We start from the raw sequence: 71202 nt of genomic DNA on the forward strand, positions 1-71202 counted from the left end.
GCAGGTGGTGGGAAGGAATTTGCATGTTACTCCATGTGGCCTGGGGATAACTGGGTGGGCTGGGGACTAAGCCTGAGCATCTGCTGATTAGTTTATAAACACTAATCTGCTGATTTTTTATAAACACCCAGAGAAGGGACTCAGGGGCCAGAGTGGGGCAGACCTGCTGGGAGGTAGCTGGGCTTTAGTAAATATTTTGTGACCACCTACTATGTGCCAGGAGATGGTGAGCACCAGGGCTGGGATGGAGGAGTGAGGCGGTGGGAAGTGGTCGGTTTGGGTTGTTTGGAGGTGGGAATGAGTCGAGGTGTCGGGGCCATAGTCTCTCATGACACCTGGCCGCCATTGGTGTCATGTGGCAAGATGCAAATGGCAGGATGGGTTTGGGGGTGATTCACGTGACTGGGATTGGTGGGAGGGAAGTGACCATGGGGGACAGGCAGAATCTAGCAGGCAAGAGACTGCCACAGCCATCTGCAAAGCTGTGTTCCCACTTACCAAGGGCCTCTCCACCCTCTAGTCAGTCCTTGGCAAACACATGGCAAACTAGCCCCCTAACACTCCACTCTCTTTGCTGGCCTCCTGCCCCACTTCCAGCCCAAGTTCATTCTCTGCAGTGTTTATTAAAACACGAATCAGAAGATGCTCAGTCCCAGCCCCAACCCCACCCACTTATCTCCAGCCTGCATAACCTCCAAGTTCCTTTCCGGCACACCACGTCTTTGTGGCTGGATGCATGCTGCCCCACTGTAACTTGGCATGGAGTGGGCCTTAGGGGACTAGAGGGTGGAGAGGCCCTTGGCAAATGGGAACACAGCTTTGCAGAGATGGCTGCAGCAGCCTCTTGCCTGCTAGATTCTGCCGGTCCCCCATGGGCACCTCCCTCCCACCAATCCCAGTCACATGAATCACCCCCAAACCCATCCTGCCATTTGCAGCCTGCTTCTGATACGCAGGATTTAGAACCCCACCGTCAGATTCTCATATTCTCTTTGCCATGGTGGAACTTTTTTCCCCATGAAAGCTTGACATATAAAATCCATAGAAAGTTGTAACTTCAAATGCCCGAGAACTCAGGAAAAACAGGAGAGTGAAACAGACATGAATCTCAACACCGATATCATCACATACAGCAATTGTCGAGAAAAAAAAGAGGCTGTTTTATTAAGCACGACAATTTCAAATCGGGGCATACCTGACAATTGTATTCTTTTTTATTTTTCTTTGAGACAGAGTCCCACTCTGTGGCTCAGGCTGGAGTGCAGAGGTGTGATCTCGGCTCACTGCAAACTGCCTCGAGGTTCAAGTGATTCTCCTGCTTCAGGTTCCCAAGCAGCTGGGATTACAAGCGTGCATGTAATCCATGACCAGCTAATTTTTGTATTTTTAGTAGAGACAGGGTTTCACCATGTTAACTAGGTGATCCTGACCTCAAGTGATCAGCTCGCCTCAGCTTCCCAAAGTGTTGGAATTGCAGGTGTGAGCCACCAAGCCCAGTCTTGACAATTGTATTTTTCACCTGTTCAGCAAAGGTTAGACAGATGCCTCCTGTACTTGGAATGGATGATTTCCTCGTTTGGTTTCCCTTCTATCCAAACACAATCCTGCTTTGTCCAGAGAAATACTTCCAGATGGTAATGGTTTCTGCGTATGTGTTTCAAAAAATTTTACATAAAATTTGAAGTATAACACACATGTGGCTGGGCATGATGGCTAATGCCTGTAATCCCAATACTTTGGGATCAGGCTGGAGGATCACTCAAGCCCAGGAGTTGGATGCCAGCCTGGGCAACATAGCAAGATCCCCTGCCTCTACAAATAATAATAATAAATTAGCCAGGCATTGTGGCACGTGCCTGTAGTCCTAGCTACTTGGGAGGCTGAGGTGGGAGGATGGCCTGAGCCTCAGGAGGTGGAGGCTGCAGTGAGCTGTGATGGTGGCACTGCACTCCAGCCCGGGTGACAAAGTGAGACCCCAACTCTAAAAACAAAAACCAAAAATCAGACATCAAAAAGTGCACAAAACTCGAATGTGCAGCTCAATGAATCATCGCAAAGAGAACCCCCATGCCACTGGGACCCAAGTAGCTGGAATTACAGGCACCCACCACCACGCCTGGCTAATTTTTGGGTTTTTAGTAGAGACGGAGTTTTGCCATGTTGGCCAGGCTGGTCTCAAACTCCTGACCTCAGGTGATCCACCCGCCTTGGCCTCCCAAAGTGCTGGGATTACAGGCATGAGCCACTGCACCAGCCTTATTTTAAGATATTTTTAAAGAATCTTTTGTTTCAATCACTGAATGTCTGCTGCTCTCCTACTACTGGGGCTACATGGTGACTGACAAAGAGACTTTGCCCTCAAGGACCAAGGCTGCTGGGGAACCCTGCTCACCAGGGTCTCTCTCCACTGCACTATGGCTGGCTTGAGGGCAAGGATGGGGTCTTTTCATCTCTGTGAAAGAGAGATGATCAACAATAGGTGTGGAAACTGGCAGATCATACCACAGTGCAGGGGGGGCAGCAGGAGTCCAGGATCCTCACCATGAACTATCCAGCTCCAGGCAGGAGGCAGTGCGGGTCCCAAAAACTCACGGGGGATTCTCAGTCTCAGGGCTGTTGACATTTGAGGCTGGCTAATTCTGTTGTGGGTGATGACCTGCACAGGGTAGGATGTTTAGCCTATCTCTTTTTGTTTTTTGGGGATGGAGTTTCGCTCTTATTGCCCAGGCTGGAGTGCAATGGCACAATCTTGGCTCACTGCAGCCTCTGCCTCCTGGGTTCAAGCAATTCTCTTGCCTCAGCCGCCTGAGTAGCTGAGATTACAGGCGCCCACCACCATGCCTGGCTAATTTTTTTTTGTATTTTTAGTAGAGACGGGGTTTCTCCATGTTGGTCAGGCTGGTTTTGAACTCCTGACCTCAGGGGTGATCCACCTGCCTCAGCCTCCCAAAGTGCTGGGATTACAGGCGTGAGCCACTGCACCTGGCGTTTAGCACTATCTGTTGCCTCCACCAGTAGCATCTTCGCACCAGTCACGATGACCCAAAGTGTCTCCAGACATCACCGAATGTCTCTGGAGGGCAGTCACCCCAGCTTGTGAACCGCTGGCTTAACTGAAGCAAACTTAATGAAGAAAGTGCAGAGGTGAGGCACACAGGGATTGCAACAGTGGGGAGCTGTTAGCACCCCAAGGCCAAAGGGGAGAGAGAGAAAATGGTGTTGCTTGACGCAGAGATAGCTTGAGCCATAGAAGTGAGGTCAAGGCAGGAGTTGAGGCCACAGAGAAATTCAGCCTCCACCCAAGCTAAGGCAAAACAGTGAGGGAGCGGGGGTGGCATCAACACGCCCACTTCTCCCCCATCCTGCCTTTTTATCTCTGTGGATTCTTCCCCTTGGCTGAATGCATTGTGAGGTCAGAAGGCACAGCTGCCTCCAGGCTGCAGAGCAGGACAGACAGCGTTGGAGATTGGACTGTGCGTGTGTGGATAAACAGAGAAGAACCGTCACAGGGAGGCAGGGACAGGCACCAGAAGACAGGACATTAGCATACTTCTTCAGCTAGAGAAAGCTGGGAAGGAGTATCTCACCAGGAGAAAGAGCATGCATGAAACCATGGAGCGCCAAGACAGCCTGGCTCCCTGCATTGTTTATTTAATTGTGATGGTTTGTTTGATTGACTCTGCTCTGCGTGCACGTGGTGAAAATAAAACATTTCAAAAGGTCCAAAAGGGCATAAAGTGGGAAGTAGATCTTTCTCTCACCCATGATCTTGGTTACCCAGCCCACCTTCCCGGAGCCATCTTGCTCTCCAGTCTCTCATCTCCTTCTGGAAGTAGTTGGTGCACATGCTGGCCAGTAAATGTATATGACTTGTGTCACTTGAACTCCTAATTTGATTTAATTTCATGGGTGTTGGCCAGGTGCGGTGGCTCACGCCTGTAATCCTAGCACTTTGGGAGGCCGAGGTGGGTGGATCACCTGAGGTCAGGAGTTCAAGACCAGCCTGGCCATCATGGTGAAACCCCATCTTTAAAAAAAAAAAAAAAATTTCATGGGTGTTTGTGGAGCCCCTACTGTGTGCAAAGAAATGATCTGAGCTCTCTGGCTTCACACCCTAAGCCCAACTCTGATCCACTAAGCACTGTGCAGCTTCAGACCCACCATTGCTGGTCTCCCATCTCTTTCTCCAAACAACGGGTAGGCCTGCCACTGTTATGTTGTTCAATTCATTTTTTATTTCTTTTGAGATGGGGTCTTGCTCTGTTGCCCAGGCTGGAGTGCAGTGGTGCGATTTCAGCTTACTGCAACCTCTGATCCCGGGTTCAAGTGATTCTCTTGCATCAGCCTCCTGAGTAGCTAGGATTACAGGCACCCACCACCATGCTCTGCAAAGTTTTGTATTTTTAGTAGAAACGGGGTTTCACCGTGTTGGCCAGGCTGGTCTCAAACTCCTGACCTCAAGTGATCCACCTGCCTCGGACTCCCAAAGTGCTGGGATTACAGGCGTGAGCTATTGTGCCCGGCCTCAACTGATGTTTTGTGGATTGAACTGAATTAAAACTGAAACATTGGTAAGAAGCAAATGATAATGCAGGAGCACACATAAACCTTGGGTGTGGTTCAGGAGACCACGTGTTTTGGGGAGAGTGAGGGTTCTGCCTCCAAAGATGGTCTTGCTGGAGCCAATGGACAGTTGTCTAAGAAGGGAATACCTATAGCGTGACCTAGAGGGGGCACTCGAGTGTGAGCAGGTTGGGTCCAATCACCTTTGCGGGACTTGACCTGGCTTAGGTCAGTCCAGGGAAGACCAGATCTTGCCTGGCTACTCCCAACTGTTGTCTGCAGCCCCTGGGGGAGTTTAAGGCCAGGAGAAGGAGCGGGCAGAACTGGCCAGCTGCAGAAATGGGGAACCCCACAACCAACATGTGAACTTGCTGATGCCTAGAAGCTAACAACCAAATCTGGTTACCAGAAACCCAGGCAGAAGTTGGGAGGCCAAAGCAGCCCAGGTCTCCAGGAGCAGACAAGGACCAGGCTCTTGCTCACCTGCCCTGCTCTTCCCTTCTGATCTCTCTTGTTCTCTCAACACCCAGCTCTTTCCTGAAGTGCCTGCGTGTTGAGCACTTCAGGGCAAACACGCCTGCCATGACGGAGCCCCTTTCTGTGCAGATGCTGAATACACACCAGCCCCCACTCCCATGGCTGCTTTGCAAGGACAGTGTTAATTGTCCTCACTTTGTAAACAAGAAAAACTGAAGCTCAGAAAGGAGAGATGGAGGGCGGTAAGGTCGGGCAGTGTACACATATGGTGATATCATTGGACATTTTGTGTTGAATGATGGCGTGTTGAACACAGAATCAGATACTTTTACTTTATTTTATTTTACTTTATTTTTGAGGTGGAGTCTCTGTCTGTCACCAAGGCCAGAATGCAGTGGTGCGATCTCAGCTCACTGCAATCTCTACCTCCTGGGTTCAAGGGATCCTCCTGCCTCAGTCTCCCAACTAGCTGGGATTACAGGTGTGCACTACCAAGCCCAGCTAATTGTTTTGTGTTTTTAGTGGAGATGAGGTTTCACCATGTTGCCTAGGCTGATCTTGAACTCCTGACCTCAAATGATCTGCCCACCTTGGCCTCCCAAAGTACTGGGATTACAGGCATAAGCCACTGTGCCAGGCCAAGAATTTTAGAATCATAAAATCCAGGAGTCCTGGGCTCCCAGGTTACCAGTATAACCCACACTGCCAACACCCCCATCTGTTCCCCACACTGTAAATGAAATGTTTCTCTCAGGCCGACCTCCCATCCACTCTGGCGTCGTCTTCTCTCACCTGAGGTCTTGTTCCAAACTTGTCTCTCATCTCACCTTCTTCTAAACCTATACACAGCAGCCAGGAGCATCTTTACAAACTACCCACCGGATCGCACCACTCTGCTGCCCCTTAAAACCCTTCCCTGGCTCCCCTTTGCCCTCAGAATAAAGTTCAAACTCCTTGACATGGTTTACTAGGTTCTCAGTCATCTGGCCACAGTCTCTGGCCACTCCGCCCCTCTTCCACCGCCTCCCACCCCCAACTCTACACCAACCCATACTGAACTCATTTTGCTTCACCAGGTGTGCTGGATGCTGGCTCTCTCCCCCACCCCTGGACCTTTGCAATGGCTGTTCCAGTTAATTGGAACACAGTCTACAACAGGCTTTCTTCCCTGGTTGAAGTACCCTCTTTTCCTGTTTGCTTTTTGGGACAGTTTCTGCTCACATCTCTCCTGAATAGTCTGGATTGGTGTCCCTTCCTTTACCACACTCCCCACCCCACTGCTGTGCTTCCCCACGTGACAGAGATCACTGCATCCTGTGTGCCCATGTGTTTGCTTGTGTTCCCATTCACTCACAAGCCACAGGTGGGCAGATACTGGGGTCATCTTTTCTCTGCTGAACCCTAGCACCCAGCACTGTGCCTGGCAGAGAAGAGTTGGTCAGCCAAGATATATGTTTTTGTTTGTTTTGTTTTGTTTTTTGAGATGGAGTCTTGCTCTGTCACCAGGCTGGAGTGCAGTGGTGCGATCTCGGCTCACTGCAACCTCTGCCTCCCTGGTTCAAGCAATTCTCCTGTCTCAGCCGCCCGAGTAGCTGGGACTACAGGCGTGCACCACCACACCTGCCTAATTTTTAGTAGAGATGGGGTTTCACTATGTTGGCCGGGATGGTCTTGACCTCTTGACCTTGTGATCTGCTCTCCTCAGCCTCCCAAAGGCATGAGCACCACGCCTGGCCCAAGATATATGTTGATAAATGAATAATAAGATGTTAGAATCACAAGCTTTTAGAACCACGGACTTGGTGAAACAGAAGCCTAGTCTCAGAATTATATAATTCTAGACTTAGTATTAATTATACACAGAAATAGAATCTCCGAAACTTAGGATCTCAAGGTTGAAAGAATTCTCGGGCCAGGCGCGGTGGCTCACTCCTGTAATCCCAGCACTTTGGGAGGCCAAGGCAGGTGGATCACAAGATCAAGAGATCGAGACCATCCTGGTCAACATGGTGAAACCCCGTCTCTACTAAAAATACAAAAAATCAGCTGGGCCTGGTGGCACGTGCCTGTAATCCCAGCTACTCAGGAGGCTGAGGCAGGAGAATTGCCTGAACCCAGGAGGCGGAGGCTGCGATGAGCCGAGATCGCGCCATTGCACTCCAGCCTGGGTAACAAGAGGGAAACCCCGTCTCAAAAAAAAAAAAAAAAAAAAAAAAATTTATTTGGCACCTGATGAGTGGGAATGCACTCACTGCAGCGGCTTCAAACGTTTATTTTTATAATGTGTCCTTCTATGTTTATTAAGCACCTAACTTATTTATTAACCAATATTAATTGAGCTTGTTTATTCTGTGACCAGACACTATGCTAGGCAACTATATGGGTCATCTATGGCTGCATAACTCATTGCCTTGATTTTAAAACAACAAACATGTATTTTATCATAGTTTCTGTGTGGTAGGACTTCAGAAATGGCTTAGCTGGGTGGTTCTGGCTTAGATGTCTCATGAGGTTGTAGTCAAAATACCAGCTGGGACCATGATCCCCTGAAAGCTTGATTAGGGCTGGAGAATCCACTTTCAATTTGGCTCATTCACGTGGCTGGCAGTTGGCAGGAGGCATCAGTTCCTCCCATGTGGACCTTGCCATAGGATTGCTTGAGTGTCCTTACAACATGGCCGCTGACTTCCCCAGAGCAAGGGATTCAAGATGGCAAGATGGAATCCACAATGCCTTTTATCATCTAGCCTCAAAAGTCACACTCCCTCTTTTTCACAAATCCTAGTGATTATGCAGGACAATGCTATTCAGTTTGGGAGGGGAGTACATAATGGTGGAAATACCAGGAAATGGAGATCACTGGGGGATATCTTGGAGGCTGGCTACCACAGCAGCATTGAATAAAACTCAATCTCTGCTCTTACGGAGTTAACAGTCTAGGGAGGGAAGGATAGAGGTAGACAATAACAAAACAATGAGTTAGAGCTGGAGTAAGCAAATTTCACCCATGGGCCACATCTGGCCTACTGCCTACTTTTGTAAATAAAGTTTTATTGGAACTCAGTCACACCCATTCACTTACATATTGCTTATGGCTGTTTTATGCTGTAAGAGCAGACTTCAGGAGTTGCAGCAGGGACCATATATCTTGCAAAGCCTCATGTACTTAGCTAATGATCAGGGAACGCCTCTCCAAGAGGCCACGTTTAAGTAGGGACCTGAATGTTTCAAAGGAAGTGGCCATGGGAAGAGCTGAGGACAGAATGTTACAGATAAAGGGAACATCGGGGTAAAGGCTGTGAAATGGGAACAGCTTCAGTGTGTTGAGGAACAGGAAGGAGCCCAAGGGGGCTGGAATGGAGTGGCCATGGGGAGGTGATCTCAGGGGCATGATCAGAAACCAGGGTCTGTAGGACCTTCAGGTCCTGGTGAAGAGTTTGAAGTTGTTCCAAGAATAATGGGAAGCCATTGGAGGGTTTTAAGCAGGGAGAGGTCGGATCTGATGCAGATGGTAGAGATGCCTGGTGTAGTTTTGCTGCCACGGGCCTCTTAAATGCAGCTGTCCCGGAACCTGTTAGTCCTGACAAGACTCAGGTAAAGACCTCTGGCATCCTCCCATGATTACATGTTCAGGCTTACCCATCTCTCTGATGTGGAAGTCCTTTCTTTTGACTCACTCCGAGTCCCTTGCTATCCCATGCCAGCCTGCCTCTTCTGGATCTAAGAAATCTGTGAAGTTGGAAAGAACACTGAATTTTGAGCCCTGGGTTCTAGACCATTCCCCCGTGCAAGAGTCTGGCAGCCTCACTGGATCTCAGTTTCCTTGTCTGTAAAATGAGAGGAGAGTCTAGTCTGCCTGGCCCAAGGCCAGGTGATTAAATGTCCTAGGAAGAGCATGAAGGGCGTGTGGCAGCATGGATTGGGGTGGACTTGACCAGACTGGGGTTGCTAAGGTGAGCAGTGGGAAGTATAGGCGGCTGGTGCATTAGGCAGAAGGCTTCCTGCTAACCCTCCTCAGCTTGATTTTTTTTTTTTTTTTTCCTGAGACTGGGTCTTGCTCTGTCACCCAGGATGGAGTGCAGCAGCGTGATCTCAGCTCACTGCAACCCCTCCCTCCCTGGTTCAAGCAATTCTCTGCCTCAGCCTCCTGAGTAGCTGGGATTACAAGCACACACCACCATGCCCGGCTAATTTTTGTATTTTGAAATCCTGACCTCGTGATCCATCTGCCTCAGCCTCTCAAAGTGCTAGGATTGCAGATGTGAGCCACCATGCCTTGCCTTTTTTCTTTTTTTTGAGATGGGGGTCTTGCTCTGTCTCCCAGGCTGGAGTGCAGCGGCATGATCTCAGCTCACCACAACCTCCACCTACCATGTTCAAGTGATTCTCCTGCCTCAGCCTCCAGAGTAGCTGGGAATATAGGCACCTGCCACCACGCCCAGCTAATTTTTGCATTTTTAGTAGAGATGGGGTTTTACCTTGTTGGCCAGGCTGGTCTTGAACTCCTGATCTCAGGTGATCCACCCGCCTCGGCCTCCCAGAATGCTGGGATTACAGGCATGAGCCACCACGCTGGCCTGAGTTTTAAACAATAGGGAGGCTCACTGCCTCCCAGAGGTCCTTGGGATGGTGGAGTTGTCTGGCTAGGGGCAAGACCTTTGAGGAGGGAAGAGCCAGGGGGCTAATCCGCATCCAAGTCAGCCTCAGGTGCTAGCAGGAGCACAGGATCTGTTGTCACCGAAAGCCCTGGCATCATCACTGATTTGCCCTGTGGCCTTTGTATCCTCAGCTTTCTCATCTGTGAAATGGGGGAATCTGACTGGAGATGCTTCCGCTGTAAGCAGCACTAGCATTTTATGTACCACCTAGAAAGAAAGCGCACTGCCAATTAATTGTGACAATGCTTCCTTATCAGTTAGAAGTATTTTCTATTTATTAAAAGGCTCTTTGAGACTTAAACATCGTTTTTAAAATTATATATTGGCTGAGCACGGCAGCTTTCAGCTGTAATCGCGGCACTTTGGGAGGTTGAAGTGGGAGGAGGTCAGGAGTTTGAGACCAGCCTGGCCAACAAAGTGAAACCCTGTCTCTACCGAAAATACAAAAAATTAGCCGGGTATGGTGGTGGCACCTTTTATACAGGTTACTTGGGAGGCTGAGGCAGGAGAATCGCTGGAACCTGGGAGGTGGAGTCTGCAGTGAGCTGACATCTGGCCACTGCACTCCAGCCTGGGCAACAGAGTGGGATTCCATCTCAAAAAAAAAAAAAAAAAAAAAAAATCTCTGGGCACAGTGGCTCATGTCTGTAATCCCAGCACTTTGGGAGGCTGAGGTGGGCAGATCACTTGAGGTCAGGAGTTTGAGACCAGCTTGGTTAACATGGTGCAACCTCATCTTCATTAAAAATACAAAAATTAGCCAGGTGTGGTAGTGCGCACCTGTAGTCCCAGCTACTCGGGAGGCTGAGGCAGGAGAATTGCTTGAACCCTGGAGGTGGAGGTTGCAGTGAGCCAAGATCATGCTATTACACTCCAGCCTGGGTGACAGAGCGAGACTCTGTCTGAAGAAAATAGAAAATTATATATCACCCTTGTGTATACATAAAAAAGAAAATCTGGGTAAGATAGATTAGGTAAGGAATTTCAAAATTTCACAGTCAGCATCCAGCCCATTGAGGTCACTTTTCTGCTCAGAATCTTCATTGTCCATATGTTTCCATGCAATATCGTCTTCCATTCCATTCAACACTTTGCTCATGCAGCATTTCTTGAAAGAACGCTCCACTATCGTTTCCTGGATTTCCTCCCAAACTGCTTACTCCTGTTCTGCAGGTTTTGCCCAGGTGCTTTCTTGATCTTATCAGAAGGTGTCAATGGAAGGTTTTGGGAAACAAGCAGGACTCCGTGTCCCTTCCTCAAATGGTCCTTAAGTCATTTTTGATGAAACACAAAGGGGGTGCCGTTGTCCAGTTAGGCCACTGGAAATAATGATCAGAACCAATTAGGTCAGGGCCACCACCTGATCTAACCCGTAGCAATTGTGGGATGCCACTGATTTAAAGGCACATCCTGATTTCAGAGGTACTATAATGTGAAAAAGGGCGTGTCATAGAATTTTTAAAAACATTGCAATAAGGCTAGATGCAGTGGCTCACACCTGCAATCCCAGGACTTGGCAAGCTAAGGTGGGGGATCAGTTGAACCCAGGAGTTTGAGACCAGCCTGGGCAACATAGCAAGACTCTAAGTCTACAGAAAAATTTAAAAATTGTCCAAACATGGTGGCATGTGCCTGTAGTCTCAGCTACTTAGGAGGCTGAGGCTGGAGAATTGCTTGAGCCCAGGAGGTCGAGGTTGCCATGGGCCATGATTGAGCCACTGCATTCCAACCTGGGTGACAAAGTGAGACTCTGTCTCAAAAAGAAATAAACCTCACAGGGTTTTTTATGTGAAGATGAAATGAGGTAAATGAAGGATGGTCCCTGACCAGAGGCCCCAAAGTGCTCGGCTCAGCATGGGCTGTTCCCTTGGCATTGCTGAACTCTCCCTGACTCCTCTTGGCCCAGGGTATTGCCCTCTCTTGCAGGGCCAGCTCAGGTTTATAGCAACAATCGCTGCCCCTTGCAGACGTGACCTCAAAGCCATAAAGGCTTTTACGGTTTCACTCTCCCCCCATGAGATAAGCTTGGGGAGCCCTTCCCAAGGCCGGAGAGCAATCTCAGAGCCAGAGCGGGAGGGGCTGGGCGTTGCACAAGTTGGGAAATGGAACAAGTTTTATGGCCCCAACTTCGCTAAAAATATCATGTTCTCAGATCCTCGGCTGGAATCTGCTAGAGAAACCTCAGCACCTGCAGTGACGCTCATTCCTTCATTCTCCCACTCATTCTATGCAAAGGGAATAGCGTGCAGGACACACCAGTGTGGATATTCTCACTTCGACACTGTTATGCTGTGGGCGGACCCAGCACGAGCCACTTTCCTCTCAGCTGTATAGCAGGGCTAGTCCGTTTCACCTCCCCTGCAATCTCAGCAAGGTGAGCGGGTAAGGCCAGTAGCCAGCACACACAGCGCCTAGTAGATCCACAACAAATTTGCTAGAATCCCTTTCATTCACCAACTATATTGATCTTTTTTGTTTTTATTTTTTGAAACAGGGTCTCACTCTGTCTCCCAAGCTGAAGTGCAACGATGCAATTATGATTACCGAAGCCTCGAACTCCTGGGCTCAAGCAATCCTCCTGCCCCAGCCTCCAGAGTAGCTGGGGCTACAGGCTCACACCACCATGCCTGGCTAATTTGTCTTATATCTGCAGAGATGGGGGTCTCACTATGTTGCCCTGGTGGGTCTTGAACTCCTAGACACCCTAGGATTGCTCCAAGCAATCCTCCCACCTCAGCCTCCCAAAGTGCTGGGATTACAGGCGTGAGCCACCATGCCTAGCCCCATGTTGTTTGTTTCAGTAGTTTGCTTCTTTTTATTGCTGAGCAATCTTCTATTGACTTTTTTTTTCTTTGATAGACACAGGGTCTTGCTCTGTCATCTCGGCTGAAGTGCAGTGGCTTGATCATGGCTCACTGTAGCCTTGAACTTTTGGGGTCAAATGATTCTCCTGGCTCTGCCTCCAGAGTGGCTGGGACCACAGGTGTGTGCTATCACACCTGGCTATATTTTTTCTTTTTGAATTTTTTGTAGAGACAGGGGGTCTTGCTATGTTGCCCACGCTGGTCTTGAACTCCTGGCCTCAAGCCATTCTCCCTTTTCACCTCCCAAAGCTCTGGGATTACAGAAATAAGCACCGTGCCCAGCCCCATTGACTTTTAAAGTTCTCATCTATGCCTACGACTTGGACCTTTTAGCTCCAGCCCCAACTTTTCCCCAAGCTCTAGACACATATATCCAAAGAGTCCCTGGATGTTTAATTGGCATCTCAAACAGCACATCCAAAACCAAGCTCTTTGTTTTCTCACCCAAATTTGTAGCTTCTCTAGTCTTCCACTGTCAATGGACAGCACCACCCGCCCCAGGGTTACTTCTTCTCTTCACGCACCTTAGCAAGTTCTTTGCTCTTCTGCTTTCAAAACACTCCACTCTGACCGCCTCTCACCACCACCACCTGTATTCATGTTCTATTGCTGCATAACAAATTGCCACAAATGTAGATGCTTAAAACACTGCCCATTTGTTGGCTGGGTGTGGTGGCTCACGCCTGTAATCCCAGCACTGTGGGAGGCCGAGGTGGGTGGATCACCTGAGGTCAGGAGTTTGAGACCAGCCTGGCCAACATGGTGAAACCCCGTCTCTACTAAAAATACTGAATTAGCTGGGCATGGTGGTGCACGCCTGTAATCCCAGCTACTCGGGAGGCTGAGGCAGGAAAATCACTTGAACCCGGGAGGTGGAAGGTTGCAGTGAGCCCAGATCATGCCTTTGCACTCCAGCCTGGGCAAAAAGAGTGAAACTCCATTTCAAAAAAAGAAAGAAAGAAAAATTGCTGCCCATTTCTGATCTCACAGGTCTATAGAACAGCAGTCCGGATGTGGCGTGACTGGGTTCCCTGCTCCAGTTCTTAAACAACTGGGTTGGGTGCCTACCTGAGGGCTTAGGGAAGGATTCAGGCTCATTCATGCTGTTGCCTCCATTCAGTTCCTCATGGTTGTCGGACTGTCACCCTGTCACCATTTCCTTGCTGGTTGTTGGCCAGGGGTCTCTCAGCTTCTAGAGGCCACTTGCATTCCTTGCCATGTGGCCCCCTTTGTCTTCAAAGCCAGCAACAGAGACTCTCCCTTATGTGGAATCCTTCTCACATTTGTAATTTCATAGAAAGAGCCCAGTTCCCTTTAAGGCCTCACCTGATTAGGCCAGGCCCACCAAGGAATATCTCCCTATCAAAGAGTCAGCTGGTTTGGGACCTTAATTACATCTGCAAAATCTCTTCACAGGAGCACCTAGATTCATGCCTAATTGAATAACTCAAAGAAGGTGTGTACGCACCAAGGACAGGCATCTTGGGGGGGCATCTTAAAAATTCTGCCCACTAGCCTGGTGCAGTGGCTCGTGCCTGTAATCCCAGCACTTTGGGAGGCCAAAGAGGGCGGATCACAAAGTCAGGAGATCCAGACCAGCCTGGCCACATTGAAACCCTGTCTTTACTAAAAATACAAAAATTAGCTGGGTGTGGTGGCAGGCACCTGTAGTCCCGGCTACTCAGGAGACTGAAGCAGGAGAATTGCTTGAACCAGGAGGTGGAGGTTGCAGTGAGCTCAGATGGTGCCACTGCACTCCAGGCTGGGCAACAGAGTGAGACTTCATTTCAGAAAAAAAAAAAAAAAAAAAAAATTATTCCCACTACACAACCCTAGTCCATGCTGCCATTATCTTCCACCTAGACCACGGCACAGGCCACCTGTGGGCTTCTCTGCTTCCACTGTTGTTCCACATAGTCCATTCTCTATATAGCAGAGAGTGGCCCTTTCAAGCAGATCATATCACTTTTTTTTCTCAGACGGAGTCTTGCTCTATCACCAGACTGGAGTGCAGTGGCGCAATCTCAGCTCACTGCAACCTCCGCCTCCCAGGTTCAAGCAATTCTCCTGCCTCAGCCTCCCAAGTAGCTGGGATTACAGGCACACGCCACCACACCCAGCTAATTTTTGTATTTTTAATAGAGACTGGGTTTCACCATGTTGGCCAGTATGGTCTTGATTTCCTGAACTCGTGATCCGCCCGCCTCAGCTTCCCAAAGTGCTGGGATTACAGGTAGGAGCCACTGTAACTGGCTTCATATCGCTTCTCTACTCAAAAACAAAGAGCTTCCCACTATACCAATAAAATCCAAGATCTTTCTCATGGCCTGGAAGCGTCTCCCTGGTCTCACCCCTGCCCTCCTCTCAGACTCAAAAAAATGTTCAACACATCATAGGCACTCACTAAATATTTGTTGAATGAATGAATGCGTGAATGAAGGGCTCGGGATGGGTTCTTTTCTCTACTCCACTCCACCATCTTGGTGTGGATGTTACTACCTGGTCTAGTACCTGTATGTCTTCACTGGTCTCCCGGCTGACAGTTACTCCCCTTCCACTGTCTAACACAAAGTAGCCAGGGTGATGTTTTGAAGACACAGATCTGGCTAGGTGCAGTGGCTCACGCCTATAATCCCATGCCCTTTGGGAGGCCAAGCTGGGCGGATTGCTTGAGCTCAGGAGTTCGAGTCAAGCCTGGACAGCATGGCAAGACCCCGTCTCTACTGAAAATATATATATATAAAAAAAAAAGTTGTGCGTGCCTGTGGTCTCAGCTATCCAAGTAGGCCGAGGTAGAGGATCACTTGAGTCCAGAGGGTGGAGGTTGCAGTGAGCTGTGACTGTACCACTGCACTCCAGCCTGGGTGACAGAGGGAGAACCTGTCTAAAACAAATATATATCTATATATATACAGATCTGCCCACAACCTTCACTGCTTTCAAACCACCAGAGGGCCCGGTACGGTGGCTCACACCTGTAATCCTAGCACTTTGGGAGGCTGAGGTGGGCAGATCACTTGAGGTCAGGAGTTTGGAACCAGCCTGGCCAACATGGTGAAATCTCTTCTCTACTAAAAATACAAAAATTAGCTGGGCATGGTGGCGGGCGCCTGTCATTCCAGCTACTTGGGAGGCCAAGTCAGGAGAACTGCTTGAACCCAGGAGGTGGAGGTTGCAGTGAGCCAAGATCGCGTCACTGCACCCCAGCCTGGAGACAGAGCAAGGCTCCCTCTCAAACAAACAAACAAACAAACAGAAACCTCTAGTGGCTTCCTTCTCCCCAAAGGAAATCCCAGACTCCTCTGTCTAGTATTTGAGGTCCCCACTACCTGTATGCGGACCAGCTGTCCAAGTGAGCAAGCTTCCAGAAGTGGGATGAGGGCCTCCGGTGAAACTGGGGAAGTTTTAGAAACATACTGGAAAGTATTAAGTGATGCTGTCCCCAAAGTCTGCCCTTTACAGGTCTTCTCTCTGCAAACTTAAAGGACAAAGTCTCCCTTGGGTATGCGTATGCCTTTAACATCTCTGTACTATTTGCCAGTTTTCCCTTTTAATACAAAAGAAAGAGCAGAGCTTTCCCTGAGGCAATTCCACCTGGCAGCAGCTGGAGAACATTGTTTTTTCCCTAATTTTGCAATCACCTCTTATTTACGGCAAATGATGCTGGTGTACTATTGATGTCAGTGACCTGAAGTTTAAAGGGAATCACTGTGAACTGATTTAATAAAAAATAAGTCATGGAAGTTACAGCAGACCTTGGGCATGGAGAGGTCACGGTGGCCTGTGCACCGAGGTTGGAAAATGCCAGCCCCCCCCGCCCCATCCAGCGTTCCTGCTGCCTCCTCCCAATGCTGCTCACTCCTCAGCCTCGGGTGCACGTCTGTCTTGCCTCATTATTGCCTCTGAATCCTCCTTCAAAGCACACACCACTCCCTTTCCCACGGTGCAGTCACCTGGCCCTCCCTACCACCTCACCAGCTGTCGCCCTCGCCCCTTTGGCTCTTGTCGGCTGCTTCTTATTTCCCCCTGTCCTTGTGGAAACTGAAGCTCTAGGAGGGAGACGCCTCGGGCTATTGCTTCTCCATGATGGGGCGCTCAGCACAGGGCTTTGCCCGTCCACATTTGTCGTGATATGAACTTTCCACGGCTCACACTACTTCTGGGCCCACCACGCAGTGACGGAGTCACCAGTGTCTTCCCCATGTTGGCCCCCGGAGTCAGACAGTGAGCATCAGATCAGCGGCCACACCAGCTATGGAGTGTGACCAGCTGCGGACCTTGGGCAAGGCCCTTCCTGTCTCCTCCTCAGCCTGTATCCTCATTTCTTTTTCTTTTTCTTTTTTTTTTTTTTTTTTTGTGGCAGGGTCTCACTCTGTTGCCCAAGCTTGAGTGCCGTGGCATCTGAGCTCACTGCAACCTCTGTCTCCTGGGTTCAAGCAATTCTACTGCCTCAGCCTCCCAAGTAGCAGGGACTACAGGCATGTGCCACCACACCCAGCTATTTTTTTATACTTTTAGTAGAGACAGAATTTTACCATGTTGGCCAGGCTGGTCTCAATCTCCTGACCTCAGCTGATCCACCTGTCTCAGCCTCCCACAGTGCTGGGATTATAGGCGTGAGCCACGGTGCCCGGCCTTGTTTCCTCATTTGTGAAACAGCCGCAAGAATGATGACTGCAGAGGGTGTTGCGGGGATTAAATTATGTCTAGCCATGTTTGGCAAAGAGGAAGAGCCTAGTGAATGTCCTTGGCATCATGATTTGGTGTCTAGCTCCACCATCGTCAAATAGCTGCCTGGGATCCTGTGATTCAGATCCCTGAGATCATATCCTGGAATTTACATATGATACGTGGATTTGAGAAGCGCAGGTCAAAGGTCATCTGGGTTCCACAAATGAGGAAGTAGGACGATCTCACCAATGTGGGATGACAGAATATTCACACCACAGGGAACATTCTTTGGATTTTCAAGCAGCCTGTCAGCCAGGGTCCCTTCTACTTCTGGTCCCCACTCTGAGCAATGATGAGATGGTGGAGTAAGCAGCTTCCAGTAGTAGCATGGCCTGGGGACACAAGCTTTCAGAAGAGCTAAAGAGGTCAGCCCAGGCAACATAGCAAAACCTCTTCTCTACTAAAAAAAAAAAAAAAAATTAGCCAGGCTAATTTTTGCTGGCACACTGTGAGTACCCCAGCTACTCAAAAGGCTGGGGTGGGAGGATTGCTTGAGCTGTGGAAGCAGAGGTTGCAGAGAGCTATGATGGCACCACCGCTCTCCAGCCTGGGTGGAGAGAGACCCTGACTCAAAAAAAAAGAGGCACCTTCTTAGAAATTCCAAGTATTTTTTCCAATGTTTTATAGCAGAGAAAGAGGTTTAATTGTAGGGTCACCAAAAAAAAGACATGAGAGGGAACCTCAAATCTGTCTTCCCGAGAAGCTTGAGAATTGAGAATTCTCTCTTTTTTTTGAGATGGAGTCTCGCCCTGTTGCCCAGGCTGGAGTGCAGTGGTGCGATCTCGGCTCACTGCCCCCTCTGCCTCCACCTCCTGAGTAGCTGGGATTATAGGTGTGTGCCACCAGGCCTGGCTAATTTTTGTATTTTTAGTTGAGACAGGGTTTCACCATGTTGGCCAGGGTAGTCTTGAACTCCTGATCTCAGGTGATCCGCCCGCCTTGACGTCCTAAAATGCTGAAATTACAGGAGTGAATCACCATGCTCAGCCAAGAACTCCTATTTCTTAATCAGGCTACCTGGGTAGTAGAAGCATGGGCTCACGTCTTGGCCGGGGTCTCTAGCTGTGTGACCTTGGACAAGTTTCTTTCCCTTTCTGAACCTCAGTTTCATCATCTCTAAAACGGGAATTTTACTGTTTGCCACCTGAGCTGATGCTGTTTAGCAATTGAAATAGAAACCAAGCCTGAAGCTCTGTCTGCTTGTGCTGAGATTTGAGATAAACCGGGGCAAAGGGCTGATGAGGTGGAGGAGCCAAGGGTAGAGGAATTTATGGCAGCCCAGGGTTTATGGTTTTGATATGGATTTATTAAGCACAATTTAGGACTGAAATAGTCTCCTCTGGCCCCCACTCCCCCATGTCCCTGATGGCGGCGGCATGGACAAGGCCTCCATTGCAACGTTATCGAAAACATTTCCTGGTGCTGACGGGTAGAGGGAAGGCACAGGGGAAGGCGGGAGGGGCCCTAGGGATCAGGCAGACCGCGAACGGGTGCTCTGGAGGCTGGAGAGCTTAATGGTTAACCTCGTGCTAGAAAGGGGCACAAGAAGAGTTCACTTGTACTGCCCATGTAACGGGAGCTCTCACAGTTACTGTGATTTCATTCCATTGAATTTTGACATCTTTCCTGTAGGGAGCGATCATTCCCACTTTGCAGATGAGGCTCGGAGTGGTAGAGTGAACTGCCCAAGTTTACAGTGATCAGCAAGACGTGTGCCTCCCAGACCAGAACTTTTGTCTCCTCCTTTAAGGAAGAGCTAAAAGGATCACCCTGCTCTACCCTCATCCCCGATGAAGATGTCCCTGTATGCAGCCATCCCACAGTCCAGCTATTGCCAAATGCTGTGGTGTGCTGGTGAATGTTAACAACTGGCTCTCCAGGAACATAAGCCCTGCTCTGTATAGCTTGCTAGTCCTTGCAGTGTAAACACTCCAGCAATAGCCAATTTCAAGCTATCAGCATGACATTGGCAAACATTGAGTTGGAAAGAGAAGCTAGCAGTCAGCTCTAACAAGCCAGCTCCAGTACAATCCCGAGTGATGTGATGCCGTGGTCTGTGGTGGCTGAGACACAAGGCCACCTTCTATAATAGTTTAGCCATGGAGAGGACCTAAGTAGCTACAGGTCTGGCTGGAGATTCTCAAGTGCATCCCTTGCTTTTATTTTTTTTACTTATTATTTCTGTTTTGAGACAGGGTCTTGCTCTTTCACCCAGGCTGTAGTGCAGTTGTGTGTTCATAGCTCACTGCAGCCTCGAACTCATGGGGGGAAGCAATCCTTTCTCCTCAGCCTTCAGAGTAGCTGGCACTATAGGTGCACACCACCACACATGGCTAATTTTAAAATTTTCTGTAGAGATGGGGTCTCCCTATGTTGCTCTGGCTGGTCTCAAACTCCTGAGCTCAAGTGATCCTCCTGGCTCAGCCTCCCAAAGTGCTGGGGTTACAGATGTGAGCCGCTATGCACAGCCTTGTCCTTCGAAAAATAAAACAACAATAACAACAGCAAAATCATTTGCTTTTATGAAATGCCGCCAAGGCTGCTCATCTCCCAATCCTGGCAGATTGAGGTGGCCCAGAAAATGGCTCTGTCTTGGACCTTGGTGGAGGATGACAGACCCTTGGACCCTCTCGCCATGCTTCCAGATCTTTCCATTGTACTCTCCCTCACCACTCCCCTCTTCAGGAGGGGGAATCAACTTTCGTTCCTTCATACACTATGTGCTTGGAGTCAGGAGACCAGGGCTAGATGTTTACCTCTGCCTCTCAAGATAAATCACTTCCACAAGCCTCAGTCTCCTCATCTGGGAAGAGGGAATAATCACGTCTAACTGCTTACCTCTTGATGTGAAGACTGAAAAAATTATAATGGATACAAAAACATTCTGCACATCACAAAGAACTACAAAACCATTCTCATTCTTCCTTTAAAACATTTTTTTTAACCTCCAAGTAGAACCAGAAGACTCAGTCTTATTTCTGACACCTGGAAGAAAGAAAAGATACTCATCCAAGGACTTAGAAAACATATGCGCCATTTATTTTGTTTTATAAACTTTTGTTAAAACACACAAGAGTAAGAAATGTTTTTTTGTTTCTTTGCCCCATCAGGCGGCAGTGATGGGGGCTCAGGGGTCAGCACAGGACCTGATGACATTCACACCCACAGAAAGATGTGGGTCGGTCTGATGAGACCCAGCCCGCTTTGATAATTGCTTGATGCAAATGTCACAATTCATCTTAATCAGGGCAGATCGCAGAAAAATTTGGCAAAAAGTAATTGTCTTGGTCATGACAAGAGACAGAAGAGTGTTCCTTTCTGACCCTCTCCTCTCCTCTGGCCACTTTCAGGAGAGCCATGTGGATTTTAGAGGCTCCTGAGACCTGCCTGAAGATTGGGGTGTCTTGGTGCGGGAAGTGTTGTGCCCATGCTTATCCCCCCAGCAACCCTCTGTTAGTCCATCAGATTTTACGTTTTAGGACCACAATTCAGGTAGAAAAAAAAAAGAGAGAGATTTTTCTAATGTCGTGTCAGTTTAGAGTCAAAAAAGTAAACTTTGTGTTTCTCACATTACAATAAATTTATGAAAGTGGAATGGGTTTCTCATCCAGAAAGGGGTAGATTCCCAGCAGAGAACTGACCCCCTGCTCCAAAAGATTGCTCCCATGAAGGGCCACTGTGCCCACTGCACTCCATGGGACATTCTTATCTCAGCTTTGCTCCCGTGACAGAGGCCTGAGCAACACTGGAGGGAAGGGAGGAGGAACAGAGCGGAATGACCACAACACCCAGAAGTGGTTCCAGCTTCCCTGCCTTGCTGCAGACCAGGCTGAGCTGTCTGGCGGGGATTTCGGGGGCACTTAGTGAGGTGGTGGAGGAAGTCTTGGGAGCTCTGAGAGGCGTGCAGTCTCTCCTGGGACTGGGGGCTTGGCTGGGACTGCCCTGGGGGTGTGGCGACTCCTCTCTGACCCATCTCCCCAATACTTCTTCATGCCTCTTACACATAAAGAACAATCACTAATGGTGGGATTTCTGGGGACGGGGCACTGGCTCTACCCACTCAGAGGGGTCAGTGTTGATCGGAGGGGCAGAAGTCAGCCTAACAGTTCCCCTCCTACCTAATCACACCTCTAGCCCCAGGACGCATTCCTTTTGCTCACACTGGTCAGTGGCATTTTCCAGAATGTCCCCAAAGCCACCAAGATTTCACATGGATGACATGCTGGTCGCTCCATCGGGGGGTCTAATGTTTCCAGAATGCGCCTGGAGTGACGGTCCCCAGAGCAGGCCTCAAACCCAGGCCTGCTTAGTCCTCCCCTGCCCCGCCATGGGCACACTGTCCCACCCCCACACCAAGAGGCCAGATGACCCTGGCTCCCAGGAAACAGACCCCTGCCGCCCCTCCCCTAGACTTGGGGAGTGAAGAGAGAAAAGCTGTCAAGAGTCATGAATTCTTCTTAATATTTATCGGCAAACAGGATGCTCCACCCTAAGTGAATTTTGGTGCAGCCTCAGGCCAGTCTTAGTCCTGGGAGTGGGCAGGGCTCCCAGAAGAACGAGTGGTGGCTTCTGAGGCTGGCGAAGGGAACAAGAAGCTCCTCAACTTGATTACGGTGAGAACGAAGGTAGCCTTTGGAGAAGCTATTGAGCCACTGTAGTTAAGAGCTCCTGTTCTGATCCAGGGAGACCTGGGTTCAAGTCCTGACTCAGCCACTTCCTAGTTGTGTGAGTTTCAGAAAAAAATCACTTCACCTCTTTTGGCTCAGAGCATGTGTAGAACACAATTCCATCTTCCGTAACAATCGCTAGGGGGTGGTGGGGTGGGTGAGTGCTGGGGGAGGGGAGAATAAAAAACAAAAAGACAATCTCTAGGTTAATGGGGAGGAAGGGAGGATTAAATGAGACGGTGCACGTCATATGCCTTACAATAGTGCCTGGGAGTAAGGCAGAACTTGAGACCGGCCTTGGGAGATCATTGCTCCCGGATGTCACTCTGATGTGAAGGTTTACCCATCTGTCCTTGCCAGCCCCAAGCCTCATTACTCCCACCCGCATTATATCAGCCACCCTACCCAGCTCCCCGTCTCCCATCCTCTGCAGAACTGCTGTGTTCATTTCCCAGAAGCCCAGCTCCCTGCATACCCCTTGCAGCTGATCAGGACCTCAGCCTGGTATCCAGACCCTGCGCTCTCCAGCAGGCCCTCTCTCTCTCCATTGTCTCTCTCCCACATCATTCTTCCTCCAGCCTTGCTAGATCCTTCCTACCTCGAGGTCTTGGCTCAGGCTGTTCTTTGGAATGTCCCATCTCTCCTGCTCTACCGGCCAGAATTCTCCCCTTTCTCAAAGGCCTAGTACATGGTTTCCTTCTTTCTGATGCTTTTCCTCCCCACTCCAGCCTCCCTCCAGATTCCTGTTGCAGTTGCCAATCTGGGCATGTTTTCTCAGGTGAAAAGCCTGCAGAGATCCTCACCCCGAATACCCACCCAGGACCCTGAAGAAGGAGGGTGCCTGGGGGTTGGAGGAAGGCATCTTCCCTCGCCACAGCCTTCTATGCTCTGCCTGGCCCCAGTCAGTGCTTCCAACGTGTTACCAGAATGACTGGGGGAATCGTTTCCAAGTCTTCCTCAGCCTCTGGAGAGGTGGTGTTGGAGAAGACAGGATGGCGGAGGAAGTGAGAGCAGAGAGAGGGGGGCGTTTGAGGTGGGGGCAGCAGAAGGAGGAGGAGCGAGATGCCCCAAGTGCTGCGATTGGACCTAGCCTCACGGGGCTCTGTCTGGACACCATGGCTGGGGCTAGTAGAGGAGCACCAGGCTAGGGGAGAAGGGAGCTGGGTTTAAGTAAGGCCTCAAGTCATCTCCAGGCAGCTGTCCTTTGGGGTGAAGTCAGGGGTTGGACATGGATGAAGGTGAAGGCAGTGGCTTCAACATGAGAAAAGCTGTCCAAGGCAGTAGAGGACTTTCCAGTGGGGTCTCCCCAAGTCAAAATCTCGTTATCCAGAGCAGGGCGTCAAGGGTGGCAGTGGAATGTGGCCCTTAGGCTGTGCTCTCAGGCCCTTCATGCTTCCCATTCCTGCTCTGGGACTGGTCCTGGCGTCACGTCTTCCTTTGCCGTGACCACGTGATCACCAGGCGCTCTTGGAGGGGGCTGGGGGGAGCCAGCAGAGCCCCCAAGCCCCAGCGGCTTGCTAGATAACTTCCTGCTTGGTGATGGTTGGCTGGGGGATAGCGGAGAGGGGCTTGACGATCGTGGCGACAGCCCCTGGGAGGAGCTTATAAGGCTCAGACCCTGAGCCACCTGGTGGTGAAGGCTGTGGGGTCTCAGGGGTGGCTGGAAGGACAAACAGACAGACAGGGGCTACTCAAAATTCCGGCCTTTGGGGGAGTCAACGAAGAGCCCTGGGAAAGTTCTGCCCCCTCCCCCTCCTCCTCCCCTGCCCCTGCCCCTACCCCCGCCCCAACTTAATTTCTTACTCTATAAAATGAGAGAATTAATTAAACCAGATAATCCCTAAGGCCTTTTATGGCTCAGACCTTCTATGAGTCCCAGATGATAAAGCCTAAGTTGTATGAGGTCTGGACGTTCCTACCACCCATCTCCTCCATCATTTATTTGATATGCAGACTTGGACTGCTTCTCCCAAACCAAGCCCAGGACTGGCTGTCCCCAAGGGCAGTGGGATGGGTGACAGGGATATTCCTTCCTGGGAGAAGGAGCCGCAGTTGATGAGACCCAGGGCCAACTGGCTCAAAAAATATCATTTCTTGGAGAGTTAGGAGATGAGTAATGGAAACTCACTGGCCTCACTCTCACGGTAGGTGTGAGAATAACTTTGACCCAATTGACCAACTTTGTTCAATGGGCAACGGTCCCTAAGAACATCAGAAAAATGCCATCTCATCTCAGTGGACCACCTCATCCCATTGATAATCTTATTCTTTGAAGAGTTTTGCCCAGTGACAAGTTTGCACTTTGGAGGGTTCAGAGGATGGCCTAGCCCAGCAGACGTCCTGACCCAATGGATGAGCAGCTTTATTGCAGTGAACACTTTTACCTAATGGACAATGTCAACTAATGGAATTCTCACTCCAGAACATCCTCACCCAATGGACTACCTCATCCAGTGGATTACCTCATCCCAGCAAAGGCTGTCAATCACCTTACTGAATAAACAGCTCCAACCAACGGACAAACTTGCCCTTTGTTCCCTACCCTGGAGCCTGGAAAACGGTTGCATCCTGGTTCTACCTTCTAGACTCTGCCTTCTCCTGCCTCCTCTCTTTTTTTTTTTTTTTTTTCGTGGGGGGGGAACGGAGTTTCGCTCTTCTTACCCAGGCTGGAGTGCAATGGCGCAATCTTGGCTCACCGCAACCTCCGCCTCCTGGGTTCAGGCAATTCTCCTACCTCAGCTTCCTGAGTAGCTGGGATTACAGGTACGTGCCACCATGCCCAGCAAATGTTTTGTATTTTTAGTAGAGACGGGGTTTCACCGTGTTGACCAGGATGGTCTCGATCTCTTGACCTCGTGATCCACCCGCCTCGGCCTCCCAAAGTGCTGGGATTACAGGCTTGAGCCACCGCGCCCGGCCTGCCTCCTCTCTTAAGCCCCACCCTCACCTTTTGCAGAGTAGAGCCCCAGTTGCCCACCTGCCTGCCCCCTGGGCCGGGGCCACTCACAAATCTGTCCGTTGCTGAGGTGAGTGGGCATCGTGTTGGCAACAATGACGTTGGTTCCCATGTGTTCCTGCATCAGGTGAGGGTGCAGGGGGTGGTGGGCATGGGGTGCATCGCTGGAGGACCCTGCGGGTAAAGAAGGTCAATCAGGATGGAGCGTCTGGGATGCAGACCCCAGGCCTTGGGACGTCATCTTCCTCAGGTGTGGCCAATCAACCTGCCCATCCAACATCGGCAGTGCCTGTTGGGTACCTATTCCTGGGTTAGTAAACAGGGTGTACATTCCCATCCATAGCCTTCATGAGGGTGTTAAGAGAACTCCAACAAACCAAAAGAACAAAAGTGACTTGAAAGAAACAAGGTGCATATAAGGAAGCTCTGAGATCACTTAAATGTTCTAATGAGTAGGGTATTGGTCACACAGCAGCATAATAGATGTAGACAATGGCTCGCACAGCTCCTTGGCATGCAAGTCCTTCAACCATTTGGTCCTGCCTCACCTTTCAGCCTCATACCCCACCTCTCTGCTGCAGCCAAGCTGACCTACTTACAGCATCTATGCGTCCCCTGTGTCTTCCTGTCTCTATGCTTCTGCTCACACTGGTGATTCCATCAGAGATGTTTTTCCCCCCGACCCCCACTCCATGTCCATAAGCCCAAATCTCAGCTCACATACGTCCCCCCTTTAGAAGCCTCTTCTCCTCATTCTCCTTCCTTGGATTTCTCATAGTAATTTATCTGTAACACAACTTTTAGCAACGATCACTTCTTCTGCCTATTAGCATCACCATTTCAGATGTATTTTTCTTCTTTCTTTGAGGGCCTAGCAGATTGGAACACAGTGACTACTTCAAACTTGTGTCAGGGAGTAAAAATAACAGATGGGGTGTGGTTTAATAATAGCCTGTGGTGAGTAATATGACAATGATGGAATTTCAATGCTTGCAAGAGATCTCTACAGTACATCTATTTCAGTGATAACTAATGATTATTGATAATTAACAATTATCATGTGCCAGGTACTGTTGTATAGCACTTTTCATGTTTTACATAATTTAATCCTCACAGCAGTCCTGCAGGATGGTTACTATTATTAGCCCATTCTACAGATAAGACAACTGAGCCCGGAGAGATCTTACTCAAGTTTATCTGGCAACAGAGCACAGGCTCCTGATCTTGATCCCAATGACACCTGATTCATACTAACCCCATGTTCACAGGGTCAAAATGAGAATGAAATGAGCTATCACATGACAATGGTTCCCAACTGGGGATAATTTGGGCCCATCAGGAGACATTTGACAATATCTGAAGACATATTTGGTTGTCACCACTGGAGAAGTGCTGCTGGCATCTTATGGGTACAGGACAGAAATGCAGCTGAACAGTGCACAGGATAGCCCCATGCAACAAAGGATTGTCCAGTTCCAAGTATCAATCGGACGCATGTTGAGAAACCTCGCCCTTGCCTCGTCATCTGCAGTCAATGAAACGCCTCCAAAACCTCAAATTCAAGATCCCCACTTTGACTTCACCTTCTGTCCTTATAGCTCCCTTAACTTAGTACCATCACTGCAAAAATTCTTCAGCCCTACTGAGGCTGTCAATCCACTGGCACCCACTTTTCACTATCACCCCATCCTTTTTGTTGTTTTTGTTGAGATGGAGTCTCGCTCTGTCGCCCAGGCTGGAGTGCAGTGGCGCGATCTTGTCTCACTGCAACCTCTTCCCAGGCTCAAGTGATTCTCCTACCTCCGCCTCCTGAGTAGCTGGGGTTCCAGGCATATGCCACCATGCCTGGTTAATTTTTTTTGTATTTTTAGTAGAGATGGCGTTTCGCTATGCTGGCTAGGCTGGTCTTGAACTCCTAGCCTCAAGTGACCCACCTGCCTAATCTTCCCAAAGTGCTAGGATTACAGATGTAAGCCACCTCGCCTGGCCTCTATCTTAACTTTTCTTTGAGTGCAGCCAAGACTCCATGATCTATCATTCTAATCACTCCCTTGCAGCCATCCTAACTCCTTCATACTCGCCTTGGTATTCAAACCATTTCTAAGGGTTATCTACTCTATCTCCACTTTCCCACTCACTCTCTTTGAAGCACTTTCCAATCTGGTTTCCACTCTCCTAGCCCTCTGACACTGCTTTCAACACAATTGCCAAGAGCCTCCAGCTGCCAATCCAATGGGCTCTTTCCTTTCTCTTCCCCTCCTCCCTTCACCTCTCCTTTCTTCCCTCCTTCTGTCTCTCTGTAGAGTTTAACACCATTTAACACTCTGTCCTCCTTCAAACACGCTCTTCTCTTGGGTTCAGGAATTGCCCTGGTTTTCTCCTACCCCTCTGGCCAGCCTTCTTCCCTTCCCTCCATGGCTCCATCTTCCCTCTGACTCCACAGAGCTGCCTTTCATCTTGTGCTTGAGCAACAGACTCATACATTCAACTGCCTCCTCGATAACTTGGAGCTGTAACAGTCATCTCATGCTTGATGAAAGTCCACAATGAGGCTGGGCACGGGGGCGCACATGCCGGTAATCCCAGCACTTTGAGAGGCCAAGTCGGAAGGACTGCTTAAGGCCAGGTGTTCAAGACCAGCCTGGGCAACAGAGTGAGACCCCATCTCTACATAAAATAAAAATGAAAAATTAGCTGGGTATGGTGGCACACACCTGCAGTCCCAGCTATTCGAAAGGCTGGGGTGGAAGGCTCTTTTGAGTCTGGAAGGTTGAAGCTGCAGCGAGCTATGATTGAGCCACTGCACTCCAGCCTGGGTGACAGAGCAAGATCTTGTCTCAAAAAGAAAAGAAAAGGCCAGGCACGGTGGCTCACGCCTGTAATCCCAGCACTTTGGGAGACTGAGGTGGGTGGATCGCGAGGTCAAGAGATCGAGACCATTTGGTCAACATGGTGAAACTCCGTCTCTAATAAAAATACAAAAATTAGCTGGGCATAGTGGCACATGCCTATAGTCCCAGCTACTCGGGAGGCTAAGGCAGGAGAATTGCTTGAACCCAGGAGGCGGAGTTTGCAGTGAGCCGGGGTCGTGCCATTGCACTCAGCCTGGGTAACAAGAGTGAAACTAAATTCCGTCTCAAAAAAAAAAAAAAAGAAAAGAAAAAAAAGAAAAGAAAGTCCACAATGGATCTCTGGGGTCACCCCTCACTATCACCCCAGACCCAGCCTCAATTTGTTTATTCTGTTCTCCTCATCTCAATAAATTACTCCACCATCATTCCTGCTACTCAAAGCAAAAATGTAGACTTTGTCCTTGACTCTTTCTCTTCCTCTTACTTCCTACATCTGATCAATCAGCAAATCCTGTGGGTGGGGTCTTCCTCCAAAGACACGATCAGGTTATCATCACTGCTCCATTTCCATGGTTTAAGCCTCCATCATCCATCACGTGATTGGAGACAGTGACACTCAGGAATCTCTGCAATTCACTCTCTACCCAACAGTCAAAGTGGTTTGCTTAGAACATTAGTCTGGACCAGGCGTGGTGGCTCACACCTCTAATTCCAGCATGATGATCACTTGAGGTCAGGAGTTAGAGACCATCTTGGCCAATATGGGGAAACTCTGTCTCTGCTGAAAATATAAAAAAATGAGCCAGGTGTGGCGGTGGGCTCCTGTAATCCCAGCTACTTGGGAGGCTGAGGCAGGAGAATTGCTTGAACCTGGGAGGTGGAGGTTGCAGTGAGCTGAGATGGCGTCACTGCATGTCGGCCTGGATGATAGAGGAAGACTTTGTCTCAAAAATAAATAAACAAAGAAAATAATTAGTCTGTTTTTCACTCTCCTTACAATAGTTGCAATGAGAATAAAATCCAAATGAAGCTGTATGTTTATGATTTGGTTTCCGCCCAATCTCCATCTTCACCTCATACTTCTTTTCTATCTCACAGTCTTGCCCTTCTTTCTCAAACACACAGCTCTCTCCACTCTAGGGGCCTTGAAGTAGTTCCTTCTTCTTGAAATATTCCTCTCTTGGCTTTTAAGGCTCCCATTTCCTTTCAGCCATTAGGTCTTAGCACAAGAGTCACCACTTCAGAGAGGTCTCCTTTGGCCTCCCCTATCTAAAGAGGACCGCTTTTCAGTTAAACTCCATCATATTACCTGTTTATTTCAAAATTGTAAAATGTGAGCCTTTATACACATATGCATGGCCATATGTGCACATACACAGAAACACCACATCCACACATACTCACACACACACACACACACACAAACACACACACACACTCTCCTGGAGGGCAAAGATCTTGCTCTTTGCTGAATTGCCAGCACTTGGAACAGTGACTGGCACGTGCAAGGCTCTTGGCGCCTGAACAAAGAGACCATCGTCCTTGTTGCCATTTTTCTGGCGAGAAAACTGAGGCACAGACAGGTTAAGCAACTCTCCCAAAGCCACACAGTGGGGAAGCCAAGGAGCTGAGGGGTGAGCTCAGGTCTGTATGAGGCCTGTCTTGTGGAGAGTCCCCGCTGCAACCCCCCACTTCCTGGGCCTGGCACAGACCTCCCAACAGCATCTCCTGCAGCAGGTTGTCAATCTTGGCCATGCCGAAGAGCTTGATGAACTGGATCTGCTCGATCATCTGCCAGGTGATGCTCTGTAGGGTGGGCAGCAGCAGTAGCAGCTCTCCAAAGCGGCCGCGCGAGTCGTACTGGCGGTCATTGATGTAGTCCTCCAAGCTCACCTGCACCTGGGAACGCAGCCGCTTGATCTTCCCTGGATCACTCAGCCCCTTGGCATCTACAAAGGCAAGGGAGGGCAGCAGGGAGTCAAGACCCAGATGTCCCCTGACTTGTGTCACACAAGGAGTCTTCAGCAGGGTGGGCACAAGGATTCAGGGACCTCAACAACCGGGCATGCCAGCATGAACTGTGATTTCCTAGACACAGGCAGAAAAAGATTCCTGCCACATTTCCTAAGGGACTAAGCCAGAAGAGTGGGAAATGGGAGACGGAGGGCGAGACTTGAGGAATGTACCCAGCAAGCACCTAGCAACCTCCTCATCTTACACATGGGGAAACCGAGTCACAGTGCAAGGAAAGGGCTTGTCCTGTGTCACACAGCCAGTGGTTGTTTGCAGAGCCACGATGGGAACGTGGGGTTTTTGGCCACAGTTGAGGTCCTCTTATTCCGACCTCAAGCACCTGCTGCTTCTACCATGCTAGAACAGGCTCCCCTTCCCTGGTGCCTGTTTCCTATCATCTTAGGGACTCAGGTTAGGTTTCACCTCCTCCAGGAAGTCTCCATTCTACCCTCCTATGCCTGTATCCTGTGTTCCTCCTGTTTCCAAATCTCTGTGGCTCCTCCATCACTGCTGACCACACAGGATGTAATTGTTGTGCCGTCCAACTGTGAGCTCTGCGTGGGCAGGCATATGGCTTATTTGCCATTTTATGTTTTATTTTATTTTATTTTATTTTATTTTATTTTAGACTGAGTGTCCCTCTGTCGCCCAGGCTTGAGTACAGTGATGCGATCTCAGCTCACTGCAACCCCCACTTGGGCTCAAGTGGTTCTCCTGCCTTAGCCTCCTGAGCAGCTGGGATTACAGGCACACGCCACCACGCCCAGCTAATTTTTGTATTTTAGTAGAGATGGAGTTTCACCGTGTTAGCCATGCTGGTCTCGGACTCATGACCTCAAATAATCTGCCCGCCTCAGCCTCCCAAAGTGCTAGGATTACGGGTGTGAGCCACCACGCCTTTGCCATTTTAAACCCACCACCTAATACCATGCATAGTCAATATTTATTGAATAGGGCCAGACGCAGTGGCTCATGCCTGCAATCCCAGCACTTTGGGAGGCCAAGGCAGGAGGATTACTTGAGGCCAGGAATTTGAGACCAGCCTGGCCAACATGGTGAAACCCCATCTCTACTAATAATACAAAAATTAGCCTGTAATCCCAGCTACTACGGAGGCTGAGGTGGGAGAATTGCTTGAAACTGGAAGGTGGAGGTTGCAGTGAGCTGAAATGGTGCCACTGCACTCCAGCTTGGGTGACAGACAATATGTGTGTGCCTGTGTATATATATATATATATTTTTTTACATAAATGTAATATATATTTATACAGATAAATATATATTTAGATAAATATATATTATATTTAATATATATTTAGATAAATATATATTATATTTAATATATATTAATATATTTATTAATTTTATAAATAAATCAATATATTTATTTATTAATACATATTATATTTACTATATATATTTATTAATATATTTATTAATTTTATAAATAAATTAATATATTTATTTATTAATATATATTTTATATATATATATATATATATATATTTAGATGGGTGGAAGAATGAATGAAAAAAAATCAGTGACTAAATAGATCCTTAGCCTAGAAGGGAACTTAAGAGGTCATCCAATATTTAATCTCAACCTTCATGGAGGTAACGCATTTATTTCCCATTTCATGGACAAAGGAAGTGACAGAATGAACATTCACCCACATTTTTAGTGGGCTCTCTCCACTGAATCATGTTTGTTCATTATTTCATTCAGCCTACAAACATTTATTGAGCATCTCCTGCATGCCAGGCCTTGAACTAGGTCCCCGCCTCTTCAAATGGCTGGAGGCAGCTGCCTCTGACTCAGCGTCAGTGATCCTGCCCATTTTGCCGAGCGATTCTGCCAGTCCAGCCTCCTGCTGAGCACTATAGAGGATACAGGCTGGGCCAGGCTCTGGAGGGACCCGGAACTAGAAATCTCACCTTCTGGGAAGTGTGGGATAGCATGTGGTGGGTAAGAATGTGGGCTTGAGAGAGAGAGAAATTGGGATCGATAGGTGGTTGGAAGTTCAAGCTCCGCCATTTTCTGGTTATGTGACCTTGGGCAAGTTAACCATGCCTCAGTTTCCTTATCTGTAAAGTGGAGATAATAATTCCTACTTCACAGGTGTCATGTTGGTAAGCAAGATAATCCACAAAAAGTGTTTAAAAACAGCTTTTTAGTGAGCGTTCAATACATGCTGCTCATCTTCCTCTTTATCACTATATATATATATACATATTTTTTTTTTTGGACACAGAGTTTTGCTCTTGTGGCCCAGGCTGGAGTGCAGTGGTGCAATCTTGGCTCACTGCAACCTTCACCTCCTGGGTTCAAGCGATTCTCCTGCCTCAGCCTCTGGAGTAGCTGGGATTATAGGCACCCACTACCACACCTGGCTCATTTTTGTATTTTTAGTAGAGACAGTGTTTCACCACATTTACCAGACTGGTCTTGAACTCCTGGCCGCAGGTGACCCGCCTATTTCTGTCTCCCAAAGTGCTGGGATTACAGGTGTGAGCCACCACATCCGGCCTTTTCATCACTATTATTACTAGAGGTAATCTATCTGCGGTGTGGAGGACAGTGCCTGGCACACAGTAGGTCCCCTCTAACATGTAAGCAGGGAAGGCAAGCAAACCTCCAGGGTTCAGGCACCTTTGACAGTAGGAAACAAAAGCAGGTTTTGCGCAAAGGCTGATGACAAAGGCATTCTGTGTAAATGCAGATGCAAAAGTCAGTCAACAGAGTGGGGACAGGAGAGCCGAGAGCCACAGGGGAGGGTGGGAATGCTTTATCTTCAACCGATGAAGGCCAGGCTGGTCTTGAGCCCCTGACCTCAGGTGATCCATCCATCTCGGCTTCCCAAAGTGCTGGATTATAGGCATGAGCCACCACGCCTGGCCATATCCTCCCTGTGAACCTTGACTTGCTTGATGTGTTAAATGAAAATGGCCTCTCCTGGCTGTCGTTAACAGGAGATGAGGTTGTGAACTCAGTGTACATAACCCAATAGAAGAAGTCTGACAGAGGGTTCTGGAGAGAGAGTCAGGGATGGCTTAGGAGGTGTGCAGTGTACCTGGGTCAAAGAAGATGATGGCTTTGAGGTAGGCATACTCATTGTCATCGATCTGCAGCTCCTGGAAGGGCAGCACCAGCTCGTCAAGAATGCGCATGGACACCCGGCTCATCTCCGCCAGCTCTGGGCAGTGCCGAGGGACGATATAGTCATTGCCTGGATGGGTTGAGAAGGAGAGAGGATGGGAAGTCACCTTGGGTTGAGCCCTCTCCTCTAGTTTTGGTTTTTAAGTTGGGAAGATAGCTGGTGCCTGTGGGAGGAGGCCCTGCAGGAATGATCACTCCCATTTCATAGGTAAGGAAACTGAGGCGCAGATTCAGAAGGTGAGCTGCCTCGAGTCATCCAGCTGAGCTTGGAGCTTGGCTTTCTAAGACCCCTTTCACATGACCCAAGCTCCATTTACCAACATGATTCATAAGATTGATGATGTTCGAAGGCCACCTGGTGGGCACCAAAGCATCAAGGTGAAGGGACCAGATTCTGGAAGTGTACTGCCCTGCTTAAATGGCTCTGCCTCTGATAGCTGGGTATATTTGGATAAGTTACTCAGCCTTTCTGTGCGTCAGTTTTCTCATCTCTAAGATGAGGATGAATAATTGAGCTTCCCGCATAGCATTGTTGTTTTAAAATAGGTAGTCTTTGCAGAGCAGTGAGCACAGTCTCTGGCACACAGTGTGTGCCGTACAAGCATCTCAAATAATAAATATGCCATGAAGGCACAGGTGACATGGGCTGGGGCTTTGTGACGTTCCTGACCACCTCTTGCTCCTGCTCCAGAAAGAACATCAGAACGCATAGGTAGGCTGGGTGCGGTGGCTCATGCCTGTAATCCCAGCACTTTGGGAGACTGAGGCAGGCGGATCATTTGAGGCCAGGAGTTTGAGACCAGCCTGGCTAACATGGTGAAACCCTGTTTCTACTAAAAATACAAAAATTTGCTGGGTGTGATGGTATGTGCCTGTAGTCCCAGCTACTCCAGAGGCAGGAGAATTGCTTGAACCCGGCAGGCGGAGGCTGAAGTGAGCCGAGATCACACCATTGCACTCCAGCCTGAGTGACAGGGCAAGACTCTGTCTTAAAAAAAAAAAGATGCACAGATAATTCCAGGGACAACCCTGATTGTGCTCCGACTTTAATGCTGGGAATTTGATGCCTTGCGTCCATGTTTCCTTGCATCTCAGTGGCATATCCAGTTGAGAACCGAGTCCTGGAATCCTCCATTTGCAAGCCTGAGGACAGGGCCACTCCTGACCAGTCTCCCTTGCCCCTGCATGCCACCATGTGAATCTCCTTGCTGGGTGAGTGCCATGCTAGGCACGTCCTCCACGGAGCCCCGGCCAGGGCAGGCAGCCTCCTCACCTAGGAGCAGCACGTCCTTGAACACCATGGATCGCTTGGTGGCTCCAAGCAGCAGGTGCTCGCCAGCATGGGCTCTGAGCAGGGCCACCTGAAAGAGAAAAGGAACCGTGTCTGGCATCTGCACCCTTGGGAAGGCTGCTCGTAGCTAACTCAATGACATTGGGCAAGTCAGCTTAATGCTCCCCTATGCCTCTACCTGCCTGAACTGTGAAATGGGCATCATAAAGTGACTGCCCATAAAACTAGAAACCTGGAAGGGATTCTGCAGAAACCTGGAAGGGGAAATAACGTGTGCTCAGAGCAGAGAGACCTCATGCTGACTCTGCCCCTGAACTGCCGTGTCCTTGGGCAAGAAGCTGCTTCATGCTGGCCACCTTCTGTGTGCCTGATGAAAGGGCAAGCAACATTCTGTGTGCTTTTTTCTCTTTTTTGAGATTCTCAAAAGGGTCTATGGTCCCAAAAAGTTCCAAAACTGTGGGTCCCAAATTGCCACCCATGGGCCAGCTATGGGGAATTATTAAGAGTGCTTTGTAAAAATACAGATTCTATTTTTTTTTTTTTTTTTTGAGACAGAGTCTCACTCTGTTGCCCAGGCTAGAGTTCAGTGGCATGATCTTGGCTTACTGCAACCTCCGCCTCCCAGATTCAAGTGATTCTTGTGCCTAAGCCTCCCAAGTAGCTGAGACTACAGGTGTGCGCCACCATGCCTTACCATTTTATTTTTATTTTTAGTAGAGACAGGACTTCACTATATTGGCCAGGCTGATCTCAAACTCCTGACCTCAGGTGATCCACCCAACTCGGCCTCCTAAAGTGCTGGGATTACAGGTGTGAGCCACTGCGCCTGGCCTGAAAATACAGATTCTTAGGCCCTGAGATTCTGACTCCTATTCTGTATGTTTAGAGTGGGTCCAGGGATCTGTGTTTAGTAAGCGCCTCAGTTGACTCAGAAACGTAATCCTGTTGGGGAAATCACTGGTCTGGCAGATCCCTCCAGGGATCTTCCCACTGGACATTGCAGGACTCCAGGATGCTGAGAGGGCATTACAAGAACATGGATGTGGATGCTGGGTCTCGGGGTTGGTCCTTCTCAAGGCAAAGGTATGAACACTGGTCCCTGGCAGAGAATCAGCTTGATGTACAAGGCAAGACTTCAAAGACTGGAGTCATAGGTAGGGGCCCAGCAAGCTTGCGGAAGGACAGAGCCAGCCACTGAGAACCATCTGCTTTAGTGCTTGCCCAAGGACCAAAGGATGGCCTGGCACAAAGCCGCGCCAGGCTGGTAGCCTCAAGGATCTTATCTTCAGGGCTGGGTTAGGGAGTCTGAAAGTTCTATAGCAAGCCAAACCAGAAGGTTAAAATGCCTTTTTTTGTTCATTCATTTGATTGTTCATTCTTTCAGTTATCAAATCCTAAATGCCTACTAAATCCCAGACAGTTTTTAAGACAATGGAGGCACCATGTTTAAAAATGAGAGACAAGGTCTCTAGTCTCACGGAACTCACATTTTATAGGGGAGGGTGTAGAACAGATAGTTTAGAACAAGTAAGTGCACAGGACAGAGGATGATCACAACACGAAGGAAAGAAGGAAGGAGAGGGAGGAAGGAAAGAAGGAGGAAAGGTGGGAGCAAGGGAAGAAGGGAGGGAGGGGAGTAGAAAGGATGATGGCAGCAATGGGGTGAGAATGGCTACGTCAGATGAGGAGGTCAGAGAAGACCTCTAAGGAGGTGAAATTGTCAGAGGGAAAAAGAGATTTGCCTGAAGGTACTTGGCACAAAATAAGCCTCCAATAAATATTTGAATGAAGGAAGGAAGGAAAGGGGAAGTGAATGAATGAATGAGCAAACAAACTGACTTCCTCTCTCGCTCTAGCTGCTCCTGGGCAGCCGCTTGTCCTCACCCCTTCTATCTTCCATGGATAGAACCTTGTGAGGAGAACAGAAAAAGAGGAAATTGCCTGGGAGGTGAAACCCACTTTCCATGACTGGCGTGGAGGGAGGCCAAGGATGCTGACGGCCGAGCGCCTACCGTGCCAGGCACTGTGCAAGGCTTTCGTCAGTCACCCAGTGGCCTTCACACCGTGAGGCCGAAGACCTGGATTTGAGTCCCAGCTCTGGGGCTAACTTGCTCTGTGACATCAGGCAAATTGCTTTATCTCTCTAAGCCCTGATCTCTTTCTCCAATTGTATCCAGCCCCAAGAAGCACACAAACTGGGAATCTAGTTCCTGGGGCAATGTTGACAGAATTGGGGGGCCCTTTGGAGGACAATGCCCCTGACTTTCCCTGGGGTGCCCCACTGGCATTGGCCAAGCTGGGCTCCTCATACACCAGGAATGGGGAGCTGAGAGCCCTTCTGGTCCCAGGTTCAATCCCCTGACATGGCAGCTGTTCTGGGGGTGGGCCGGGAGGTCAGGGTGGTGTGTTAATGATTGTCCTGTGCTATTGGCCACCCATCATTGCTCTCTGAGAATGCTCTGAGCCCCAGCCAGGGAGGTTTGGGTGGGAAATTGAGGTTAACAATTGCTCAGGTTGGGGGTATCTTGTTGCCCTGCTAAGCCCCTGGGAAGGAACAGGAGGGATTAAACATTAATGTGGAGACTCCAGCAGAGGGGACTGGGGCCAGAGCACAAGGAGCAGGGGAGAGGGTAGGGGCAGATTGTCCAAGATCCTTGCCCCATCAATTCTGCTAACGGAGGGAGGAGTCATCGAAGAGGGCCTTGGGTCCAGCCTCTGCATGAGGCTGGGGACCAGCCAAACCAGCGTTTTCACAGTGTCCCAGTGTGCAGGTTTAATAGGTGTTCCAGGAGAATCTTGGGGCCTTGGGAGTTTGGGAAGCCCTGGTGTCTGTGAAGCCAAACAACTGTCTGGACGAGGCTTCTCAGAAGCTTTCACAGGCCGATACGCATTGTCAGTGTCTTATGCAAAGGTGCAAAACAGGTAAGCGAATGCACCAGAGGCTTTCTCCGAAGCTGGGGAGGTGGCCCAGCCCAGCTCCTCTTTCCAACAGGAAACAAGGCGTGCTCTGGGCAGGAGCTTCATAGGTGGCATCTCTGAAATTCACCTGTCCTCAGACACACACCACCTTCCTCCAACCCTTTCTTCCCCCAGGGATGTTTTAGTATTCCAAAAAAACGTACGGTGGGAACTATGACGCGGAGTTCAACTGCTTTGTTGGGAAACAAGGAAGAAACTATGTTTAGGGAGAGTGGCTGTGGTCCAGCCAAGGTACAGCTCGATCCATTACCTGAATTTTGCACTTTTCAGGCAGTAATGTCCTCAGTCCTCCCAACCACACTCTGAAGTGGCCATTATCATTTCCACTTGACAGATAAGAGAACACTGAGGCTGAGAGAGAAGTAATCTGTCCAGGATTACCCAGACAACCAGTCTTAGAGCCAGAGCTTAAACTAAAATCTCCTGATCCCTGTCCCAGGGTCCCTGTCAACATCCCCCTGGGAGCGCTGCATGGTGCAATGCTTTGGGAGCTTGGACTTTGGAGCTTCCCTGCCGGGGTTCTAATCCCAGCTGTGCTGGACAGTAGCTAGTGACCTTGAGCAGGTTACTTAACCTCTCTGTGCCCCAATTTCCTCACCTATGAGATGGCTGTAATAATAGTCCCTTCGTATCTACCTCATAGAGTTGTTGGAGGAGCTGAGTTAATATTTGTAAGGTGATTTCAACAGTTTCAGACACATATGTGCACTACGAATTTTGTTAAATAAAATGAAGCCAGTCCGGAGCTGTATTCCAGGTGAGCCAGCCGCATCCTGGCTGCCCGGTGCCCACTACTGCCCACCATCCACGCCCACCCTCACCTGGTCGTCTAGGGGGAGCTCGCAGAAAGCTGGGATGTACTTGGCCCACTCGACGAGAACCAGCAGCTGCTCCTTCATGGACTCACACACATCTGCGATGCTGGCGATCTTCTTAGCTCGAATGTCGCCATTGATCCCGGAGACGGGGGAGGTGATCTTCGAGAGATACAGGGAAAAAAATGCTGGAGATGTTTGGGCCCTCCTGCACTCTCTGCCCTCGGAACAGAGCCCCCTCCCTGGAGTCAGGTGTTGGGAGGAAGCTGGACAGTGGGTGCCTTCCAGCTCTGAAGGAAGCTCGGGGGAAAAACAGTGGGAGGGAGGAGGCAGGGATGAGGGAGAGGGGCTGCCTCTGGGTCTTCACTTGCTACCTGCCCCCTGCCTCCTCCTCTATCAGCTTTAGAGCTCCAAGGAGTCTCTCAGCCTTAGAGGAGAAGCAGGGCAAAAAATGGTCATCGTAATCTGACAACGAGGCAACCATGGCTCAGAGAGGTGCTGTGACTTGCCCAAGGTCACACAGCAAGGGATGGACGGGGCCCCATTTTGCCACCTCTGTGCACTGACCCACTGGTCTGTTCTCTCGGGGCTGAGCTGATTGCAGGCCCCCAGTGAATGTGAAGACTCTGCTTGGCCTGTGGGAGGCAGGTGGCACAATGAACTAGAAAGGACCCCAGGGCGCCAGGTTCAAGTTCTGCCTTTGCTGCTAACTGGGCCATGTGACACTGGATTCAGTGTCCCTTCTGTAATATCTGAGGGCCCTCCCATCAGCCGCTCCAGGGCCTGGCTGGGGAGAATGGAGGTGGAGGAGGTAAGCTCCTCTGTAGTGTGGGGCATCCCTGGGTGGGCGGCAGGGTCACCCTGGTACCTGTCGGGACAGGACCTCTGCCTGCAGGAGCGCGTTGATGGAGGGCAGGCTGCTGTCCTCATAGCTTGACCTCCGAGTGCTGATCCGGTCCCGCTCATTTTGAACGGCTGTGAGGAGGCAGAGAGAGGTGAGCAGGGAGAGCAGGGGTGGAGTGAGGGTGTGGGGGTGTCTGTGACTGATGAGGAGTGGGAGCAGGAGGCGGGGGTGTCCATAAGACAGATCCACATCAGCATGTGGAATGAGGGGAGACGGGCTCTAACTCAGCTGGTGGAAGAACTTTCTGCATATCTGAACTGCCCCCCCACACAATGGAGAGGCTACAGGAGTGATCCACCCATCATGATGGGCATGCAAGCCAGTGATGACTCAACTATGGGCTTAAAACGGGTCTTGAGCATTGAGGAGGGGATCCGACCAGATTAAAGATGTTCAAGCTCTGGTCTACAAAAGGGTCCCTTTCTTTCCAAATGAAAGTGATTAAAGCAAGCAAAACAAATTGCTCTGGGTGACATGGAGCCGGCCTGGGGATTCCTGAACAAAGGGATCTGGGGGCTCCAATTGCCATGATGATTTTTTCCATCCGCAGAAGCTGCCTGTACTCCACACTAACCTTCCCAGCATCAGCAAGGCCAGGCGCCTCCGTCCCTCCCACCACTGCTCTGTTCCGGGCACGGTCCACTGGGGCCCCAGGCTCCACTGCCCGCTCCCATCTGGGTCAGTCCTGGCCTGAGATAGAAGATGATCCCTCTACCGTCCCGACAGTGGATGGGATAGACCTTGGAGTCCAAGAGGCTTCACTGTGGAATGAGGCTTGGCTGATTTGGAAAGGAGGGAGCATGAAGCTGCATGAGGTCTGGCTTCCTGTCTGGAACCTGCCACTCTGGGTGCCCGTGGCAATCGCAGCCTCTCTCTGGGCCTCAGTTTCCCTACCTGTAGGCATTTCTCTCCCAGCCAGCTCCCTGCACTCTGTCTCATCTCAGGGACCGGCAGGTAGGTTTTTCCAGTCCCTCAAGCCTGGGCGCCTTCCTCGGCTTCCCCTCACACCCCAGTGCTGTCAGTGATCATGACAAACAGACCCGCTGCTCCCTCCCTGCTCCGGCTACTGTCTCTCGGATTAGATCCACCTCCTCCTGGGTTCTGCTTCTGCCTTGCGCCTGCAGTCTGTGTTCCTCCCAGAGACAGAGAGATCCGTTCAAACACATCCAAGTCACGTCCCCTGCTGCTCAAAACTAGTGCCTTCCAACCTCGCAAGTCCTCAAGGTCCTTCCTCTCCTCTCTGATTGCCCCTTTTACTGGCTTCCTCCCACCCACTCTGTCCCGGAAAACCCACCTCCCGCCTGGATACATCCGCACATTGCTGGGCTGCTGTTGTCACCGCCTGGGGTTCCCTTTCCCACACAGCACTGCTGCATCTTCATTTCACTCCTGCCTCTGTGCAAATGTCGCCTTTCAGACACCCTCTCCGGCCACCCTGTCTAACACAGCATACCGCCAACCCTGGCCCTTCCCCACCGCGGTTTTTCTTCAAGGGACTTATTGTAGAATTATTTGTTACTTCCTTTACTCTCTGTCTCTTTCTGAGAAGGAAAGCTTCAGAAGGCCAAAACTCCATCCCTCTAGTTCACTGCTATAGTCCCAGCCACCAGAACAGAGCCTGGTACACAGTAGGTGCTCAATAAATATTTGTGCAGTGAGAGAAAAAAGGCATTGGAGGAGACAAGCTCTAATTATTTTTTTTTTTTTCCGAGACAGGGTCTCATTCTGTCGCCCAGGCTGGAGTGCAGTGGCACGATCATAGCTCACTGCAGCCTCAACCTCCTTGGCTCAAGTGATTCCCCTGCCTCAGCCTCCCGAATAGCTGGGATTACAGGTGTGTGCCATCATGCCTGGATAATTTTTTTTTTTTTTTGAGACAGACGAAGGTCTCATTATGTTGCCCAGGCTGGTCTTGAACTCCTGGCTTCAAGTGATCCTCTCAGCCTCACAAAATGCTGGGATTACAGGTGTGAAGCACCAAGCTAGTCATAAATTCTCATTCTTATAAGCACCCTATTTCTCTAGGGAACATTGACACCCCCGCGATTCAACGTTCTCTTGATGTTGACACATTGGTAAAATCAGAGAATAAAAGTTGAATCATCTGCACTGAGCTGGGGAGTCAGTGGGATAGAACAGAAGTCCAGAGGCAAGCCACCTCCTCTCAGACCCACCACGTGCATGGGGCCAGCTCAGAGCACGGCTCCCCTGCCCGGGCCGTCTGCCCCGCCCCCCCACCCCTCCCACGGCAGCCTCCTGCCAGCACCCGCACCCACCCACCAGGGCGCCGAGTGGCCGGCGGGCGGAATGAAAGGGCTGCTGTCAGCAGCTGCGGATAGGGCTCCTCAAGGTTAGGCGGGCGTTATCAGTGCCCGGCGCGAGCTCAGTCACGGAATGATGTTTTCCAAATGTTTGCTCAGTATTAGCAGGGTCGGGGACCTAATGTAACTTCTATTGAATATTAACCGACCTGGGCAGAGGCAGAGAGGAGATGAGCGTGTCTTCCCAGAGAACTCTTGGGTAGTTGAAGTTGGATGAGACAGGCTCAATCCCATAGAAAACTGGTGAGGAGCAGGGCCGGGGCTTCTGAGGAAGGTCCCATCAGATGGACTCTGGCCCATCACCATGCTCACCTCCTGCAACCCTGGGTCCGCTCTCTGGGCTGGGTTTTTGATGCTGGGAGCCAGGTATCTGTCCTGGGCCTGACAACTGAGGCCCAAGCAGGTGACTGTCTCCCTGGCTTTGGGTTACAGGAAAGAATTCTTGGCCTGCTGTTGGCCCATTGACCCCCCAGGGTTGTCCCTGGAGCCTTTGTTCCTCCAGGGAGCCCCTTCCAGCCATGGTGTACTATCCTCTGGCAGAGACTTACAGGCCCATGAGACCTGGAGCCCTGCTCTGTGGTTGGGAGAAAGTTTTAGCAATCCAGATCAAGAAATGTACCTCCTTAAGAGAGTCTACTTGTGGAAGAAAAAAAAAAAAAAAAAAAAAAAAGAAAAGAAATGTACCTCTTTCACTGATCACTGCAAGTTGTTTCACTCCAGGGAGCTTGGCGTCTGCTCAGCTCTGGGGAGCCTGAGTTCTAGACCTGACCTCGTGCCTGACCCATCAACTCACCTCTCTAGCCTCAGTGTCCTTTTCTGTAAAGTTGGGCAGCAGGCAGATTTGATGACCTCTTACAGACTCAGCTGGTTTCAAAATCCTACCTTCCCAGCTTACACTTTCTGGTTCTCAGGGACTATTTTTGGGTTTTAGTCCCCAAATTCCCCTAAGGTCATCAAGAAAAAGAAATGAAAACTTGTCCCAATTCTCCTGGTCAGTGAGATTTCCGCCAGGACTTTCTTTTGACTTCGGGAGCTCCCCAGCAGGCCGAGAAGGAGTGGTGGGGCCTAGAAGACTTAGGTAGAGCTAGGAATACCCTCACTTCCCACAGCTTGACCGCAGTGGCAACTGAACACTTTGCCACTCTGGCCCGTTGTCAAAACAACCAAGTGACTGCATGTGTCATGATCTTCCAGGTAACTCAGGCATGTAAACAACGTTGACTAACCCACACGCACTTGTCATCAGCCAGCTCTCCTATCCTCCAGCCAGCATGTCAGTTTCCCTGGGCCAGGAAGCAAGCAGCTATTTTCAAGGCTGAGCTAAGGCTGAACGGTCTGACGCTCTCATCCCCCTTCCAGGTAGCTGGTAAGAGGTTTGCTGGTTTTGCAGCAGCTCAAGAGCGAGGGCTGGGCGCGGTGGCTCACACCTGTAATCCCAGCACTTTGGGAGGCCGAGGTGGGAAGATCACCTGAGGTCAGGGGTTCAAGACCAGCCTGGCCAATATGGTGAAGCCCCGTCTCTACTAAAAATACAAAATTAGCTGGGCATGGTAGCACACACCTGTAATACCAGCTGCTTGGGAGGCTGAGGCAGGAGAATCACTTGAACCCAGGAGGTAGAGGTTGCAGTGAGCCGAGATTGGACCAGGGAACAAACATACCCACCCTCGTGGGCAGTGTGAACTTGTGCAGGTAGGTGGGGAGTGAGAATCGAGACTCATAGGGCTGAAGGGTTCACTATCCAATGTCCTCATTTTATAGATGCGAAAACTGGAGCCCAGAAGGGACAGAAATGTCCCTAAATTACACAAGTGAAAATGACCCTGGATGTCTAATAAGAGACATTATTTGTAACAACTGACCACACGCAGGACCAGGCCACACGCAGTGGAGGTGGGTAGCCATCTAGTCAGGAGGGCTGCCAACCCCTCTCCCACCTGCCCGTCACAGACCTGAACCTCCATTGTGAGAGAGTCCTTCTCCCAAACCAGTGCCCTCTGGATGACACCTACGAGCAATCATAGTGCCTAAAATCCTAGGCTTTGGGGCCAAAGGAATTACAGACTATTACAACCACAAAAACGTCAGAACCTTAGACTGTAGTTCTTCACCGTTTTCTTGCCTCCACCTGTTCACACGTGCATCATGTTCTCATTCATTACTTTTCTCAGTCCACAAAGTGGAAGCTGAAGTGGATGAGAGAGAGAGGCTCAACCCCATTGAAAACTGGGTTGGGAAGAAGAAGGAGTATTTGAAGCTTGAAAAAGCCCCTCTTGCCCTCAGAACACCACTGAGGTCTACATATTAGAATTGCAGTGTTTAGAGCAGGCCTTGGGGACCACCCGCTCCTGCATCGGGATCAGCGAGCCCGGATTTTCCAAGACAGCTCATGAACTCAAACTAAGGCTCTGTAAGGAGGAGACAGAAGGTATTTTCAAGGGAGGGGAGAGAAAACAGGGGGCCAGGAGCAGATGCAGGGGAAAGAGAGGCTGCCAAAACCTCCCCTCCCCTCCTTCTCAGTGGGCCCTGGCGCAAGCTGGGTCCTAGGTTCCTGCTTCTGGGGTGTGCTGGGGAGTGGGGGGTGTATGTAAAAAACTAGCAGGACTAGGCCAAGGTTTGGCTGCAGGCTAGAAGCAAAGGTCTGGGGCTGGTCACAGAGCTGAGAAAGATTGTGTTTAGAGGAGCAGGAAACGAAGAGATTGGAAAATAAACTCAAGTTATTATTATTTTTTTTTTTGAGAGATAGAAAGTCTCGTTCTGTTGCCCAGTCTGGAGTGCAGTGGCATGATCTTGGCTCACTGGCAACGGGCCGAATGCAATTTTAAACATCCCTGGGATTTGGAGGGCATAAAGCAATAGGCAGCCAAATGTGGTCCAAGCAGCACAAAGCTCTAGTTCAGCCTCAGACCTTCCAAGCATCAGTTGTGGGACCCTAGGCAAGTTGTTGAAAAATTGTGGGCCTCAGTTCCTTCATCCACGAAAAGGGAGGAATTATAATAGGGTCAATGGGCTGGGTTCATTTCATTTTCATGACGTTTTCCCACATAGGGTTGTCACAGAAACGAAAGGAACCCAGCCCATTGAAGTGTGGAAAAAGCCCAGCCCAGTGACTGATATCTCCTGGTAGCAGAAGGCCTGGCAAGACCTTAATAAATGTTGTGCTCTGGTCTTCTCGCCCTCCCTCGTCCAGGATGGTTCTTGGGTCTCGTTTCCACTTTCTCTCTTTTTTTATTTTTTTGAGATGGAGTCTCTCACTGTCCCCCTGGGCTGGAGTACAATGGCACAATCTCAGCTCAGGGCAACCTCTGCCTCCTGGGTTCACACGATTCTCCTGCCTCAGCCTCCTGAGTAGCTGGGATTACAGGTGCATACCACCACTCCCGGCTAATTTTTTGTATTTTTAATAGAGACAAGGTTTCACTATATTGGCCAGGCTGGTCTCAAACTTCCGACCTCGTGATCCGCCCACCTTGGCCTCTCAAAGTGCTGGGATTACAGTCATGAGCAACTGCACTCGGCCTTGTTCCAATTTTCTAGAATGTGAAGATTTTGGAAATTGCCTGATATTCATGGATGAATAGTAAGGGAATTGGGGTGCTTGTCCCTGTCACAAAAATTCAAGAATCGGGCTCCCCTGGTTGTCCCCTTTGTGAAGCTGGGGTGGTGAGTTCGCAGATGTTTGCAATGTCATTCTCTATGCTTGTCCTAATGTTCGAAATATTATATTAAAAAAAACAAACACCCGACGTGGCTGCCTTGTGGTGGCACAGACAGGCAGGCAGGCAGGGGTGGTGGTTGCTGGGAGCCTGAAGAGCCAAGAGTGGGAGCTTATCTCTCTGAATCTTTCTCAAGACCAAGCCCAGCCGCTCCCTATGGTCAGATTTCCAGGCCCTCCCTCTTCTCGGCCATTAGCCCGTCACCCTGGGGCCTGGCACTGAGTCATAAAGTGTGGCTGCAGTTGTAAATGACTGACTGTCGGGGAGCTGTGGGCGCAGGTGGGGCAGTGGGGAGGGGGGGCCGAGGCTCACCTTCCTTCTTCATGCCAGCCCGGAAGCACTTCTTGAGCCTGCAGTAGCGGCACTGGTTCCTCTTGTCTTTGTCCACCACGCACTGCCGGCTAAATCTGGGGAGGGCTTTGGATGGTTGGATGGAGAAGACACAGCTTCCTCCTCTTAGGACAGAACTAGGGCCCTGGCTATCCAGTGGACCCCCAGCCTCAGTGGTCTCATCCCTTCATCCCAGGACTTCTCCCTTGAACCCACCAGGAGCTGGAGAGGTGCTACGACCCAAGGCTCCAGGTCCTCTCCTGCTAAACAAGGGGAAACTGAGGCTCAGAGAGGCAATGTGTGGTCCTGGGTGACTCTGCTGGTTGAGGTTAGAGCTGAGTTGGCAAACTTGACCTCTCAGGTACCAGAGCCCTGCTATTTCCACTGCATTCTATAAAAGCCCAGAACCCACAGCAGGCTCTTGGTTATGGCTCAGAGTTAATGCTTGGTTCACATAAGCCTCTCTCTGGAGCGGGGTGGGAAGTAGAGGCCGAGTCACACAGTGCTGACGGGCGGGGCCTTGAGTGTCAACCCTGGCTCTGCCATGGATTCCAGCTGGTTGACCTTGGGCAGATACCTAGCCCTCCACAGCTTCCTCCTCTATAAAATGGGAATAACAACAGTAGCCATCTCACAGGGGTGTTGGCAGGTGAAACGAAGTCATGCACCGATGGGGCACGGTATCTGCACGTGACAAGTGCCCACAGTTGACAGCTGCCACGATTTTATTGTTGTGATTACCCCCAACAGGAGATGCTTTTGAAAGAAGGCTCTCCAGGGCCTTGGGAAGACTTTGGGGTTGGTGGAAGCCCTTGGGGTAGGTGGAATGGCGTGGGGTCAATCTCCTATTTGTCCCAGAAAAAGCACCAGACGGGAAGATGGGTTCATCTACCAAGGCTTCAGAAGAGGCCTCGTGGAATGGGAAAAATGACAATGGGCTTAAGGGGATGGTTAAATACACACGAAGACTTAGTATGGCGCCTGGCATTGGATAAGAGCTTGATAAAAGGCAGCCAGTAGCCTGATGATCAGTAAATGTGGTTCCTAGAATAGATGCCCTCTGGATTTACAAAGCCTACAAAACCCGAAGAGCCTTGAAAGCTGTGAAGGGTAGCTGTCTCTGGGACCCACTCAGGGAGAAGACAGACCTGGGGACATGAACCCAAGTGTGCCCATTTCCCAGCTGGAGAAACTGAGGCTCCTCACCTGCAGGAGTACATGTGGTTCTTCCGCACGCTCCTCCGGAAGAAGCCCTTGCAGCCGTCACAGCTCGAGGCACCATAGTGTTTGCCTGTGGCCCGGTCCCCGCAGATGGCACACAAGGCGCTGACACCCAGGCTGTTGGGCGCGTTGAGGTTGGTGCCTTCTGACGGGGACGTGTCTGTGGCAGGAGAGGAGGAAGTGAGGCTTCAGGAAGAACAGAAAGGCAGGCATCTAAGGGAGCCCTGCGGGGATCCCTCCAGGGCTTCCACCTCAGCCATATCCGGGGGCTGTTCCCACTCCATCGCCTCCCTGCTCAGTGGCCTCCTGACTTTTGGAGCTTCAGTTTCACATCTGTAAATTGGGGCTGGTGGTGACTTCACAGAGCTGATTCTGAGGGTGTGCATCTCCCTGTGGTGGAGGCCACGAGCCCCAGCTGTCTCTAGGCAGGCATGAAAACCTGGCCACAGGGTGAGAGCCTGCTCCAAACTGGGGAGGGGGCTGCGGAAGGGAGAAACATTCCCCCCAGAACCAGGTCCTGTCCCTCAGTTCTCACCCAGTGACCACCAAGGCTGGGTGGATCTCAGCTGCGTGCCCAGGGGCCCTGCAAATTCTCTGGGGAACAGGAAAGACTTGGGCTGAGAATAGTCACTCATGTGGCCTCCTGGGAGGGTCTGGACATGGCTCCCATCCCTCTCATCCCACAGGCAAAAGCTACTGCATCTACACAAATGTGAGGGGGGCCATAGAGGCAGGTGGCAAAGAGGATCTCGGGCCGGGTGCCAGGAGTCCTGGGCACTAGTGCTGATGCTGCCACTAATTTGCCTGTAAACTTGGGCAACTTCTTCTCCTTGCTTCAATTTCTTCTGGGCCTCAGTTTCTCTAACCATAAAAGGGAGCAGTTTGACTGGTCTGTTTCCAAAGTTTAAAAAATAGCAGCAGCTGAACCCCCTTTTTGTCAGCAAATCTTTCACCAAAGATACACCCCTTTGGAGAAGGTAACAAATGCAATGGTTCAGCCCCCAGGAAAATGCAAGTGTGTGTGCCATGCAGTCCACACACACACACGCCACACACAAGCACACACACACACATACCACACAGTCCACACACATGCACACAGACACACATCACACAGTCACATACACACATGAACACACACCACAGTCCACATACACCACCCAGTCCACACACACGCCACATACACACACATGCCACACGCAAGCACACACACATGCACCACACAGTCCACACACATGCACACACACACCACACAGTCACATACACATGCACACACACACACACACTAACACACACCACAGTCCACACACACCACACAGTCGACATACATCACACAGTCCACACAGTCCACACATATGCACAGACACACACCACACAGTCACATACACACACACACACACACACACACACGAACACACACCACAGTCCACATACACTACACAGTCCACACACAACCACACACACCATACAGTCCACACGCACATGCACACACACAGGTGCGCACATGCACGCACACACACAGGCACATATACCACAGTCCACACACATGCAGACACACACCACATACCACACACACACCACAGAGTCCACACACAACCACACACACACAGACACATACAGTCTACACATGCACACAAATGTGCACACACACAACATACACACATGAACACACAATATGCATACATACACATATCAACAAACACACACATATATACACGTGTGCACACATATACAGACATACACATAGTCCACACACACATACGCACATGCACACCTACACACAGACATCTACACACATGCACACACACATACATACACACACACATACGTATTCATAGAAATCCTGAATCGGACCTTGGATTCCTTAGGGTCATCCAGTTAAGACCCGGAGAGGGCCATGCGCTGTAGGTAACAGCACAGCCCCTGAAAGCCTTCTGCCCAGGGTTCAATCCCAGCCTGCCCACTCTTCAGCCATGTGACATTGGCTGTGTTTATTTACTTCTCTATGCCTTTGTGTCCTCACTTGTAAAATAGGAAACATGACATTCCCCTAGGTTTGTTATGGAGATTCGGTGAATTCTCATATGTGTATGTGAAGTGCTTGCCGCGTGGTAAGCCCTATATCAGTGTTTGTGAAATAAAAACTTTTCTGCAGAAGAAAACTCTCGGAGCAGAGGACTTCCAGGCTCCGTGCACAAGCAGACACTGCCGTGTCTCATTTCTGCCATCGCAGACTCCCGGGTGTCCCCAGGAGTGCAGCCCCCCTCCACTTGGTGAATTATTCCTGGAGATGGCGATAATTGTTAAGCTGCATGGGTGCCCTTTCTCCCTCAGCCTCTCCTCCCCCGACCCCCAGGGAGAGCTGACCCCACAGCTCCTGGCTGTTCAGCAGGAGGCTGGGGAAGGATCGCCCACCTCGGGGGCAGGATGGGCTGGGGGCTGTCAGCTCTATCATCTCCCCTCTGAGGTCAGCCAAGCACCTCCATTCCAAGGTGAGGACACTGAGACTTAGAGAGGACAAGTGGCTTCCTGATGTCATCACACTGCTTTCGGTGAAGCAGAGGCATGGGCTTATCGTCCAGGTGTGCTGGGCTACTCCGGCCAGAGCCACACATGTTGAGGTGTCTGCTCGGGCTTCTAATGAACAAGGAGCCCCCGAGGCTGCTGCTGCATTGGAGTAGTGAGTGGGCGGGGGGGAAATATCCTTTGAGCCTTTGAACCACCAGCTCAAGATGTACCTAAAACACTTTGGAGGACAACATCACATAACCCCAATTCAGAACACTTCAAACTCCAGCAAGGAAGACTGGGGACCCTGCTTACAGATGCTCAGACCCTTGAGATGACCCATGTTGGGGCCAGGACCCTTTACCAGGGTTCAGCACCCAGGCACCTTATCTTTATCCTCTGGCCAGCCCTGGGAGACAGACACGATTACATATTCCCATCTTGGAGATGAGGAAACTGAGACTCAGAGAGGAAACTGCCTTGCCGCATTCACACAGATTGGAAGGATCCATGCCTGATTTGAGTCCAGGTCTTTCTGGTTCCAGAGCTGGAGGTGGTCTTGTCTTGGGGACACCCAGTTCAGGGGCTTGGCCTCTGCCTCAGGAGCACACAGTTCCTAGGCTTTGAAAAAGTGATGGGGGCAGGGGACAGCCAGGGCAGGGCAGTGATCCTCCTGGGGACACACGACACTCTGGACACTCTGCCTCGTGCGGCAGCAGCTTGTTTAGCATCTCCAGGACGTTTTTGCCTTGAGCTCCTTGCGTGGTCCTCAGACAGGCCTAAAAGCTGGCCAGCCACCAGGCGTGGGGGAATGAAGCCCATTTTGTAGAAGATACAGAAGCCAGGAGAGGGGAGGTGACTGGACGGCAGGGGCAGTCGAACACTTGCTGAGTTGACCACAGGCAGTGCCCAGCGGCTGCCTCCTCGCTCTAGCTGAGCTGACCACAAGCTTCCAGGCCTCAGCTGGAGCTGCAGACTGATACTGGCTGTGTGGCTCCAAGATACAGAAGGAAGCGGGGTGGCAGGCTGACCTCAGCTAGCTGCCTGACCCCTCTCCTCTGAGGCTGGCCTGGGACCCGATGGGGCCCTTCCCTCCAGGAGGGGTTTCCAGACCCCCTCCTTTCCCCTACATCCCTGTGGAGGAGAATGGCCCACCCCTCCAGATAATGCTCCAGTGAAGTCAGAGTAGACACATAAATCTGGAGAGAAACGCTGGCAACAAAATCTGCTCAGAGATAAACAGACATGTTGCGGATGTGAAGCTCACTTGGTGAATGGCAGCAGCAGAATCCTGCACTTGGGTCTGGCATTCATGCACACCAGAGACCGCTGACCTCACCCGAGGTACAGGGGCTGCATCTGCACACAGCAGGTACAAATATGGGCACACGACAAAACGCCCACACAGGATAAGCATGCAGGAAGAACAGCACTCCAACAGGTCCACATGCACAAACGCATGTGCTGTATGACCCCCACACACAGCACGCATGTACAAACATCCAGACACACGTACACCCAGTCACTTACATACACAAGCAAGATCAACATGGGCACCTCCTAGAGACATAAGCACAGACCTACTCAATAAATACAAAGGGAAATAGGCACAGAACTCACACACAGAGACAAATGAACACACATATGCAAATGTGTTCCTGAAGGCATCACCCCACCCATACAACTTACACGGAAACTCATCATCACACACGAACGCACACACAACACACACAGTGCTGAGCTGGCCTTGTAGTTAGCAAAACTTCCCTGAGAACTCCATTTTCCCTAAGTGCCAATTCCCCTAGGGAAGTCCCAAAGACACCAAGAAATGCAGATATGTCTCCAACCACCATCCTCCAGGGACACAGCGCCCCTTGCCATCTCTCTGAACCTAGGCCCGAGGGGTTCAAGAAGGGGCTGTGCCAGGCTGAATCGCTGGAGCTGGGCACCGAAAGGGAGCTCACCATCATGTCACTGCGCCAAGCACCAAGCGGAGCCGCTGCGAGACAGTGGGGAAGGGCCTGGGAGGAACAGCAGGGTTGACTTCTGCTGGAAATTGGCCCTTGCAGGCCTCCCTTCTCCCGGGATGCCTGTGATCCCTATACCTGGGCACATGGGCTTCGCCTGGCAACACCTGTGCTAGCCTGTAAGACCAACCTACCATTTTCTATCACTCTCCTCCCACTCCAAAGTTGGGTACCAAAGATTCGCTCCTGTACCCAGGCACACCTGCCCCCACTGGCACACCTGGGCACACCTGCCCCCGCTGGCACACCTGGGCACACCTGCCCCCACCTACCATTGCCCATCGTCAACACCTGCACATTCTCAAATTCCAGGGTGGTGTAGGCTGGGTCCAGTGCAGCACTGTAGTCGGCCATGTCCATGTCGACGAGGGTTTTGGAGAGGCGCATTCTCCCCTGCCTCCACGCCACGGCCACCTGCCCTGCCCTGGGCGCCCACCCCGAAGGCTGAGCCCCAGCCCCCGCCCTCCGCCCTCCCACTGCCTCCTCCCAGTGCCCTCTCTGCCTTCCTTTCAAACCGTCCTCTGGGAAGATCTGCTGGGAGTCTAGGCCTAGCCTCTGCGGAGGGGTGGAGGCTCTGCCAGGGAGGGGTGGGGGTTAATGGTTAATCGGTCCCCCGCCGGTGGATAGGCTGGGCGGGGCTGCAGGGATTTGGCTGTTTGTTGGTTTCTGGCTGACACCCGGAGTGCTAATTACAACTGTTGGGGCCCTAACTCACCGATATTCAGTTATCAATTGTACAAGGCAGGCATCGTAACTCACGGGCACTCATCTGACCCTTGCCTCAGCCGCCCCTCCAAGCCATTGTCATCCTAAGTCGGGCATTCTAACTGATACTATCAGGCACTGACAGCCTCCCTCTGAGATCCCCTCATTCAATAACTTCCCAAATCATTGACTTCTACCCTCAATGCTCTTGTAGAGATAAGGCTGCCCCATGGCCCATGATTTAGAAACCTAAATCCCAGGCCTCAGATGCCAATCTTCTGGATCCTTGTTCTGGGAGCTCCTTTCAGTTCCCCTGCAGTTTCCTGGTTCCCCTGGGAGCAGAATGGACTGGAGGGCTGGGAGTGCCAGACTCACCTCCAATTCCCCGATGCTGCTCCCTAGGACCCCACCCTGCCCCCCACCATCTCCCAAAGCTGCCAGTGTTTCTGGCCCAGACAGACTCCATCTCAGATTTTCCCTTCACGTTCTCCTGTTTCCCTCACTCTCACCCCCTCCCAGAGCAGACAGAGACCTGGATTTACATTCAGGCACCTACCACCTGCTAAGTGGGACCTTGGGTAAATGGTTCTCCTCTCTGAGCCTCAGTTTCCTTCTCTGTAAAATGTACAATCAACCTCAAGGGTGGTTTGAGAAAGAAATGAGACGGCATAAAAAACACCAAATGGGGCCGGGCGCGGTGGCTCACGCCTGTAATCCCAGCACTTTGGGAGGCTGAGGCGGGTGGATCACGAAGTCAAGAGATCAAGACCATCCTGGTCAACATGGTGAAACCCCGTCTCTACTAAAAATACAAAAAATCAGCTGGGCTTGGTGGCACGTGCCTGTAATCCCAGCTACTCAGGAGGCTGAGGCAGGAGAATTGCCTGAACCCAGGAGGCGGAGGTTGCGGTGAGCCGAGATCACGCCATTGCACTCCAGCCTGGGTAACAAGAGCAAAACTCCGACTCAAAAAAAAAAACAAACACCAAATGGGGCCTGGCAGACGTCCATCCTCTTCCTCCTCCCTCTCCCTGTTCTGTATCCCCCTTTCCATCCCTCTCTCCACCGCCTCCTATCTTCAAAGTGGGCTTTGTGGGGGGATCACCAGTGCAGTCACAGGCAGCCCAACCCTTAGAAAGTCCTGGTGCCTGGTTCAGTGCTCTGCTGTGGTTGTCTTAAAATTCATCATGACTTTTGAACAAGGGGTTGTGATTTTTGTTTTGGACGGGGTCCTGAAAATGACACAGCTGGTCCTGCCTGTCGAAGCTCATGGTACACTCTGTTCTTCTCATTCCCTCCAGCCCTCATTGCTTTCTGTGCAGACACTTTCAAGAGCTGCTAATCTATCTGGGGAAGTAAGGTCTTGATGTAGAAGGCAGAGAGTGAGGGCAGAGGAAGGAAAGCCTGAGGCCTGGGAGGCCTGGGAGCCTGTCCTCTGCCACTGGCTGGAAGGGCAGGTTGGAGGGACTCGGTGACACCTGTGAGCAAGAGTGGGTGAATGAGTGGGAGCACCAGTTAATGAGTGAGTGGGGGGGGCGGGAAATCAATGAGTGGGTGAGTTAGGAGTGAGTGAATTAGAGACAGGGTTAATTAATGAGTAAGTTGAGTGAATACATGAATTGAGTGAGTGAATGAACAAATGGGTGGGTAAATTACTGAGTAAGTGAATGAGTGAATGGGTGGGTGAATTAATGAGTGGGTGAATTCATGAGTGGGTGAATTCATGAGTGAATGAATGATTGAATGTATGGGTGAATTAATGAGTTAGCAAATAGGGAGTCAGGACATGTGTGTTTGACGGGTATGAGGAGGCATCCTCTCCATTCTTCCCACTGCTGGAAGCCCTTTCTCTGCCCTGCTTGGCTTTATTCTACCCACTTGATTTGACCTCTGAAGCTGAGATGATGTAGGGGGGCGGGTGCTGTTTCCTGCAGGGAAAGGGGAGAGGGAGCAACTGTTCTGAAGGAGAAGAGAGGCTAGATTTGGTGCCAGGAGACCTGGGTTTAGGAACTAGCTCGGTCACTATTCCAATAGATTTATTTACATCTGTCTCTTCTCAGGGCCTCAATTTCACCCTCTATAAAATGGAAAGATGACCCTGGCTTAGTTTTCTTTCTTTTTTTTTTTTTTGAGACGGAGTTTCGCTCTTGTTACCCAGGCTGGAGTGCAATGGCGCGATCTCGGCTCACCGCAACCTCCGCCCCCTGGATTCAGGCAATTCTCCTGCCTCAACCTCCTGAGTAGCTGGGATTACAGGCACGCGCCACCATGCCCAGCTAATTTTTTGTATTTTTAGTAGAGACGGGGTTTCACCATGTTGACCAGGATGGTCTCGATCTCTTGACCTTGTGATCCACCCGCCTCAGCCTCCCAAAGTGCTGGGATTACAGGCGTGAGCCACCGCGCCCGGCCCTGGCTTAGTTTTCTATTGGCCAGGAGAAGACTTTGAGGGAGGGAGCAAGAGGCATCCCCCAACAACCCACACTTTGAGATTTGATAAGGGGCTGAAAGAGATCAAATACTGGTGGGTTTCTCCTGCGCCTGCCTCGGGAATATCTGATCTGGCTCCACCGGCCTTGAGGGAAGTGCAGAGGTGGGCAGAAAGGGAAGATCTGACTAAGGGATGAACACAGAAGAAAAGTGGAGGGCAGCTTGGGGAGGAGCCTCCTGGAGCCGAGCCCAGGTCCCTGCCACCTGCCTGGCACCTATGGCAGGCCACAGGCACAGCTACTGCCCACGCAACCCAGTAATACGTGGCCTCATCCACTCTGAGGCACACTTCCACATTGCTTAAAGAGGAATGTGAGGCTGGGCGTGGTGGCTCATGCCTGTAATCTCAGCAGTTTGGGAGGCCGAGGCAGTCAGATCACCTGAGGTCGGGAGTTCGAAACCAGCCTGACCAACATGGAGAAACCCCATCTCTACTGAAAATACAAAATTAGGCGTGGTGACGCATGCCTGTAATCCCAGTGACTCAGGAGGCTGAGGCAAGAGAATCACTTGAACCTGGGAGGCAGAGGTTGCGGTGAGCCGAGATAGAGCCATTGCACTCCAGCCTGGGCAACAAGAGCGAAACTTTGTCTCAACAACAACAACAACAACAAAAGGTGGGGGTATGTGATCAATGGCATGTCAGAATTTCACTGATAACAAAAATAACAATGCATTTTTCTATAGATGATATCTTAGAATCAATCAAATAAGGTCTAGAATCAATACCGTGCCACAGCCTTGACCCGTTATACACAAGAACTGCTAGGTAGACAGCCTGCAAATGATGACCTGCTAGATACACCAGCCACGACATACCTGACTGACCAAATGTCCAACCTGCATGACTGCCAAGGAGGCACGTTCTAGATTCACATCCCACCGCATTATAACCTACCCCATAAGTAAATCTATCCACTCATTACGGAAATTGCATAACCTCTTACATACATGAGTCATTTCCACCCTTAGTCAACGCCAAACAATATGTTCTAGATACACATTCCTCATATAAACGATGCACCACCTATAAGATCTGCTGGCTCTGTGACCTCAGGCAAGCCATTATTTCTTTTGTTCTTGTTGTTCATTGTTACTGCATAGTTTATTTAAACCAAGCTATGATAATACAGAGAAGGCTGAGGTGGCAGCTGCCCAGAACCTTTGTGGATTACGGATGCAAAGTAGCCGGAGATGTGTCCTTGCACCCGCAGTTCAGTAACAGACAGACAAGTCAGTTACGTTTACATAAGTACAGAGAACTTAATACACATGACACCGCACATCCATCTTTTTGCTTTGTATTTCCATTTTAAACATATGTATGCCACCACTTTATATTTTAAATATGACTCCATGTGTTTTGTGCCAATGGCTGGGAATGAAATGATCTCATGTCCCTGAAACAGGCAGACTTTGGTCTGCAATGCAGAGTGTTTTCATTGGGATACCAAACAATCCTTAACACGTAAGAGAAAAAAAAATCCTTAAAAATCAGCTTAATACAATGTTCTTCCTGTTAGATGAGGAGGAAGAATGGGACGTGGGAAAGGAAGAGATTGGGGTGCTTTAAATGTATGGTATCTGGAGATCTTGAAAGTTTCAGCCCGGCGAGGTAGCTCACGCCTGTAATCCCAGTAGTTTGGGAGGCCAAGGTGTTGAGATCAGGAGTTGAAGACCAGCCTGGCCAACATGGAGACTCCATTTTCACTAAAAATACAAAAATTAGCCAGGCGTGGTGGCATGTGCCTGTCGTCCCAGCTACTTGGGAGGTTGAGGCAGGAGAATTGCTTGAACCCAGGAGGTGGAGGCTGTAGTGAGCTGAGATTGTACCACTGCACTCCAGCCTGGGTGACACAGCAAGACTTTTTTTTTTTAAAGAATGTTTCATTCAGGGGATGAAGAGATGTTGGTTCATGGATACAAAAGGAATAAGATCTAGTGCTTATAGCACAGTAGGGTGATCAGAGTTAACAATCATTGATTGTTTATTTCAAAATAGCTAGAAGAGAAGATCTGAAATGTCCCCAACGCAAAGAAAGGACAGATGTTTGAGGTGATGGATATCCCAAACGCTTTGATTGATCATGACACATTATATGCATGTATCAAAACACATGAACTCCATACATGTATATAATTATGTATCAATTATAAAAAGTTTCATTCCCTTCCTCCAAGGGAATTTTTTTTAACTAATGGAGAAAAAGAAAGCAGCTTCATAACACCCTCCAATGAGGAAGAACATGATCCTGACAATGCTCAGATGCTTTCATATGAGCACATAATAAATACAGCAAGTCACAGAGCAAATGTCACAGTATTGGTTTGGTTTTTATTTCTATGCTTATAAAAAAATAAGCTTCTTTCTGTGGACTGAACGGATGTGAGCCTGTGGGTGTTGGTCTCTGGTCCTGTATACCAGTGACTGTTTATATTCCAAGCCCAGGGCCAGCAGTCTGCACAAAGCAAGTTATTATTTCGAAGCCTCAGTTACTCTTTCTGTAAAATGGGTCTAACTTGTAGTTCGTTGTAAAGATTAAATGATGGCGTGAATAAGGTTCTTAGCCCCCCTTCCTCCTGACCTCTCTTTAGGGGAAAAAACCACAGACGTTGAAGTCAGATAGACCTGGGTTAAAATCCAGGCAGTGTCCATGTACCAAACTCTGTGACCTCAACTTCTACCTCTCTCAGCTTTAGTTTCAGCATCAGAAAAACTGGGTTGATACCCTCTTCGTAGGGATGGTTCAAGCATTAAACAACTGAGCATAGGCGCACAGTACAGCAGTAGCAGTTACTGTCATTGGTCATTGACTCCAAGACACACTGGCCACATAATCAGTCGGAATCAGGACCCCTGTTCAGGACAGCTCCAGGTACCGCACGCCCAGCCATGAACAAGCTCTGGCCTCAGTGCCATCGACTTAGCAGCCGTTCTTTACCTCTGCTCACCTGCTTTGGGCTGTCAGGCCCCAGCTCAAGAGGGAGCAGATCCTGGGAGACAACAAAGGACCTCGGGGCTCACCAAGAGATCCAACTGAGATGGGAAGGAGGGATTGATTGCCCTGGGCAGCCTGCAGTCAGGGAGGCAGAAGCAGAGAGCTCGTGCCTCTGCTGTGGACAGTGGTAAGGGTGCTGCCACTCTGAACCACATTGTTTCTCTTTTACATTTTAATAAGGTCTAATATTTACAGAGAAATTTTGTGCTAGCCTTGGTGCCAAAAACCTACTCTTCTCATATTATCTGCCCATTGAGATAGGGGCTATTGTCATCCCCATTTTTTCTTGTTTTTTTTTTTAGATGGAGTTTCGCTCTTGAGCCCAGGCTGGAGTGTAATGGCATGTTCTCAGCTCAGTGTAAACTCGGCCTCCCGGATTCAAGCGATTCTCCTGCCTCAGCCTCCCAAGTAGCTGGGATTACAGGCATGTGCCACCATGCCTGGCTAATTTTTTTTGTTTTTTGTTTTTTTTGTTTTTTTTTTTTTTTTTGAGACGGAGTTTCTCTCTTGTTACCCAGGCTGGAGTGCAATGGCGCGATCTCGGCTCACCGCAATCTCCGTCTCCTGGGTTCAGGCAATTCTCCTGCCTCAGCCTCCTGAGTAGCTGGGATTACAGGCACACGCCACCATGCCCAGCTGAATTTTTGTATTTTTGGTAGAGACGGGGTTTCACCATGTTGACCCGGATGGTCTCGATCTCTTGACCTCGTGATCCACCCGCCTCGGCCTCCCAAAGTGCTGGGATTACAGGCGTGAGCCACCGCGCCCGGCCTTAATTTTGTATTTTTAGTAGAGACAGGGTTTCGCCATGTTGGTCAGGCTGGTCTCGAACTCCTGACCTCAGGTGATCTGCCCACCTTGGCCTCTCAAAGTACTGGGATTACAGACATGAGCCACCACACCCGGCCTGTCATCCCTATTTTAAAAATGACAAAATTGAGGCTCAGAGAGGTGAAGTGACTTGCCCAAAGCCACACAGCTCATAAGGGAGGGGCTGTCATTTGAACCCATGTCCTGCCTCCAGAGCTTGAGGGCTTCACCCCTCTATTCCCTACTTGGATCATGACTCCTGGAATCCCAGAAAGGACTTCAGAATTCTAGGGCACTGGCGCTGGTGGCTTCACTGCCTTGGTCTTGCAGGGGAACTCGGGGACCTGAGAAGTAAAGCACCTTGTCCCTGGGCACAGGCAAGGCAGGTGTAGGGGTATCCTCCACACACCCAGGGCTGCCTGGCGCCTTCGTGTCCTCTGGGTGCTCACCACACCGCTATCTCCTGTCTTGTCCTCCCCACCTGCCACTCCGGGAGCGGTATAGGAAAAACTGGGACTTATCAAGACAAAGAACAAAAGTCGTGGAGGAAAGAAGCCAAGAGCCATCTCCACTGTGGGGTAGGGCCCTTCAGTTTCGCCCCTTTGAAATTTCAAATTCCAGTTTGTGGACAAAGTCCTAACTATCTCACAATATAGGTCCCCAACCACTGACCAAACTCCAGTCCAGGCAGCCACCTGGCCCGAGGCTAGCCTGGCCTTGCTGCTTCCTTTAGCGGCTTCCAGGCTCTAGGAACAAGGGGTCTGGGCCACCTAGGGGCTCTGTCACAGCTACAGCCACCCCACAGGACCCCTGTCTCCCATCTGAGAGGACAGCCCTCTTCCTGGAGCTGGGATCTGGCGCTTGCTGACACCAACAGCGGATACCAGGTAGGTCCCTTCCCTTTCTCTTCCCTTCCCTTTTTCTTCCCTTCCCTGAGTTCCTAAAATACTGCTCATACCACCCTCTGCACCTTGGGCGAAGGCCACTGTGGCTTAATCAAATCAGGCACCCACAAAACTTCAAGACCGAAGGGATGCCTTGGCTAACCCACCCATTTTGTGGACGGAAACACTGAGGCCATCAGGGGAACGGTAGCTGGCCACAGACTGAACCATAGACTGGGGTCCCAGACCTGGGGCCGCTCAGGGAGCCTTAGAGGGTGAAAGGGACTTGCTGAAAGCCACACAGTGGCGGTGGGGTGAGCGTCATCTTAACAATGAGCGCTTTCTGCTTCATCGCAACTCTCGTGAGCCCTGGTAGCACCTCCTACCGACCGTGAGTGGCGTTGTGTTTGTTCACCCGATGACGGGTGGCCACTGGGTTGCCACAGGAGTATTTCCAAGAGGAAGATGAGGGAGCTCGGGGCTGAAGGCCAGTGGGTTTGGAAGGAAGCAACATTCATGTGGTTAACTGATAACTGGGCCCCATCCCTGGGCCTCGACTGGCCTCCTTCCTCCCTCCCTCTCCTCAAGCCTGATTAAGACCAACTTACCCAGCTGCTAATCATTGCTGAGCCTGTTGATTTTGCCTTAAAAAATTAACTGGGCATGAGTTTGCGGTTTTGCTCACCCCTAACCCTGAAAAGGCCTGGGTGGGCAGGAGGCCTCCAGGGTTATGCAAGAGGCCGCTGGCCTCCCAATGCATATCCCACGGCCACCTCGGCTGCCCTCCAAAGAGGAGGTTTTGCTCAAGAGTCAACAGTCTGCTTGTTCCCCCTGTGCTGGGTCCTGAGCAAATTTGCTCTGTTACCAAAGAGAGATAAAGGCAGCTGGGGGAGAGCTTTCCAAACAGGGATGGGAAGCGGCGGCTTTGAGCTTGGGGTTCTAGAACTCTGCAGTGTCAGAGCCGGGAGAATCTTTGGGAGGATGTGGACTGGGCTTGCCAAGCCGCGTTCCAAGGCTCCCAGGAGCTATAGAGTGTGTATCCACAGACCCAGCTTCAACCGGTGACTCCCTTTTATATGGAATCTTCCTTAAGATCTTATCTGAGGGTTAGAAAACCACTGATGCGGCTTCATCCCCTCCTTGCACAGATGGGGAGATGGAGATCAGAGGAGGAAGTGACTTGTCCAAGGACAAAGGTCACCTGGGTATTCTGGGCTGCAGCAAGCATTGTGGGCTCTCTATGGACCCAAGCGATGCCTTGAAGGACACTGGTGAACAAGATGGCTCTGCAAATGCCTTGCCATGCCGTTCTCCCCTCCTCCCAGGGCTGGCTGGAAGCAGAGAGGTGCCTGAGAGCCGCTGGAAGGCTCACGTCAGGGGAGTCCACCTGGCTCTGTGTCCCCTGGGCCCTGTGAGGATGTGCGCAGCAGCCAGGTGCTGCAGACCAGAGACTACGATTATAATCCATCTCAGCCACGTCCTGCCTCTGGAGGCATCAGGCCCTGGAGAAAGATGCAGAGCCCTGCCCTGACTCTTTCAACCTCTCTGAGCCTCAGTTTCTTCACCTGTAAATTGGGAATGATACTACTTCTAGGGTTGTCATGAGAATGCAAATGGGGCAAAATACACACATTGATCATCATGGCCAATGGCTATGCAGCTGTTTCAGGGGCTTTGCGCCTGTTCCCTCCTTGATCCTCCCAGCCACTCTGGGAGGAAAGCAACATTTTTACCATCATTTTACACACCAGAGGCACAGAGAGGTTGAGTTATATACCCATGCTCACACAGCTGATGAGAAACAAGAAGTAGAATTGGAACCTGGGCAGTCTGGCTCTAGAGTCTGTGCTCCTAACTCCAGGGCTACCCTGCCCTTCCATGGTTGCCACATGGTAAGTGCCAGTGAGAGGTGGCCAGGAGAAGGGCAGAGAGCAGGGCACTGTGGGAGATGCTGACTGCAAGGCTCCGGAGGAAGGGCAGAGTATGGTCTGGAGAATGATCAGGAAGGAAGCCAGGAGGACTTGGGCCTGTGTGGGTGGGGCGTCCCTGAAGGCTGCCTCCTGCCAGGTGGCTTGTGACATCTGGGCCGAGGGTGGTGGTGTCCTCCTGTTTATGTTCCTGAATTTATCTGCAGGGGTGACCTTGGAAATTAGATGTGGCCTTCCCAGACCTTGCAGGGCCTGACGGTTGATGGTAGTAGCCCCTGCCTGACCCAGACTCTGGTTTGGGGAGTGAGGGAGGAACCCACATCCCAGAAGCCACCCTCGGTCTCCCCATCCTCTTGTTCTGAGAGGCCCCAAGGATTTTCCAGGTCACTAAGGTGAGGTGTTTTGAAGTCCTGAGGCTCAGGCCAGAGTCACTGCCCTGTGCAGTTGTGCAGGTTGCTCACTGCACAAAGGTTCTCCAGTCAAGAGGGTAAGTGGGGGTGGAAATCCAGCCCTTGTTCCACTTGCCAAGCCAAGTACCCATGGAGCTCTGCCTGCCCAGAGTGGGATGCCTTTTTCTTATTTGCACAAGGGCTTCATGTGAGCTGCTGGGTGCCCTGCCCCAGCTCTGGTTCCAGCCACTGTGTGTCCTTGGGCAAGGTCATTTCCCTCCCTAGCCTTGGTTTCCCACTGGAGAAGTTTTGTCGAATATAAAGCAGACTCAATCCTGAAGGTGAAACAGAATCATCTGAAAACTTTAAAATATACAGATGTTGACTGAACGTGGTGGCTCACACCTGTAATCCTAGCACTTTGGGAGGCTGCGATGGGAGGATTGCTTTGAGCCCAGGAGTTTGAGGCCAGCCTGGGCAACATAGTGAGACCCTATGTCTATTTTATTTGAGACAGAGTTTTGCTTTTATTGCCCAGGCTGGAGTGCAATGATGCGACCTTGGCTCACCACAACCTCCGCCTCCCAGGTTCGAGCAGTTCCCCTGCCTTAGCCTCCCGAGTAGCTGAGCTGGGAGGCACCACCACACCCGGCTAATTTTGTATTTCTAGTAGAGACGGGGTTTCTCCATGTTGGTCAGGCTGGTCTTGAACTCCCGACCTCAGGTGATCCGCCCACCTCAGCCTCCCAAAGTGCTGGGATTATAGACGTGAGCCACCAGACCCAGCCCCTGTGTCTATTTTTAGAAAAGATATTTTAAATTAAAGACAGATGCCCAGTCCTATCACAGACCAATGATCAAATCTTAGGATGGGGTGGGGAGGCACCAGGTATCTGTATTTCTGTGCAGCCAATATTGAGACCCACTGTAGGAGGGCTTGAAATTTGAAGCTGGAAAGTCTTCGATGGCATCCAATTCTACCACTTACTATAGCTTCCTACTCAAAACTGCAGCAAGGCTCAGTTTACTCATCTGTTAAGTGGAATGATGACAGCTTCCTCACAAAATCCAAATGCCAATTAAATGAGATCATGTTAGACAGTGCTTGGCACCATGTTCCCCAGGTAGGAAGCTCCTGGTTCTTGCTACCAAGACTATTATTGTTATCGGTATTTGACGTTGACAAAATAAAGGGCCTTTCTAGGCCAAGGATTCAGTGACTTGAAGACAGGCCTTCTCTGTTCCTTTGAGTCAGTTTCTAGTAGCTGGGTCTAACTCTTGGCTGCACACCTGTCATATTATTGAGATATGTGTTACTATTATTATTTAATATCTTAATTTGTTGACATCTTTCCATTTAGTTTTGAATTGGTACTACATTCACATGGTTCAGAATCAAAACATAAAAGGTGTAAATTGAGAAGTGTTGCTTTCAGCCCTGTCTCCTGTTCACCTGTTCTCCCCGGCTTCCTCACTATGGGGGACCATAACCTTTACAGATGTATCAGCCAAGGTTTCTTTACACAGACCAAGCAGCCGTAAGATCATACATGAGTAGCCTCTGCCTCTTACACAGTTCTGTATCTTGTTTGTTTCATTTAGTATCACAACTTGAAGGTGTTTCCATACAGCTGAGAGCAATCTTTGAGGAAGGAGGGGTTATTGTCTCCATCACAGATGAGGAAACTGACATCATTTTCCCAGTGAGCCAAAGCAGTGGTGTTAGAACCGCCTCTACCTGGCTCCAGAGCTCGCATTTATGCCCATGCACTGATGACGCCTTCCACAAAACCCAGCCCAGAGAGCTTTGGGCATGCAGGCCTGGCCTTCTCAGGATAAGAGGTGGGGAGGGGGCTGTCAGTATCCTCACTGTCTGGATCCAGAAACCCCAAAGAGAGGATGAAGTGTGGAACAAAGAATGTCCCAAGTCATCCAGATAGGGACCTAAGAGAGGGTGTCCCCTGGATGGAACAGTGGGGACTGGTGGCTGTGCCTACCAGCACTAGAGAACGTGCCAGGAACTCTGCCAGCCTTAGGTCATGCAGGTGGCAGGGGAAGTCAGGAGGAGGATGAGAGGCAGGGAGGGAAGCACGGCCGAGGAGACAGGCCCTGGGTGCAGGAGACGGCGGGGACCCCATGCCTGGAGCTCAGGGAGGAGGATTTGAAGGCGGAAGTGGCAATGAGATTTTAACTGCTTGTTTTCTGCTCAGGGAACTTCAGGGTTCCCTCTGGATCCTTGACCTGCTTCAGCTCACTGACTCACTGACTTTGGTCAAGTCATTTTCCCTCTCCATGCCTCAGTTTTCCCAGCTGCAAAATGGGAGATTAGAGATCTGGTCTTTAGGCGGCCTTGGAGTGCCCCTGACTCCACGGGGCCCCTCTCGCCTTGCTGAGGGCATCAGGATCCTCCTTCTTTGATGAGAATGTCATTCACCCATCAGGGCCCTGGCCGCTCCTGAGTTAGGGGATGAGCTTACAAATCCTCGACACTGTTCCCAGTCTGGAATCCTCCCCCTTGGTCCTGTGTATCTCTCCTACCATCCCATCCTTCCAGGCAGATGTGGAGTCAGGACCATACCTGGTGGGTCCCGGGGGAGGCCCTGGCCCCAGTCCGACATCCTCCTGCTGCTGCTATGGGGTCCCGCACAGTGCACAGCCTCTTCATCCTTGAGGGCGCTCCTGCTGACCCCCCCTCCAGCACCCGAGACCCTGCGAGGGCTGCTGGGCACAGTTAATCCCTTAATACTGGTCACAATGAGATTTCAGGGATGGTGGGAGGCGGTCTCCATGGAAACTGCGGACCTGTCCAGGACCCATGCAAGGAATTAGCCCCAGGGCTCTACAAGGGGCTCCTAGAGAGCCAACCCGAACAGGAATGGGAGACGCAGTGGTCTGGACTCCTGGGTCCTGCTCTGGCCTTCCTGTTGTCTCTCTGGAGGGCTTGAAAGAAAACCATAACTCTTGCACTGCTTCAGGATTCTGCTCAACTGGACAGAGCCTCGGTTTCTCCATGTCCCTATTGAGGTTGTAATCCTTCACACAGTGGCTTTTCTAGAAGAGTGCAGGCTTTGGAGTCTGCCAGACCTGAGTTTACAGCTCAGCTTTTCCCTCTAAGACTGCAAATGTAGGCAAGGCATTTCATTTCTCTGAGTCTCAGTTTCCTCATCTGTATGATGGGCACAGTAACAGCAACATGGCATCCCTCTTGTGCCTGGCTGGTGGGTGGTAACACCCAGTGAATGCGAGTCTCCTCCTCACCTCTTCCTGACCGTCCTGCCCACACTGCACATTCACCCTTCCCAGCCACCTGCAGCTTCCAGAACCCCATGATCTCAAGCAGAGCTGTCGCCCATCTTTCTTTGCCTTCTCACCCTCCAAGTCCCATTTCAGTCATCTTCCTTCAGGAAACAGAACTCCAGGCTCCTCCTCTGTCCCACCCCCCACCGCCCCCAAAGCTTTACATCATCATAGTTTAGTCAGATGGTGGTTAGACCGGCTGTCTGCCTCCTCCATTGGACTATGTCCCCTCTACCACTGTATTCCCAGGACCCACTTGATATAAATAGGCTGGATGGATAACTGAGTGAATGAAGGAAATCATCCATCAAAACATTCAGTGTTTATTCAGCATCTTTCGCGTGCATCGTTGTGGGTGCTGGAGATGCAGCAGTGAGGACCGTGGGCAAAATACCCCTCCCTAGAGGGTTGCAGATGAGCAAATAAAAATGCAGGATACCCAGTTAAAAGTGAATTTAAGATACACGAGGAATACTTTGTTAGTACGAGTGCGTCCCAAATAATGCATAGGACCTACCTATACTCTTAAAATGTGCTGTTCATCTCACACTCAGATGAAACTGTGTGTTCTGTGCTGCGGCGGGCAACCCCACACCCTCCCTCACAGAGTTTGCATTTTGATGGAGAGGCGGGTTGCAGACAGAAGCAAGTAAATACAGAAAAAGCGAAGTAAATTACAAACAGTAGTTAAATGCAGTGAAGACGCGCAGCGCGATGTGATGGCACCTGGGGATGCGCAGGGGCGAGCCCCTGAGCTAGGGGCCTTTATCTGCACAGGTCATTTTAGCTCCAGTGAGAGGCCACTTTGCAGAAGTTCTCTGAGGACGTTAAAGGGTATGGTGGAGGCTGCTAAATTTGAGAGAAGGACTCTGAGGAAGGCAGGGGGCGCCCCGATGGGGAGGGGCGGCTGCTAAGTCTCACTTGATAGACTCCACAGTTTTGCAACTTGGATCTGGGCCTTCGCAAACCTTCGCGAACCCGCAGCCCCACCCCTCGGTTCAGCCAATGTCTTCTTCGGGGCTGGGAGCCAGGGGAAGAGGCCAAAGGAACTGTGCAGAGAAGCGTGGCCACCGGGCCACAGCTGGGAGCCCTGACACCCTTTCCCGCCCACCTCGTCCCGCGGTTGCCCCAGGGCGCAGGGCAGGGCCAGCACCGCGCTGGGCCGGCGGGCGTCCGGGAGGAGGCGGCGGAGACGCTCCGCAGTGCTGAGTTCGCGCTCCCCGGGCTCCTCCTTGTGGCCAATGTGGGAACTGTTGTTCAGAAGTTTAGCCTTAGGGACTTCACCAGTCACAGCAGAGGCCACACCGCGTCCCACCAATCACAGGCCCAGACGCGCTACGTCTCTCCAAATCCAGAGGAAGCCTGCTCGCCTCGATCACCAATCGCAGCTCGCTGGGTTCAGTAACCTAGACCAACATCTCCCATCACACACCAGCACATGGCCGCTGCCGCACTCATAACGCAAGATTTTAAAACCACTTCCTAGGCTGGCAGCTGCTGCCCTTCCACCACCTACTAAACTTCTGTTCCCAGCACCTTGTTCCCATGTACAGGGGCCTCTGAGGAAGGTCCCAGGCTTTGTGCCGCTTCCATGTGGAAGCAGATGTCAGCATGTAGGGGCATTTATAATGATGCTACTATCATTAAATGTCATCCCCATTATAAAAATGAAGGTGGGCGGGGCGTGGTGGTGCATGCCTATAATTTCAGCACTTTGGGAGGCCAAGGTGGGAGGATCGCTGAAGCCCAGGAGTCAGAGTCTGCAGTGAGCCATGATCACACCACTGCACTCCAGTTTGGATGATAGAGTGAGACTCTGTCTCAATCAAAAAATTAAATTAAATTAATGTGTGGATATGGGAGTGTGGAAAACGTATGACCTTTGTGTTAGACACACCTGGAGCCCATATACTATCTTTGTGAAGTAGGGTGATTCACGTCCCCTTCCTCAGGCTCAAAAGAGAACAATAGTAATACTATATGTCATATTCCCTCACCCACCTTCTCTCAGTTATGCAAGCCAACGTCCTGCAAGTCACAACCTTGGTGTTGTCCTTCTCTTCCCATCCCTTCCAGTTCTTCAGAAAGTTCAGTTTTTGCCAACTCCAGTACCTAGTTTTTCATCGTCTTTCCACCCCAGCCTATCTTATGCATTATCTCTGGAGGTCTGCAAAAGTCTTTCCACGTCTTCCTTTTTTAAACAAAACAAAAGCAAACAAAAAGAAAAAAACCTGCCAGGGTGGAGGAGGGGATCTCCCCCACCCCTCACCTCTGCCTCACCCCTTCACTTCTTTTTCCACTGTGGCTCCCCTAACCCCCACTTTTCACCCAGGGGCCAGGGGTGATCTTGTACAAATGTACATTGGCTCAGATCCTCTTCTGCTTAAATTTTTACGACTTCCTATGCATTTACAAGAAAACTCATACAACTGCTTTACACTGAGGCCATTCACGGCCTGGTTTTTATATCCCTCCAACTCCAATCTCATTCATTCCACGTGCCCCCACCCCTATCGGCAGCAGCTGTACTAGCCGTCTTTAAAAGTTTTTCTTTCCAGTTTTGGGGGCCTTTGCACCTACTTTCCCTCTGCCTGGAATACATTTTTTTTTTAAGTTGGAGTTTTGCTCTTGTTACTCAGGCTGTAGTGCAATGGTGTGATCTTGGCTAACTGTAACTTCTGCCTCCCGGGTTCAAGCAATTCTCCTGCCTTAGCCTCCCAAGTAGCTGGGATTACAGGTGCCTGCCATCATGCCCAGCTAATTTTTGTATTTTTAATAGAAACGGGGTTTCACCATGTTGGCCAGGCTGGTCTCGAACTGCTGACCTCAGGTGATCCACCCACCTCAGCCTTCCAAAGTGCTAGGATTACAATCGTGAGCCACTGTGCTGGCTTGGAATACATTTTAATAAATGTTTAATGGATATTTGTGGGATGAATGAATGAAAAGATCTTTCAGGAGGAACTGATAGTGATGTAAACTTCAAGTGCTTGGTGCATAGCAGGTATTCAATGAGAAGGATTCTATGCTTATAGTAGAAATTTTGGAAACCAAAATAAAAATTGGGTTGGGCGTGGTGGCTCACGCCTGTAATCCAAGCACTTTGGAGGCCAAGGTGGGCGGATCACCTGAGGTCGGGAGTTCAAGATCAGCCTGACCAACACAGTGAAACCCCGTCTTTATTTTTTATTTTTATTTATTTATTTATTTTTTTTTTGAGACGGAGTTTCGCTCTTGTTCCCCAGGCTGGAGTGCAATGGCACGATCTCGGCTCATCGCAACCTCCGCCTCCTGGGTTCAGGCAATTCTCCTGCCTCAGCCTCCTGAGTAGCTGGGATTACAGGCACGCACCACCATGCCCAGCTAATTTTTTGTATTTTTAGTAGAGACGGGGTTTCACCATGTTGACCAGGATGGTCTCGATCTCTTGACCTGGTGATCCACCCGCCTCGGCCTCCCAAAGTGCTGGGATTACAGGCTTGAGCCACCGCGCCCGGCCTGAAACCCCGTCTTTAAATAAATAAATAAATAAAATAAAAATTGAAGATTTAAAAATCATATATGCTCCAATATTTAGAAGGGCTCAAACTCTTAATTGTTAACCAGGGTTTCTTGACCTCGGCACTAATGAGATTTGGGCTAGAGAATTCTTTGTCGTGGGGACTGTCCTGTACATCGTCCCTGGCAGCATGTCTGGCCTCTGTCCACTAGATGCCAGCAGCACTTTCCTCTACCCCCAAGGTGTGACAACCAAAACTGTCTCCAGACATTGATAAATGTCCGTCGGGGGTTGAAGTTCTCTATACTGAGAACCACCATGCTAGGCCTCTACCCTTACAAGAAATTTTCTCTCATTCAATGCTTCTCAAATCTTGGTGTCCATAAGAATCATCTGGGGCCATTAATAATTCATATGTCGGCTGTGCGAGGTGGCTCATGCCTGTAATCTCAGCACTTTGGGAGGCAGGCAGATCACCTGAGTTCAGGAGTTCAAGACCAGCCTGGCCAACATGGTGAAACCCCGTATCTACTAAAATAGAAAAAAAAATTATCTGGGTGTGGTGGCATGTGCCTGTAATCCCAGCTGCTCAGCAGGCTGGGGCAGGAGAATTGCTTGAACCTGGGAGGTGGAGGTTGCAGTGAGCCAAGATCGTGCCACTGCACTCCAGCCTGCACACCAAAGTGAGACCCTGTCTCAAAAAAAAAAAAAAAACAAAAACAAAAACAAAAGCAAAAATCAGAGACCTGGGGTCCTACCAGGTGCCAGGACCAACAGTGGGCCTAGTCATCAGATTTTGTTTTTGTTTTTTTTTTTTTTTTTTTTTTAATAAATAGAGGCAGGGCATGTTGGCTCATGCATGTAATCCCAGCACTTCAGGAGGCTAAGGTGGGCAGATCACTGGAGACCAGGAGTTCAAGACTAGCCTGGCCAACAACGGGGTGAAACCCTGTCTCTACTAAAATACATGGGCATGGTGGCACATGTCTGTAATTTCAGCTACTTGGGAGGCTGAGGCAAGAGAATTGCTTGAACTCAGGAGGCAGAGGTTGTAGTAAGAGGAGAGTGCGCCACTGCATTCCAGCCTGGGCAACAGCCTGGGCGACAGAGGGAGACTCCATCTCTTAAACAAACAAACAAATAAATAAATAAAATAGAGATGCGGGTCTTGCTATGTTGTCCAGGCCTGTCTTGAACCCCTGGTCTCAAGCAAATCCCCCCACTTCAGCCTCAGAAAGTGCTGGGATAAAAGGCGTGAGCCACCAGGCACCTGGCCCAAATGTTTAATGAGCTCCCATCACACATACTAAGTTTTGTATTTTTAGTAGAGACAGACAAGTTTTCACATGTTGGCCAGGCTGGCCACCAACTCCTGACCTCAGATGATCAACCCACCTCGGCCAGGCACGAGCCACTGCGCCCAGCTGATATAGGTCTTCATTTAAATATCTTCTTTTATGTTTTAATGAAGCTTGATGATTTTAATACATAACAAGTTTTTTGTTAGACGAATTCCTAGATAATTATTATTGCTGTGTAAATAATTTTTTTTAAATCATATCCTCTCAGCCAGGTGCAGTGGCTCACCCCTGTAATTCCAGCACTTCGGGAAGCTGAGGCAGGCCGATCAATTGAGCTCAGGAGTTCGAGATCAGCCTGGGCAACATGCCGAAGCCCTAGTCTCTACCAAAAATACAAAAAATTAGCCAGGTGTGGTGGCATGCACCTCTGGTCCCAGCTACTTGGGAGGCTGAGGCAGGAGGATTGCCTGAGCCCAGAAAGCAGAGGTTACAGTGAGCCAAGATTGCATCACTGCACTCCAGCTTGAGCAACAAAGTGAGACCCTGTCTCAAAAAAAAGGCCATGTTTATTTTATTTATTTATTTACTTACTTACTTATTAAGATGGAGTTTTGCTCTCATTGCCCAGACTGGAGTGCAATGGCGCAATCTCAGCTCATGGCAACCTCTGCCTCCTAGGTTCAAGTGGTTCTCCTGCCTCAGCCTCCCAAGTAGCTGGGATTACAGGCGTGGGCCACAACGCTTGGCTAATTTTTGTATTTTAAGTAGAGATAGGGTATCACCATGTTGGCTAGGCTTGTCTTGAACTCCTGACCTCAAGTGATCCGCCCACCTCAGCCTCCCAAAGTGCTGGGATTACAGGCAGGAGCCACTGCACCTGGGTCCTTCCCCCCGCCCCCATAAAGAGAGGCCAAAAGTCTAGAGGCTTTGAAAGGCAAATGGTATTAAGTCAGGATTTTATAAAAGAGTTTCTTTCATTCTTTTTATTTTCTCATTGCTTTCTACTTATGATACTGGCGTTTCATTTGGCAGTAATATTTTTTTCTAAAATAAATTGAAGTAAAAAGAAATGAGTTAAAAAGAAGAGGGTCGATGTAAGAAAAATGTTACAGTTATGAAAAAATCATAATGGTCATAAAAAACTTAGTGAAGCTTTGGAAAGACGGTGTAGTCAAGTGAAGTGAAGTTAGGCTGCAACCAAGTCTCAGTGGCTCAAACAGCAGAAGTTAACTGCTCACCTACAGTACATGCCCAGCAGGGGTCGGCAGGGGGCGCTCCACATCGTGGACTGATTCATATCTACACTTGCTTCCCCAGCAAGAGCAGCACGGCCCTTTGAAGCTTCTGCCCAGGTGTGACACAGGTTGTTTCTGCTCACATCTCACTGGCCAAAACAAGTCACATGGTCACATCTAATTTCAAAGGAAGCAGGAAAATGTAATCCTGTCATGTGCCAGAAAGGAGAGAAATAGAATAGTTGAGAACAGCCTTAAAGATAGACTTTAAGTAAGGGAGCCTAAAAGGTGGGTCTAGAAAGATAGGCTGAGTCATGACTCATTGACTTTTTCTCACTTATAGAGACTTAGACCGCGGTGGCCCACCCTTCCAAGTGGCCAACATTTGTTCCGAGAAAATGGAGTGTGCAGTGGTGCAATCTCGCCTCCCGGGTTCAAGCAATTCTCCTGCCTCTGCCTCCCAAGTAGCTGGGATTATAGGTGTATGCCACCATGCCCAAGAAGATGAGACTACAGGTATGTGCCACCACACCTGGCGACAGTGTGAGACTCCGTCTCAAAAAACAAAAACAAAACACACACACACACAAACAAACAAAAACCACATGTGGTCGGT

The 71202-nt window shown here is 50.2% G+C and overlaps 1 protein-coding gene across 4 annotated transcripts; it reads right to left on the minus strand.

Moving 5' to 3' along the window:
• Positions 1–20306: 20306 nt before the first annotated feature.
• On the minus strand, positions 20307–52092 carry HNF4A (hepatocyte nuclear factor 4 alpha). Of its 4 annotated transcripts, none has more exons than XM_032263651.1 (10): positions 51322–52092; positions 46500–46674; positions 45276–45370; positions 38891–38997; positions 38029–38184; positions 34211–34298; positions 32852–33007; positions 29481–29717; positions 24908–25090; positions 20307–23620 (listed from the first exon to the last, which is right to left on the minus strand). In XM_032263651.1, exons 1-10 carry the CDS (start codon positions 51434–51436, stop codon positions 23478–23480), a joined length of 1455 nt encoding a protein of 484 aa, XP_032119542.1. In that variant the 5' UTR covers positions 51437–52092; the 3' UTR covers positions 20307–23477. The 4 variants fall into 4 exon arrangements, with proteins under 4 accessions (XP_032119542.1, XP_032119543.1, XP_032119544.1 ...); XM_032263652.1 differs by having other exon boundaries at positions 24938–25090; positions 51322–52091; XM_032263653.1 differs by having other exon boundaries at positions 24968–25090; positions 51322–52089.
• Between the last annotated feature and the right edge of the window lie 19110 nt (positions 52093–71202).

This window comes from Sapajus apella, unplaced genomic scaffold, assembly GCF_009761245.1.
Source record: "Sapajus apella isolate SASKATOON/1434 unplaced genomic scaffold, GSC_monkey_1.0 scaffold137, whole genome shotgun sequence".
In the NCBI taxonomy this organism is placed as follows: domain Eukaryota; kingdom Metazoa; phylum Chordata; class Mammalia; order Primates; family Cebidae; genus Sapajus; species Sapajus apella.

Bases quoted from the DNA above. Each gene is read 5' to 3' on its own strand.
- HNF4A (XM_032263651.1), bottom strand. From the start codon at position 51,436: ATGCGCCTCTCCAAAACCCTCGTCGACATGGACATGGCCGACTACAGT. The intron at 34,299-38,028 runs GTGAGGGTGGGC...TTTCTCTTTCAG, and splicing joins AGCTCCCCCTAGACGACCAG to GTGGCCCTGCTCAGAGCCCA. The intron at 25,091-29,480 runs GTCTGTGCCAGG...CTTTACCCGCAG, and splicing joins GCAGGAGATGCTGTTGGGAG to GGTCCTCCAGCGATGCACCC.